The 60,687-nt window shown below is 36.0% G+C and overlaps 1 protein-coding gene and 1 pseudogene across 2 annotated transcripts; one reads left to right on the top strand and one right to left on the bottom strand.

The window, feature by feature from the left end:
- Positions 1-49,982: 49,982 nt before the first annotated feature.
- LOC149200326 (cullin-1-like) lies at positions 49,983-53,498 on the bottom strand. The gene is made up of 7 exons (XM_089402655.1): positions 53,307-53,498; positions 51,430-51,615; positions 51,187-51,234; positions 50,876-51,079; positions 50,694-50,771; positions 50,329-50,436; positions 49,983-50,217 (listed from the first exon to the last, which is right to left on the bottom strand). Exons 1-7 carry the CDS (start codon positions 53,481-53,483, stop codon positions 50,149-50,151), a joined length of 870 nt encoding a protein of 289 aa, XP_089258781.1. The 5' UTR covers positions 53,484-53,498; the 3' UTR covers positions 49,983-50,148.
- A 2,747-nt stretch (positions 53,499-56,245) lies between these two features.
- On the top strand, positions 56,246-60,159 carry LOC149200325 (uncharacterized; annotated as a pseudogene). The gene is made up of 5 exons (XR_016253663.1): positions 56,246-56,308; positions 56,574-57,389; positions 57,490-57,604; positions 58,371-58,506; positions 58,746-60,159. The product of XR_016253663.1 is annotated as an uncharacterized LOC149200325 (transcript).
- Positions 60,160-60,687: the final 528 nt, after the last annotated feature.

Genomic DNA, 60,687 nt, shown 5'->3' with positions numbered 1-60,687 from the left:
AATGTTCAACAATGAATGTCTGCAATAATCTTTCCTTCTGGGTGAACAAAGACTTGGATTTATATTGGTTCAGGGGATTATCAGTTGTTGTCTCCCCTACCTTTACAATGTAATTCCCCCACTGCCCAACAGTGCTATCTACAAGGCATGAAGTTTCACAGAGGTTGATCAATCCAGCATCACAACTTACTTGCCGAGAAGCAATTAAAAGGAAAAAGTTGTGCTTTATGACTTAAAAACAATGGTTCAGCTTTAGCTTTCACGTGAGTCTACATAACGTTGAAAAGAACAAGAAGGCATTTTACAGGAAGCATGACAATAAGCAGAAGTGCACTTTCTTGTACAGGTAATGAAAAGATAAAAATAACGTTGATTTTTGACTTGGAAACAGAGTAGCTCAGCTTTAACTTCATATAGAACAATGCACTTCTTGTACAGGTCATGAAAAGATAAAAATAATGTTGTTTTTGACATGGAAACAGAGTAGCTCAGCTTTAGCTTCATATAGTACCATTGTTCTAGTAGTAAATGAAAGTAATTATTAAGTAAGTCTGCAGAACATAGAAAAACACAAGAAGACATTTTATAGGAAAGCATGACAATAAGCAGAGGGGTACCAATACCATATAAAACCTTTAATAGAGTACTAAGAACATGTCTTTGAAGGCATAAAAGTTGTATTAAAGCAAGTGAAACTTTTTCAACTGGGGAAAACACCACTGATGAGTGGACTGAACATTAGGAGCATGACTGTTGGATTTCACTTTAACATATGGTCTACACATAGAGATGTGTTTGGTAGGTTATAACTAAACATATATACAATGAAAGCATTTGTTGGCTTCTAAACATATGTACAATAAAAGCATTCTATCACATATAGATGTAATTGACAATGAGCAGCTAATCATATATGCATGATGGGCCATGGCATCGACAACACCAATTAGTGTTTATTGTGGTGCCAAACTGTGCGAGTTGTTCCTGCAATTGATGCCGCATTTTCCTATGTGCATCCCTTTCATGGATGTGAATTGTTATCTTAAGTATTTTTCTTATTTTCTTTAACAACTCAATGGTTGGACGCAAACGGTAAAGAGGCAATGATTGTTGGGGCAAGATCCTTGTTTGCATATCTTGTAATGTAAGTTCTTGTTGCTGAATTTCTTGGCAATACTCATACAACATTCGTAGGTAGCCTGTATCCATACCTGTTGCCATCCAAAAAGGAAACATTGTAAGTGACAATGGATGTGTCTGACGATTTTGTTTGAATATTTGAAATAAAATAGATGATTCCAAACCAATATAAAATCATATGAGGTAAAATTTAATAGCAAGCAAATGTATGTGAAATTTGGTTATGTAGTGAGTGGTGTTTACCATGTGGGTAATTCTGGAAGACAGGTTGTACGATTGGCTAGAGTGTATTCTCCTGAATAGATTTTGATGCGAGCAATGATTCCTCTTGCTGTCTACGCTTAAGATATGGATTCTTGTGCATTTGTGCAATGCGTGAGAATGGGAATGCTGGATTGATGTGAATGTCTGCCAATGACCGCACTCTTGAAATTGCAGTGAACATTAGCCCTTGGCGTTCTTTGGTGTCGATGTCTACTGTTGTTTTGTCTAATGTCATTCCTTGTGACTTGTGTATAGTTAAAGCCCATGCCATTTGAAGTGGTCTTGTGATGGGAGAAATGGGTACATATGTTGGGTGTGAAATGTCCCATGGTGTTCCTTTGTATTGTCTAAAGTCGACAACCACAAAGGATGGTAATTCTGGGGGCTTTGAGCCAATTGAATAAAATATTGAGATGACCTTCCCAAGTGCGCCATTGACGAGGCCTGCATGTACGCATAAGTTGCTGGTGAGCATAACTTTTCGTTCATTGCATAAGAGCACTTTTGCAGGCAAATGTTCATCTTCTGTTGTAGTAGGAGTTTTCTGCCTTTGTTGTTCTGCAGAGCAAAGTGCTACTGGGATGTTCAACTTTTTAAGCATTTTCCTATTATGCAAGACAACTGAGTTGTTTGTTGCATATAGGTGCATGGATTCTTCAAATGTGCGTTTCTCTTCATGTGTAAGAGACGAACTTGTTCTTGACATTAGGTGTTGCCAATCTTCAAGTGTAGATATTCCATTTCTGAGATTTGTGAGTATTTTCCGGAAAGAAACTTGGGACGGGCTAGCTCCTTGTCGACAGAAAACGGTTGAAAGTGTTATGAATATGTCGAAGCTGCGCCAAAGTGCAGTGCCACGTGATGTCCCAGCGTATAAAGGAATGTCTTTTGCAGGTGGTAGCTGGCCTAAATCTCCAATAAGGATAATTGAGCGATTACCAAATGGTGCATTTCGGTGAAGAGGGAATGCCTCTCTTAGACGATCGTCAATGCGAGAAAGCATTTTTGGACCAATGAAGCTCATTTCATCAATGAGAATGTATTCTACACGACGAAGTTGCTCTTGCAGTTGTAGGAGTGGTTGGCCTTCGAGAGGATGCATTGTTTGGATAGGGATACAAAGGGCAGAGTGAATTGTGAGGGAATTTATGTTGAAAGTTGCAATGCCGGTTGGTGCAAGTAACAACAAAGGGTTTTTGTTTGCTGGTGAGTTTTCCACAAATGCTTGGTGCAGGCATTTAATCAAATGGGATTTTCTTGTCCCATCTATTCCTTGTATGATGATTTTGCGTAGGGGTTTTGGCAAAGGGGTTTTAAAGTGTGAAAAAATAGTGGTAAAAGCTATGTTTTGGGTAGGAGATAATGTGTGATCTTGGGGAAGGCTGGAAAAAGAATGATGTTGGTTTTGAATGGTTGAGCGTTTGAATTCAATGAAATTTATGGCAGTTTCTTGCAAGTGGGGAGGGATAGTATTATGTGACCAATTGTGGTTGGCATCGAAGTCACGGTAGCCAATCATGTCGAGGTCATCAATTGCAATATTGTAACCTGGGTGCAGCTGAGAGAGGATTTGCCATTCATTCATCTGCATGGAATCAGGAGGGATGTGCGGGGTAGTTTGATCTTCAGTATGTGGGGTTTGTGGGTTCTCAATTTCTCGATGGACATGGCATGGTGTATACGTACCCTTTTTTTGTTCCCACTGTGCAATAATTTTTGCATCAGTTGAACCAATATCATTCGGGAGTGTTCAGAAGGGGAAATACAATAGTAATTCACTCTAGCAAAAGGTGGCATAAGAAGGATCATCAGAGGAAGGAATGACATTGTAACAGGGCAAGACATGTACAATCATTGGAGGGAATATGTGTTTCCATTGGTTTTTTCTCCGCTGGGCAGAATATGACCACGAGCATGCAGCTTCAAGGAGGGGCAATGATTCTAATGAGACAGGCCTGTTCATATATGCAAGGATAAAGTTTGGTGTCGAACCAGGATTCTCAGAATCTTGTGAAACACATTTGAAAACAGTCTTGTTGACATTCAAAGAACGAAATGTACGGCTGCAGAGAGAGAGGTAGCTTTTGTAACATATGGCATATTTCTTGTGCACTAATGTCTCTATCTGCAATGGTTTCTATAAGGAGTTTTCAGATGACAGCAACAGTAGGTGCTTCTGGAATGGCACTTTGTGATAGCCGTGATAGCATTTGACGGTAGCTCTCAGATCTTGTTTCTGCTTTTGCTGCATACTTTGAAATATATTTCAACACAGCATGGCGAGAAAGGATTGGTTGGCAATCAACATTTGCTCTCCAAATAGAGAGTAGATTAGCATTGTGAATATTCAATCTTTCATCATTGCGAGCAGGGACGTAGGTTTTATGACCTTTATCATCAATGAAAAGTGAAGAAGTGGACTTCAACTCCCACGGTACTCCATATCGGCAGCTAAGTACATTGTCTTTCTTGCGAAGACAAGAAGATTCATGACACTTTGTATGACGTTGAACGTAGTTGACGAGCTCTGTATAGTCTTCAGACTGATTGGACGTGAATATTGATGCTGTGTCAAGAAGACATGGGTTATGAATTGTTGATTGGTGAAGCGGAATATTTCGGTGTTCTGCCTGACGTGGATTCCAGGTAGTTACGTAGTGGTCGAAATATTTCTGTGCATTAGCAACTTCTAGTGCGTTGTCCCAGTCAAGTGTGTCCATGTTTGGTGCATTTTGCAGCAGAGGAAGCCATGAATGTGTGCGGATCCTCTATGTTGCCATTCGTATCTGAATATAATATGAAGGTTACATTTGGTTAATACATATATATGCAATGTATAAAATTAATGTAGAGGGAAATGGATATTAAATAATACCTGCACCAGTAGTCTACTGCATGGAGGCCTTTTTGCAAGATTTCTTCGAGGAAAATTGTAAATCTGCAATGCATATATTGGGCTGTTAGATGTGGGTTTTTAATTATGTTTTGAATTTTCCATTGGAAGTGGTTGACTGAATTGGAAGGAACATTGGTAGGCATGATCGTGTGCAAGTCATGCCATTTAGTATCAGCTGCGCTGAGAATGAAAAAGAATACCGGGCTTCCTATTTGCGTGATCATGTCAGTCAGCTCAGATCATCGTTTGTTCTAGAAAGACCATGTTCCTCGTAGGGTTGAACCGAACCGCATTATTTGCTCTGGCAATCTTGAATCTGGAGAGTCACAAAGACACTGGCGTAGGTCTGAAACCATTGTTGGAAAGTTGTTCTCAATGTACTTCTTCATGAAAACACTAGCAATTGCTTGGCTACGGTGGTGCATTAGAATGTTATAAAGATAGTAGCGGAATCTTGGGTGTTGGCCAAATCGGTTATCATGGTAGTGCAACAAGTGTAAATCATATTCATGCATCTCAACTTTTGTAAGTCTTGGTTGCATGATCATTGCATTGCCTATAGGGAAGAGTGTGGGGAATGCCATGGCAAAGAGGCCGATGGTGTTGTATTCATTTATAGCAGTTAAAGATATTGGAGGCCAATCGATAAAGCTTGTTGAATTTGAATGGGTCAAGTGCAAATAGTTACAAATGTGCTCAAGGTCAGTACATGAATTTGGGAGTACTGGAACGAAAGAAGAGGGTTGGATTTCTAATGGAGGTAGCATGACATCAGTATCATAAGTAGAATCAGTAGTGGTTTGATGGGGTTCAAAAGAGGAGGCGGTTACATTATGGAGAAGAGAAGAAATATCTGTAGGGTGATCTGGTAGCGCAAAAATTGCAGATGAATTGAATTGAATATTACAGTAGTAAGTGTCATTTTTTATTTTGTATTCAAGGGCTGCAAGGACACGTGATTTGCAAATGAAGAATTCGTAAGCATTTTCAGATGGATTTTTCCTTTTCACAATGAGGATGTCTAAGTCAGAAATCATTCGGGGTAAGCATTTGGCAATAGTGGTGATGTCTTGAGGGAAGCTAATTGTATGGCCACTATATTTGTATTGACCACCACGGGCATGAGTGACTTGTAAAATGGGGTTGACACGTGCGATGAGCATTTCTTCAACTTGTGTTAATTGTTGAAGGACATAGGGTTGTTCTCCAGGGTTCATGTTGTTCAGTTCAGAAAAACGATTGGTAGATTTAGATGATGCACAACGAAAACAAGAAAGTCTACCGTGGAAAAGCTTTGTTTTCATTCCTGGGTATGATTCCTTGCATATTGTGCAAACATGCATGGTAGAAAGTCCATCAATCCTTTCTCGAAAGCGACAGTGTTCTTCATTAAGGGGAGGGTTATATTGGATTTGATGAATGTGAGATGGGTTGGTTTGTATAGTTGGGAGAGCATTTGAGGTGGGAAGGGATGTAGAGGAAGTAGTAGGGTTGTTGCGGTTTTCATAAAGTAGTCGCCATTGTGCATTTATTCTATCCTTTTGCTGTGCATAAAGAAGACGTCGCCGCTCGTTTTTGTCCGCATTTTGATTGTTTTTTGGCATATCTAAACAAGTACAAATAATTATTGTTAGTTTTCATAAATGAGTAGTGCATGTTTGGAGAATGTATTACAAGTTTTAGAATTAACATTTTTTATTTGAACATAGAATTTTTTTTTTTTATTTCAACATCAATGAAGGTAGGTAGATTAGGTAGAAGGAAAAACATGCAATTAGGAGTACTATAAAATCATATGTTATTTTGGCATCTATTATTGAGAGGAGAGAAGCAAGATAACCAATATTTTGCTCCCTTCTTCTTCATTTTTTTTTGGACAAGTTTGAACGATAGCATGAATAGATTAGCAAGCAAGAGATCAATGTATAGCAGGTAAACAACGAACGGGAAACTTATGTAGTAACTCTTTACAAATGTTGAAATCTATATTATGTAAAATGAAAAGGGTAAACATACATATTTTGGAATAACTGGAAGAGAGTATTTGCAACAACAATGTGCATCATAATAACATGGGTGTATAATTTACAACAATATGAAACAATGAGTTGTGCGGAAATGTTTGTTTATGTACAAACAATAGTGTTAGAAGAGACCCTAAAAAACATTTCAAAGGCGGCGAACAATAGGTCGTTTTGAAGTGGACATTGCTTGAATGTCAGTGAGTGCTTCCTTGCATGCAGAGGCATATTGAATTTCTTCTGAATTGATCAGTATTGGTTGCAAGCGCTGAACACCGTTGAAGTAATCTGCTTTAATGGAAAGTGTTAGCAGGAAGCGGCGTCCTGAAATTCGGCCACAAATTTCCTGCAGATTAGTTGGTTCGATAGAAAGAAGGAATAGGCTTTTTGCCGTGATGCCCATGAGCTCGTTCCCTGCATCATTGAAAGCTGTGACGTTCTGTAGGTGCCAGGTGTGGTTATGTAGCTCAATTTTAAGTTTGTAATGGTAGTCACTTTCTGGGAAGTCACCGTTACATTTTGTACAATGCCAAAGATTGTTAGAATGCTCCACAACCTTCTTCATGCATTGTTTTCCGTTGAAATCTAATGGACATGCTAGAAAGTAGAAGTCGTCCATATGAAGAGCAGTTATTGTTGCTCGAACTGAAACCCATATTGCTTTATCGGAGGTTTGCATGCCAGCAATTTCATGAAATGTCTTTCATGGTAGGGCATGTTTTGAAGCAACACCATAGTTTCTACTCACAGATGGAGAAGAAGAGCTATAACTTGTTTCACGAAACCATGCATGTAGTTGGTGAGTTTCTTCAACTTGTGGATTTATGATGAGAGTGCTTGTTGATATCGTCCCTATTGTGGTGCCATTAAATTCAGATACACGACCTCCTTTGATTGCAAGGATTGGTGGGTTGTCGAAAGAGTAGAGTTCAGAAAAGTTCTGTCCTATATAGTCACAATGGTCTCCCCATAATGTTACATCGATGCTAAAACCCGACTTGTCTTTTAATATGAGTGTTTTCCTTAATGTTTCACTTCTGTCTTTTTGTCGAATTGTTGATGCAGGTGAAGTGGAGGTAACAACACCAATGACATCCACATTCGTATTTGGACTTGCACTTTTTATTTCAGCAATAGTCTTGAAGTGAAAGCTCTGGTAAGGAAACGTTGGATCATCTATGGGACATGGATTGATAGTGGAAGTAGCAAACAAGTAAATTTCCCATTTGTTCTTGAGGTGGTTGTAGTCTGGATTTGCTTCTTTCACTATGCCATTTGAAACAATGTATAGTTGCCCAACTTGAATTAGATTGTACAGAGATTCGGCCAATTCAGCAAATGCAGAAAGGTGGATCTCTTCCTTATCAGGATTGATAAATTCAAATCCAAAAACTTTTCCTAAGCCTCGCACATCATTGTAAGTCTTCAATGATGTTTTTGCAGATGCTCTACCTTGGATTGACCAATATTTTCGGTAAGTACTGAGTGTTGTGAATGGAATTGTTGTAGTTGTTGCCGTAATTGGTGGAGTAACTACAGAGGGCAAGGTATCTTTTGCTGATGAAGAGATAAATTGGGATGTACCCGTCTTTGCATGTAGTAGCGTCGATGAGTCCTTCGTCAATGCTGCTGAGCGCATCACAACTTCAAGCTCAACCACTCGGATGGACCTGATGTAAACAAATGAGAAATGAATTAATGAAGATTCCATTTTCTTTTTTGTAATGCAAGAAGCGTTTAGAAGGAAAAAAATAAAAGAGGGTAACTTCAAATGTTGGGCCTTACGAGGAGTTTTGAAGCACCGTGCAAGCTGCTTTTTTAAGTAGAATTATCGAGCCAATTTGGATGTCTCCAGATACAACTTGTGGGCTATATGCGGATGGTAGCAAAGTCTTGTGTTGATGTGTTCCATCAGATAGAGTAATGTGGAAGTGTGAGGATGTTGTTTTTAATGAGGTAACAGAACCAACATCGATTATCTGAAGTAGTGGTTGAATCTCAGTGGAACCATTCAACAACAGAGGAATGACATTCATTGTCAAGGCTATCTCCATAATATTAACAAGGGGTTTCTTTTTCCCGTGTTAGTAGTACCTGCAATTCATCAAATTCACCACAACACAAAATTCTAGTAAAAGAAGATGTGATGTGAATGCGGAATCTAATCTAACAAGGCTAACTTTTGATGGTGAAACAATAATAAGGGCACAACCTAGAGGGGGAGGAGAACAACCTCTCATATTAACCACCCAAGGTAGACCACACTAACAAAATGTCTGTTAATAAGATTTGGTGACAAGGTACATATTGTGCAAATTTGGAAGTACCTCAAGCGACTCAAAGATCCTTATAGTCTTACAGTACCTTTAAAACATGTATGAAATAGGAACATTTTCCAGCCATGCCTAATACTGATCCTTTCAGCAATATTCTGTTCGCACATGATATGCAATCCTTGTAGGAAAAATCCACATGTTTCTTACACAATGTAAAACCCATTAAGAGATGCGTTTCAATCAAGGCATTTGCCATGTATTTCGCTCACTTAATTTACCCTTTGTAGACCTCTTTTAAAGGGTGACTAGACTCCTTATGGCTTTGTAATAATAATTTATAAGTGGTTCATATTAGTAAGCCTTGGAGGCAGCCACATAAAGTGCCCACATTTAGGGCAGGCAGTGTGAGACCCATCACTTGGAAGCAGTGTGCTTCTTTTGTGAATCTTGTGCATAATTCATGATATTCTAACTATTTTCTGAATAATCCACAATTTTTTTTTAATTATGTTATATTCAGTTGTACTCACTGTGCTTGTGCAATTTTGCACACTATAGGGAATCACTTTCATTAATCTTCTCTAAAACTATTAGGAAATTTGTTGGATAATATTCAATGGTGTCTTGAGGGCCATCGAACATATGTTGAATAGTGGCCATTGCATATGACAAACACGCTATTCAAACACTATGTATAGCTTTCAATAAATTTGTGAGTCTGATGCATGAAAGGGTAGAGCTATTGAATCTGAAAGTTCACACATTCCTTCAGTCCAGGCATTTGCCATGTATTTCGCTCCCTTTGCAGACCTCTTTTAAAGGCTGAATCTGCCTTCTTCACCGTAGCCAAAGTGGATACACATAGGGCATTGTTTAATTATGTGTTGGATGTGATCTAGAGTCTCCACTTTAGAGTCACAATTTCAGTGAGGCTTTTCCTACTATACTTCATTATTTTTTTCTTAAATGTCCCAAGTGTTATGAGAATCAGATAAAGCCCTTCCATTTATTCCTACTACATTATGGCTTTGTAATAATATTTTATAAGTGGTTCATATTAGTAGGCCTCGGTCTGGATTAAGGTTGGTCAAGTTATTTTCATAGCCAAAGAGTTTTCTTGTAATATAGAGCATTATTGGACAGTTCTATCTTTTATATTCATTGTGTTTTAGCTCGGAGGCATTGTACCTTATATTTAGGTGACTTAGCGCAGGCAGCCACATAAAGTGCCCACATTTAGGGCAGGCAGTATGAGACCCATCACTTGGAAGCAGTGTGCTCCTTTTGTGAATCTTGTGCATAATTCATGATATTTTAACTATTTTCTAAACAATCCATAAATTTCTTTTTATTAGGCTATATTCGGTTGTACTCACTGTGCTTGTGCAGTTTTGCACATTATAGGGAATCACTTTCAGTAATCTTCTCTAAAACTATTAGAAAATTTGTTAGAGAATATTCAACGCTGTCCTCAATAGAGGGAAAATACTCAAATCTATTGAGCTAATATGAATAGTTGGCTTACAAAAATTAAATATATAAGTAAGAATATAGGCCATCAAACATATGTCGAATAGTGGCCATTGCATATGACAAACATGTTATTCAAACACTATGTATAACTTTCAATAAATTTGTGAGTCTGATACATGAACAATCCACAATTTTTTTTATTATTATGCTATATTCAGTTGTACTCACTGTGCTTGTACAGTTTTGCACATTATAGGGAATCACTTTCATTAATCTTCTCTAAAACTATTAGAAAATTTGTTGGAGAATATTCAATGGTGTCCTCAGGGCCATCGAACATATGTTGAATAGTGGCCATTACATATGACAGACATGCTATTCAAACACTATGTATAGCTTTCAATAAATTTGTGAGTTTGATTCATGAAAGGGTAGAGCTATTGAATCTGAAAGTTCACACATTCCTTCAGTCCGGGCATTTGCCATGTATTTCGCTCACTTAATTTACCCTTTGCAGACCTCTTTTAAAGGCTGAATCTACCTTCTTCATTATAGCCAAAGTGGATACACATAGGGCATTGTTTAATTCTGAGTTGGATGTGATCTAGAGTCTCCACTTTAGAGTCACAGTGTCAATCAGGCTTTTCCTACTATACTTTATTATTTTTTTCTTAAATGTCCCAAGTGTTATGAGAATCAGATAAAGCCCTTCCATCTATTCCTACTACATTATGGCTTTGTAACAATATTTTATAAGTGGTTCATATTAGTAGGCCTTGGTCTGGATTAAGGTTGGTCAAGTTATTTTCAGAACCAAAGAGTTTTCTTGTAATATAGAGCATTATTAGATAGTTCTATCTTTTATATTCATTGTGTTTTAGCTCAGAGGCATTGTACCTTATATTTAGGCGACTTAGCGCAGGCAGCCACATAAAGTGCCCACATTTAGGGCAGGCAGTGTGAGACCCATCACTTGGAAGCAGTGTGCTCCTTTTGTGAATCTTGTGCATAATTCATGATATTTTATCTATTTTTTGAACAATCCACAAATTTCTTTTTATTAGGCTATATTCGGTTGTACTCACTGTGCTTGTGCAGTTTTGCACATTACAGGGAATCACTTTTAGTAATCTTCTCTAAAACTATTAGAAAATTTGTTGGAGAATATTCAATGTTGTCCTCAATAGAGGGAAAGTACTCAAATCTATTGAGCTAATATGAATAGTTGGCTTACAAAAATTAAATATATAAGTAAGAATATAGGCCATCAAACATATGTCGAATAGTGGCCATTGCATATGACAAACACGCTATTCAAACACTATGTATAGCTTTCAATAAATTTGTGAGTCTGATGCATGAAAGGGTAGAGCTATTGAATCTGAAAGTTCACACATTCCTTCAGTCCAGGCATTTGCCATGTATTTCGCTCACTTAATTTACCCTTTGCAGACCTTTTATAAAGGCTGAATCTGCCTTCTTCACGGTAGCCAAAGTGGATACACATAGGGCGTTGTTACCAATCTATTTGGTGAGATGAATTCCTTTGCATATATTGCATGGTCCTAAAGCATACTTTAAGGTCCAGTGAACAAATTAGAACTGTTGAATTTATTTGCAAATACTTATCATATCGGCTAATGCTAAAGGTCTCCATCCTCATTAGCATTTATGACATTTCTGTTTTCTGGTCCGACCCTAAACGTTGGCACTTTATATGGCTGCCTGCACTAAGTCGCCTAAATATAAGGTACAATGCCTCAAGCTAAAACACAATGAATATAAAAGATATAATTGTCCACTAATGCTCTATATTACAAGAAAACTCTGTGGTTATCAAAATAAATTGACAAATCTTAATCCAGACCAAGGCCTACTAATATGAACCACTTATAAAATAATTACAAAGCCATAAGGAGTCCAGTCCAGGTGAAGGAGATGCTCAACTTTCATGTCTAATACTGGCTTGAGTTGAGTTTGGCCAAATATAATATTAAAAAAATTGTAACAGAGTTTAAAATTCCTCATCAATAAATTAAAAGCAACATACATGTCTGTATGCATACACACATTAGCCTATATCCATCTTAGTGCTGAGTTTGTCAAGTGTTCCACTGTTCAGAAGGATCAAATCCCTTGAGTTACAAAACTTTTCATTAAATTTGAAAAGGTTCCACCTCTAAAGATTTCATCCATTTTGACACTTGATAAATCCATGTTCAAAATGGATCTAACCTGGTACAACTTATAAGACTAAATTAACCCTACGAACCCGTAAAACCTAATGAGGTGATCATCTTTTATACTATTCATTCCCTATGGTGTGTCAGGAGTATAGCATTCCCTTAACTTCATTGCCATCTCTCCTTGATAGTGTAGTATCTCTACAGTTTGAAACCTGTTGAGACACACAACTGAAGCAAACCAAGTCAAAATCAACCCCGTGGAATCAAGAAAATATGTAGCAAAATAACAACGGCAAAAAGATGTGGCAGGTCATAGAAGATACAACTGTCCTTCAGTCATATTAATATTTCATGCTGTATGTCCAAAACTCCCTTAAAATTTCCTATAGTTTCCAAACTGTGGCTACTCTTGACAATAGTCCTGACCTTTCATATAAGGCATAGGTTGGACTGCTCGTAGGCAAGTTCACAGATTGAGCAATCCATTTCATCGATATAATAAAATACTGTCTCAGGCTAGATGAAATGTGCCCAATAGAAAATCCATGGTTTAGAAATCTGATTGTAATTGCTTGTGTTCAGTTTGTAGTTTTCTTTCTTTTCAATCTTTTTAATCACCACCGAAATTTGGAATTTTAAGCAAAAAAAGAGAGAGCTGCTGTTGAAGTGACATTGGGCAGCCAACTCAAAAAGATATTTGAGGGCTACATCGTTGCCTTTAATTTACTGATGAGGAATTTTAAAATCTGTCATAATTTTTTTAAATATTATATTTGGCCAAACTCAACTCAAGTCAGTATTAGACATGAAAGTTGAGCATCTCCTTCACCTGTACTGGACTCCTTATGGCTTTGTAATAATATTTTATAAGTGAGCCTTATGGCTTTGTAATAATATTTTATAAGTGGCTCATATTAGTAGATCTTGGTCTGCATTAAGGTTTGTAAAAATAATGCTAGTTATTTATAAGAATCCTTTTTAAAACGACATCCTTGTGCTGATCTGTCGCTGAAGTTGCACATATGTTGTGGGCTTCCATGCTATGAAAACATCCCCAGATTTCCCGTTCTTATTGGAAAACATCCAAACTTCGCTGAACTAACATGCACCTAAACGAGATTAATTACCCACATTACATGGGCGGTCAGCCACGTACGAATTATCATTCGCTGCAGTTCACCCACTCACAATTTCAGACCAGGGGCACTCTCCAAATCACATTCCTCCAAAGTAGGATGAACAGTTAAGGCTCATTCATTCATGTCTACCTGCCCCAAAGAAAAGAAAAGCACTGTCCGTATAGACATCGACTCATTTCCCTTATTAGGCAATAAACTACACAGCAATTAGGATAAATAAACCACACACAACTTCAAAAATGAATAATAACAAACCACACAATGCAGAGCTTAATCTCATTTATTTATGTTCCCAAGCTAGATGTCCCGACATAAATTCCCCTGCAATCAAATGGATTTGCTTGATTGCACATACAAAATCATGTCAACTTGAAATTCCGCAACAGTTAAAATGAAATTTAAAAAAAGGGGGACATTATGTTTTAAAATTTTCATGAATTGGGTTCATAAATTCTGAATTCATTAACATTTCCCTACAAACTACTTTTCTCGGCAAAATTCCTCCATGAATGGGATTGAACCCTGGAGATAATCTGCGTATAAAGATTAAAAGTGCAAGGGAATACTGCCCCTCTTAAATTCATCGTAACTACACGGATATTTCTTCCAAATGATCGAGATAAAATACTGTGATATGCACTGACCTCAGTTGCTTGGAGAATCTGATTGTGAATGATGTATAATCGCTACTCCATCGACTGCAGAGTTGGGCGAATAAGTAGAGGGAAAATACTCAAATCTATTGAGCTAATATGCATAGTTGGCTTACAGAAATTAAATATATAAGTAAGAATATAGGCCATCAAACATATGTCGAATAGTTGTCATTGCATATGACAAGCACGCTATTCAAACACTATGTATAGCTTTTAATAAATTTGTGCCTCTGGTGCATGAAAGGGTAGAGCTATTGAATCTGAAAGTTCACACATTCCTTCTGTCTAGGCATTTGCCATGTATTTCGCTCACTTAATTGACCCTTTGTAGATCTCTTGTCCCAAGTGTTATGAGAATCAGATAAAGCCCTTTGACAGTTCCACTTGACTAAATAGAGTTTGTATGTGGGCTGGCCTGACAGTTCCATTTGACTAAATAGAGTTTGTATGTGGGCTGGCCTGGTACCAGCAACCTCACTCTTGCCTTTAGGTTGAGAGGGAGGCCACCAATTTCTTTCCTGGAGGAAAAAAACTAAACTATTTAACATTTAAATGTGTACAGAGATTTATGTGCATTTAGTTTTAACGAACATATATATTCAAATTTATTCTCAAATCACTATATTGTAGTGGTGTATTGCCCTATGGTGCTTGGTTAACTCCTTGTATAATCCCATCTTAAATCAATTTGATGATCCGAAAAACATATTTTTCAGTGCTGCAAGGTATTGTAGTTAAACCTATAGAAAGGATTACACATGATATTAAGCCAAACTTGAACTGCAACATCCAATACATTTGTAGATTCTAGAGGCCTGGAAAGTTCAACAAAATCTCAGCTCAACAATATTTCTGAGAATGCCACTTTCACTTTTCCACCAGGTTTCCCTTCCTCGAGAAGGAATATAGAGAGAGTGGAAAATTGGGGCAAAGTGGTGAGAAAGTGGATTAAGTTGCTTCCACCACAAACCTAAGGTTTCCCTCTGAACAACAAGAAAAATAGAAAGTCCAAACAATTTCGAATTTGTAAATTACATAGGTGAGCAACGTGCAGTTATCACAGCTTCATTAGATTGAACATCGTCCATGAAATGCATTGACAGCAAGGCAGAAAGAGTAGCGACCTCTTCCTCTAGTGGGTATCGTATCCCCATTCTTATGCTCCCACAAATAGTGCCTGTAAGGCAGCAGTGCGCAGTGGGCAATAGAGTAGCATTTTCCCTCTGCTAGTGCAGTGGGCAATAGAGTAGCATTTTCCCTCTGCTAGTTTACAAAGATGCAGAGAGAAGTGGAAACAGAATAACATCTAAAGCAGATAATCATCAAGAATGAGGCAAGAACTTCTCCCTAGAGAAAAGAACTTGTCTCAATTTCTCCGTTCCCTTGGTCTGTACCAAATACAGAACTTGGGTGCCTTCATTGGTAGGTTTTATGCAAATTATCCATGCAGCATTGTAGGAGAACAATCGGAAATAAAAACTGGTCCAAAAAATAGTTAATCATGTCAACTTGAAATTCCGCAACAGTTAAAATGAAATTAAAAAAAGGGGACATTATGTTTTAAAATTTTCATGAATTGGGTTCATGAATTTTGAATTCATTAAGATTTCCCTACAAACTACTTTTCTCGCCAAAATTCCTCCATGAATGGGATTGAACCCCTGCCCCTCTTAAATTCATCGTAACTACACGGATATTTCTTCCAAATGATTGAGATAAAATATTGTGATATGCGCTGAACTGAGTTACTTGGAGAATCTGAGTGTCATTTTTGCCGTAGAATTACAATAACGCGTGTAAAACAGGGAAGCACTATTAAAACAAATTAATACGATAGTTGTCCCTAAGTACCTTGGACATTTGTCGTTAACGGTGTATTTAACTCAGTTTATTGTATTTAAATCACATTTCCACTCGTTAAACACCATTCATTCATACACTCGACATATAATGGAAAGGGCGTACACCTGGGTTGTTGCATGGCGACTCCCCTTCTGCCACACACCCTCTACCACATGTTGGCCACATGGAGTAAGGTGGGTGGCATTCTTGGGTTTTAGTGAATGATCCAGATTACTTGAGGTAATCGAATGGTTATCTTTAGACCTTCAAACCCTAACCCTTCATGAAGCACCCGACATTTGCAGTTTTATCAGCGTGTTTGTGGCGTTTGAGAACCAGGGCTCTCCAACTGCCTTCGAAACAAGAAGTTCGTTTAATATTTCCCTTGGATGCTCGAACGAATTCCACCCACTGCTCCCTAAAGGCTTCTATGGCAATAAGATCAACTTTGCATGCGCAAAGACGACAACAGGAGAGCTGGCCAAAAAACTGTTGTCTTTCGCTCTAAAATTGATAAATGAAGGGAAAACAACTGTGAATGACCAGTATATGCGATCGGTGATAGATTTTATGGAATTGGAAGGGCTTTAGTTTCTCTTGAAAATCTCCTGTTTAGAAGTCTTACAAGGTGTAGCAAGCACAAATTCAATAGCAAAGTGATAGCCTTTTGCCTAAAAAACAGGTGGGTTATGACAATTTAGTTTGTCTCTGTTTCTTAATCAATGCCAAGATTCCACCAAGGTATGGTATGTTTTCTTATTCAATGCCCTGTTTTGCTTTGGCTTCTTCTAGTTCAATTCAGAGGACGTTGTATCTGGGCTCAACCAAGCTTATGCCCTTCTTGGACAGGAATTCTCAGATCATTCGCTGGAGTCAAAGGGGTTGGAGTCTTGGACTGAGTCTCCTTCCCAAAATTGGTTTGACATTTCCCTCTCCTACCCAACTCTTCCATTGTTAATAGGCAGGTATGCTAATCAGAGTCAGTGAAGAGAAATGGGAATGGCAGGCCCCACTGTACTCTCTGGTGCTTTCTAGACAATGGTACAAGTTACTTATCATCTAACAGTACATTGACCATACAGCTAAGAGCAATTGGTCTACGATATTGTGTAATAAGCTAGGGTAATTTTATACTACGGTTCTGTAGGACTTTAACAAATTTTCTTCCAGTACATAAATTAATTCAACATCAGTAACATCCTCTGCTATAAATAGTGCCAATTGTTATAATAAACTGAAACATAACAATAAGTTCTTCACAACAATTAATGTTTCAGTCCAATGTATTGTTTGTATATTCACACCAACAAAACACAAAATTACAATGTGTTCCATGTTCAGTAACCTGAAACGATTTGTCTAATCCTTGATGAGGATTATATCCCTTCTAACTACTAACAGAAACTAGACTAAAATGATTGAGTCTATGTATGAGTATGTTAGATTAATGCACATATTCAGATACTTAATACAACCAGGAACCAGGAAAAAACCAGGGATATGAGAGAAAATGGGATCAGAAAACCCATTTTTGAGAACACTAACCTGAAATTTAAACAGAAGAATTCTGAGAACCTGGGGGAATAATTTTTGAACAGGAAAACAGAGCTATACCTGCCATAAAAAAACCCATAAGAAAACACTGGACTAAGATTAAAACGTTGGAAGCAAAATGAGAGAGAATGGGATCAAAAAACCCATTTTTGAGAGCACTGACCTGAAATTTGAGCAGAAGAACTTTGAGCACCTGAGTGAACAATTTTTGAACACTAAAATGGAGGTGTAAACAGTGTATACTTGAGCACCTGACTGAACAATTTCTGAATAGTAAAACGAAGGTGTAAACAATGTATATTGAATAACAGAGGGCTAGGTCGTGCACAACAGATTGCACAGCAAAAACGGGACACATTATTGCAGCAGTAAGTGGAAGAGCACAAAAACATTATTCCAGCAGGGCGTGGAAGAGAACAGGAAGAGCAGAAAACAGACATATATGGTGGAAGAAAATAGGAAGTTCTCCGAAATTGCTGAGGAGAAACAGAAATTGCACGACAGACGTGAACAATTTGTCCGCTGAATGTGCAAGCCAGCGGTCAAGCTTAGAAACAAAAGGACGACGAAAGACTCACTCAAAAGAAGGCCTATCGGCCTAATTATTAGATAAATGTTAATTTGGATATTGAAATCACATATATTTATTTGTAAATCTATCTCAATTACTTAAAATCTATTTAGTATTTAATATTAAATAATAATATTTTTTGTTAATGAAATTTGTGTAAATTTTCACTCTTATCAAATAATTTACAAAACTTTAATAATTCAGATTCATATTGAATAAATAATCAATCATATATATATATATAATTAGAAATTATACCAATGAAACCTTTACAAGTTACATACTTGTCTTAATCCTATAGGTCTAACTTTACTTTGAAAGTTGTACTAATGAAATCCTTGTAAAATGCATAATGGACAAACCCTTATAGTACTTTAGCTAGTCCAAACCTCACATTATTCAACCTAAACTTTTCATAATATATACAAGGGTAATGTGAATAGGCTTCCATTTTTACATGGTTTTGGAGGTCTTTAACTCTATAACAATTTAAATTAATCCAAATCTTAGTCAATGAATAAAAAGCTTCATATTCTTATTTTATTCAACAATAATTAGGAAAGTTATAAATTTCAAGTCTACCTTAAACTAGGGTTTATGATTATCATGTGACATATGGTGTACAATTAATATATAACAATTTAACCATAAGAAAAGTTATAAATCCCAAGGCTACCTTAAATTGGGGTTATAATTACTAGGCAACATACTTTCTATGTAGATATCTTGAACTATGATTGATGATTATGCTGTAACATATTTGGTACAATCAATGTATAACAATTTAACTATAAGAAAAGTTTTAAATCAAAGGCTACCTTAAATTGAGGTTTATGAATATTATATACCATAGTTTATATGCAGATGGATTTAGAGGTTTTTAACTCTATAACCATTTAAATTAATCTAAAGTATCTATCAATTACTTTTTACGTAAGAGTCATGTACTAAGTAACAAAGCTGCGTATTACACTTGTTTTTAGAATTAGTTTTTACTAATTTAATTATATTAATTGAAATAGAAGTTTTATTGTATAGTTGTTGCTTCTAGGGAAAGAAAATGATAGAAAAGTGTAGAGAAAAAAATAAAAGTCAAATTAAAAATTAACAAGAAAAAAAACTATGATTAATGGAATTGTAGAGATATGATTCAATCAATGTTGGAGTGGCTGGAAACGATGAACCAGATCCACTGGGAAGAACATGCAAAATTCATAGTTACTTTGAACAAAATGCACTACTTTCAGTATCATGTCCTATAACGAGTTGTGGTGGTCTGGCGTAGACAAAATTTGCTAATGAAGAAGATGGAGAAGTTGGAGTCCTGGATGGCTTACTTAGAAGAACATGTCCAATGCTCTTTTTTCCCTCTACCTCCTCCTAGAACAACCCTAGACAACCCTACTTCAATTATGTAAGATGACTAGCATGGTTACAGGTGTTCTCCTAGTTTTATGTGTTTTATGGTGCTTCTGGCCTCCTAGGTTGTGGACGGTGTCCTTAGTTTCCTTTCTATTTCTTTGTCATATGCTGCTCGTGGTAGTCAACAAACCTGGTTAGGGTGAAACTACTTGCATTTTGCCACTGATGTACTATATATATACATAACTTTTTTTAATTATTTTTTCCTCTTTAAAATTTGTCATCTTAAATTGAAAATATGGAGAAAAAAACTATAATTCATAAAAATGGAAATAATAGAAAAGGAAAAAAAGAAGAAGCTAACTATAAAGGAAATAAAACAAAAAACAAAAAATGAGTAACTAGTATAAATTGAAGTTACAAAGCAACTCAAACATCAAACAATCACCTTACAAACAAATAAATTGAAATTATATATATATATATATATATATATATATATATATATATATATATATATATATATATAGGTTGTGGACGGTGTCCTTAGTTTCCTTTCTATTTCTTTGTCATATGCTGCTCGTGGTAGTCAACAAACCTGGTTAGGGTGAGACTACTTGCATTTTGCCACTGATGTACTATATATATACATAACTTTTTTTAATTATTTTTTCCTCTTTAAAATTTGTCATCTTAAATTGAAAATATGGAGAAAAAAACTATAATTCATAAAAATGGAAATAATAGAAAAGGAAAAAAAGAAGAAGCTAACTATAAAGGAAATAAAACAAAAAACAAAAAATGAGTAACTAGTATAAATTGAAGTTACAAAGCAACTCAAACATCAAACAATCACCTTACAAACAAATAAATTGAAATTATATATATATATATATATATACATATATATATACATATATATATACATATATATATACATATATATATATATATACATATATATATATATATATATATACTAAAAAAAATATTGGATTTATTTTTTAAATTATTTTTTCCTCTTTAAAAGTTCTAAAAAAAATATTGGATTTATTTTTTAAATTATTTTTTCCTCTTTAAAAGTTCTCATTTTAAATTGAAAATATGGAGAAAAAAATCATAATTCATGAAAATGAAGAAAAAAAGAAAAGAAAAAAGGTAAATAAAAAGGAAATAAAACAACAACAAAAAAATATAATAACTAATATAAATGGAAGTTACAAAGCAACCCATAATAAGACTTCAACCAATCACCTTACAAATAAATAAATTTAAATAATAATAAAAAGTTACAAAAGTTGTATTCACAATGTTTTTTTTGTAAGCTTGGTAGTACTACATCTTTATTGTGTCCAACTTCTCACCCTGATCGGGGAGATAACACAAGATTTGAACCCAAGATTTCCGGTTTGGTGAGACTCGATTTCCAAAGCCTTTTCCAATTGAGCTATCCAAAGCGAACATATTCACAATGCTAAACTATGGATAAGCAACATAATTTTTTGGTCAAAGATAAAGTAAGATGCAGTCAAAGGCAAAACTGAATATGTAATACCATATCCGTGAGAGGTATAATAAAAGGTTAAAATTGAATAGAATTTGAAATTGCAAGGGTATGAAAACCAAACCCCAAAAGTAATAATTATGCATGTAAATGTCATGATGCAAAACTATATTTTATTAATATGATCTATTTTATCTCTCTTTTCTTCACTAGTAATATATGAAGTGGGAAACCTCTTAGGCATATCCTCTCAGGTTAAGGATGGTACATCAGCTAAATCCTTGATTCTTCAAAGCACAAGACCAACTCAACAACTCATGAATAGATCATATATAACTCGTCAAAATTTAGTTCACTATGAGCAAACATGTCACAAAGAAGAGTCTAAACCCGAGTCGGAGTGTAACAACTTCTCAACACAACCATTCAAGTTACAACCAATCACAAATTCAATATTAAATTACCCCAAAAATATTGTTATTTAGTTTTTTGTTTGTTTGTTTGTTTTTTTTTCTTTCTAAAATCTTGGTCATTTCACAAATTTGAGAAAACATAGTGTTTTTTATAGTTAATATTGTTGTTTTCTACCTATGTGATGTGAACTTGAGCCTAATATTGGTGGATAGACATCATTCTCTCAATTACATTTGCCATTATTGCTCTACCTTGAATAATCAACATTGTTACAATCTTATTAATCCCAATTACAAATGCATAACTTTACATGGAGTTGATTAATGCATGGTATGTCTCACACACTAATTGCGAGAACAAGTAACACGAAGTGTTTTACGACTTTAACCACTTTAGTCACAACATTAAAGAGAGCATCCATTGTTTTGGGAGATATAAGCTTCACAACTCTGCAAATGATATAATCCTCCTAGCAAATACCTCGATGATTGAGGATTTCTCATCCTCCCCCACCATTGTTACATTTAAAAAAGAATTGGCTAGAAAACTAAGGAGTAATGTGGTGAGAAAAGGAAGGGGTAGTGTCAGGTTTATCTTAGTTTATCCACATGCTTACATGTAGAGATGAATAACCAATACAATTAGAAACATTTATATTACATAGGAAGATACATATTCAACATAATTAGTGATTTTCTATTATGAAAATGCAAAATGATTTAGTCAATTACATGTAGTTTGAAATCATTTGTCAACTTCACATGGGACTAGAATGTGACTTCAAGTGAAAATTTTATTTATTTTTTCGATATTTTTAAAAATGGATTACTAAATGAACTGATATATTGACTCTCCTATTTTTCACCATAAACCATTTTTAACTATTCAATTTTTTATTAAAAAATTATTCATAAATAAAATATATTTATAGAAATAATGAAACAAAGGTTTTGCACAAAACAATATAAGATATAAGCTCCAAATTATGAAAATGTGACAATTAAATGTCACGTGTACCTTGATTTTTCCCATTTTGTAGTGACTTGCTTAATAAGAATAAGTAGACAATCAAGATTAATGGAGAAAAAAAAGTGGAATTAGGTTAAGGAAAATATAAAAGGTAAAATTTAAAACAATCAACATTAAAGAGTCTCCCATATAAACGGTACATGATTCAAATAAAGAAACAAAAGGATCCTTTTCAATTCTCTTGTAAATTTTATCTTCTAGTTATGTAAAGCACATTAAAATAATTTGTTTTTAATTGAATGCCATGTTCCAAAACGGTACTTGGCTTCTAGTACAGGAAAATAAATATTTTAATGATATTTTTTATATCATTTTATATATGGATTTATAATAATAATTTTAATTATTTATCATATAAATATAGAGATTACAATTTCACCACACTAAATCATATAACAATATTTTTTGCAATTTACAATTATAATAGAGTATAAGTTACAATTACAATTATAACAAAACACATGAACATAAAGCATATACATATCAAATTAGTATTTTGTTGGAACATTAAATTACTCAGAATGGTTACAAAGGAATAATATTCCTCCAAAGCATAGTCAATTTAGAGAAATTGTCACCCTCGAGACAATGTCATGGATTCAAATGGATAATGGGTTTTCTTCACCTTGCAATTTCACCACCAACTGCTCATACCTATAACAAATACCACTTACCCCAAAACGAGGAGGCAAATTAGTACTAGAAGAATCCCCTCCCTAATGGAAACTCTCCCCTTTATTATTTTCCTACCCCACTTGCACCTTGCATATAAATGCGATGTGTCCATCTTATCCCCTATTTCTTGTCACCATTAGCATCATTTGCATTTAGGTGTCAATTATCCTTTTCATATATATATATATTATGTTGGGTCCCTATAATACTAGTGATTACCCCATTACTATTGTAGTTATACCCCTTATTTATATTGTTGTGCCCCCATATTGTTATTAATGTGCCCATAGAATCCCTCTATTGTTATTTTTGTGGTTTTATATTATTATTGTTAGGTCGGCTGGATTATATTGCGACTCCTTAGACTCCAATATATAGAAAGGAGGTTTTGTCATTTGAATCATCGAAAAATTGTTCATTTATGTAATGTAAAGGAGGTTGCCCCCTCGAAGAGGCTGAATTCTAAGGCGTTGATCTATCTTTTCTATCTTTTCTTGAGCTGGTTTCATAACATTTGGTATCAGAGCTTTGGATTCTAGGGTTTCGCTGCTCCAAACAGGTCTTCGTGGCATTTTCGCTATAACTTTTTTTCTGTGACATTTCAGAAGTCGCAAAAAAAACCCATTTGAGAAGAAATTGCGCTAAACCTTGGGTCCAAATTTCAGAGCTTTTCACGCGATATTTTCGGAGATATGATCTGAGGAAGTTGGTCTTTTTGCAGACTCCTGAATTACATTCAAAACAGGTGACCTGGGGAAAATCGTCATAACTTTCTCTCTGAGGATCGGATTGAAATTTCGAAAGAAGGTACGGAAAGAGGACGGACTGTAGTTTCTTGTATGGATTTTTCAGATCCATAGGTCGAAACAATGACTCGTGGCACGTCGTACAAGTTTGTTATACTGAACTAGTCTATAAGCAAGTCACTGTGGGAGATTTCGTATAACTCTTCCTTGGAGAAACCAATTTGGGTAAGACTTGTGGCATTGGAAAGAGGACTCAGAAGGCTACTAAAGGTCAAAATTTCAGAACTGGATGATCTGAAATTACAGAGATACATCAGATTCAATATCAGGCTTCTACAAAGTGAAAAAAGGTGTGTAGTTTTTTTTTTAATTTTTGCATAAGCTTGGTTTGAAGGAATTCAAAGGGAATAGTAAAGCATTATTATCGGTAACTGATGCCCCGAGAGAAGAAAATGCAAACACCTAGTAAGGAACCTGAAAGCTCTAGCATGACTCATGAAGAAGAGGAAGAAATGCTACATGATATATCAAAATTACAAGAACAAGTGCAACAAATGTCACGCTCACAAAAGCTAACAGAAGCTAAGTTAAATGGCGTGGAATCTAAGATAAAGGGCATGGAAGCTAAGATGGATGATTTGAAGACAGATTTGAAGACATACATGGCAGATTTGAAGACAGATTTGACAAATTTTCTACAAGAAATACTTACTAATGGTGAAAAGGTTGTAAAGGAAACTCATGATGTGAACAAAAGAAATGTTAATCATGATTCCATAGACTCTAATGTTGGATCGAAGACCCACCATATTCCAAAAATCGATATGAGGAAGTTTGATGGCAAGGATCCCGCCACATGGATATTACAGATGGAACAGTTCTTCGATCTCAATAATGTGCAAAACACACAAAAGGTACGTATGGCAACTTTATATTTGGAACCAAATCAGTTTGTATGGTATCAATGGCTTTGCTCTCGTAAACAATTTATCACTTGGGAAATTTTTACGGAAGAATTGATAGCACATTATGAGGATACAAAAAGCAACACTTTTTTAGCCAATTGATAAGTCTCAAACAAAAGGGTTCAATAATGGAGCACATTGAGGAGTTCCAAAAATTGAACATAAGGGTAAAAGATATTCCAGAGGAGCATAGGATTGATGTGTTCATAGGGTCTTTAAAGGATAATATCCAACATGATGTTCGCCTTTAGGAACCCGATTCATTAGAGAAGGCATTCAGGTTAGCAAGAAAAATGGAAAGCAAAATTATGGCAACCAGGAAGCATACCACTCACAACTATAAAGACGGAAGTGTTGTTGCCCCTAGTCTTCCACAACCTATAAGGTTGACACCACAACAATTGGAAGAAAAAAGAGCAAAAGGGCTTTGTTATAGTTGTGATAGCAAATACACTAAAGGTCATAAGTGTGCTGAGAAGAAATTATTCTACATAGATTGTGAAGAGGAAGAAGAAAAGGAGCAAGAAAGGTCAAAAGAAGAGGATATACTCCAGGAACAAAGCCTAGATGAAGAACAAATAAATCCGACCATATCTTGTAATGCATTGGTGGGAATTACCACTCCTCAAACCATCAAGATAGAAGGACAAATCAAGAAGAAAAAGGTAATAGTGTTGATTGATTCAGGAAGCACCCACAATTTTATTCATTGTAGGGTAGCAAAAGAATTGAATTGCTTCCTATATCCAGCACCAGAGTGTCAAGTGATGATTGCAAATGGAGGAACAATAAATTGCTCTGGAAAGTGCCATAATATCAAGCTATCCATGGGAGAATATGTATTGACTAGCCCAATGCTTTCCATTCCAATGGGAGGTGCTGATGTTGTACTAGGAGTCCAATGGCTACAATCCTTGGGTACAATAGCTTTTAATTTTCAAGAACTTTTCATCAAATTTTCTACGGAAGGAAAGGAAGTTGAATTAAGGGGTATTGCAGGGAAACCAAGAAAGATAATCAGCTCTAATGGTATGACAAAGCTTCTAAAAAAGGAGCAAAGGGGTGTAATTGCACAATTATGTTCGCTAGATGTTTCCACATTAGAATCATCTATTTCTCTAGATCTCCAAAAAGTCCTGGACAATCATTCCAAGGTATTTGAGACTCCCAAAGGTCTCCCACCTATGCGTGATCATGATCATGCTATTCATCTGATTCCAGGAAGTGTTCCTCCAAACATCAGGCCGTACAGATATCCCTATGTCCAAAAAAGTGAAATTGAACGTATGGTTGCAGAAATGCTAGAGGCTGGTATAATTCAACAGAGTCAAAGTTCTTTCTCTGCTCCAGTAGTATTGGTGCACAAGAAGGATGGATCATGGCGCATGTGTCCGGATTATAGGGAGCTCAACAAGCTCACTATTAAAGATAAGTTCCCCATTCCTGTCATTGATGAATTACTGGATGAATTGCATGGATCAATTTACTTCACCAAGTTGGATCTTCGTTCAGGATATCATCAAATCAGAATGAAGATTGAAGACATTCCGAAAACGACATTTAGAACTCATGAGGGTCATTATGAATTTTTGGTCATGCCTTTTGGCCTTACCAATGCACCTTCAACATTTCAAGGTTTGATGAATTCAATTTTCAAACCATTCCTTAGAAAATTTGTGTTAGTATTTTTTGATGATATACTAATCTACAGCAAGTCTTGGAAGGATCATGTTGAACATGTTGACAGGGTGCTACAACTATTGGAGGAGAAACAATTATATGCAAAAAGATCCAAATGTTTCTTTGGAGTCCAGGAGGTGGAATATTTGGGTCATATTGTATCTCATGAAGGAGTTAAGGTAGACCCTAGCAAAATTAAAGCCATTAAGGAATGGAAAATCCCCACATCCATAAAGCATCTGCAGGATTTCTTGGGTTGACAGGGTATTATCGCAAGTTTGTTAAGAATTATGGGAGAATAGCAGCACCTCTAACAACATTATTGAAGAAAGATGCATTTTCATGGACTCCGGAAGCAACAAAGGCCTTTGAACATCTTAAAGAGGCAATGTGCCAAGCACCGGTCTTAGCTACACCGGACTTCACAAAAACCTTTATTGTGGAATGTGATGCTTCAGGAAATGGAATTGGTGCTGTTCTAATGCAAGATGAAAGACCCATTGCTTTTGAAAGTCGTCCAATCAAGGGAAAGTTTTTAAGCAAAGCTATTTATGAGAAGGAAATGTTGGCAATACTCCATGCACTTAAGAAATGGCGACCCTACCTAATGGGAAGACACTTCAAGGTAAAAATGGATCATGATAGCCTTAAATACTTTTTAGAACAAAGATTATCCTCTGAAGAGCAACAAAAGTGGGTCACAAAGATGTTGGGTTATGACTTTGAAATCATCTACAAAAAAGGGAAGCAAAATGTGGTGGCAGATGCACTCTCAAGAAAGGATGAGGATGTGGAAGCATTGTTGTGCGCTATTTCTATTATCCAACCAGATTGGATAAATGAAGCAAGGGAGGAATGGAAGAATGACGAAGAAGTGTGGGCACTTATTCGAAAGCTACAACAAGATTCCAGTATGTTTGATACATTTAGCTGGCAAAATGATTCGTTATGGTACAAAGATCGCTTATACCTCTGTAAGAATTCCCAGCTAAAACCAAAGATTTTAATGGAATTGCACACTTCTCCCTTAGGAGGGCACTCAGGATTTTTAAAAACTTACCACAGGGTTAAGAAGGAATTTTTTTGGGATGGCCTTAAATCATATATTCAAAAGTTTGTGGCAGAATGTTTGGTTTGCCAACAAAATAAAGTTGAAACAATTAAGACACCGGGTCTATTACAACCTTTATCCATTCCAAGCCAACTTGGGAGGAGGTTTCAATGGATTTTATCACAGGTTTACCCAAGTCTGAGGGAAAGAGTGTCATCATGGTGGTAGTTGACAGACTTACCAAGTATGCACACTTTTGTGCATTATCACATCCATTTAAAGCCAGTACAGTTTCTACTGCATTTATGGAAACAATTCAAAAGCTACATGGAAACCCAAAGATTATTGTAAGTGACAGAGATCCCATTTTCACTGGAAATTTTTGGACAGAATTATTTTCTTGTTTTGGTACTCAGTTAGCTCATAGCTCATCTTATCATCCTCAATCTAATGGGCAAACTGAGATAGTAAACAAATGTTTGGAAGGATATCTTCATTGCTTTGTATTTGATAAACAGACACAATGGGTCAAATGGTTGCCTCTGACTGAATGGTGGTATAACACTTCCTTTCATACATCAACAAAAATGACCCCATTTATGGCACTTTATGGGTATCAACCACCATCCATCACATCATATTTAAGAGAAAATTCTAAGGTTCAGGCAGTGGAACATCACATCGAACATCAACAACAAGTCCTCCAACTCTTAAAGGATAACCTCGTGTTGGCATAGAATAGAATGAAACAACAGGCAGATCAACATCGCAGTGAAAGAAGTTTTGATGTAGGTGATTGGGTATTCCTACGGCTACAACCATATAAGCAAATGTCCCTCAAGCAAGCTAAGAAGGATAATAAATTATCACCAAATTATTATGGTCCGTACAAGGTGTTGCAAAAGATTGGTACTATGGCATACAAATTGGAGCTTCCTGTAGCTTCTCGATTGCACCCAGTTTTCCATGTTTCATGCTTAAAGAAGGTTATTGGTGACAAGCTCCCAGTTCAAACAATATTGCCAGAACTTGACAAGGAAGGAAAAATTATATTGGAACCGGAAGTAGTTATAGAAACAAGAACTCGAAAGCTACGAAATCGATCAATTTCAGAGTAACTTATCAAGTGGAAGAACTTATCCGCTGAAGATTCCACATGGGAGGATGAGAATTTTATGCAGAAGTATCCAGAACTACTCAAGCGTTGAGGACAACACTTTTTTGAAGGAGAGGGGCATGTTGGGTTCCTATAATACTAGTGATTACCCCATTACTATTGTAGTTATACCCCTTATTTATATTGTTGTGCCCCCATTGCCCCCATATTGTTATTAATGTGCCCATAGAATCCCTCTATTGTTATTTTTGTGGCTTTATATTATTATTGTTAGGTCGGCTGGATTATATTGTGACTCCTTAGACTCCTATATATAGAAATGAGGTTTTGTCATTTGAATCATCGAAGAATTGTTCATTTATGCAATGTAAAGGAGGTTGCCCCCTCGAAGAGGCTGAATTCTAAGGCGTTGATCTATCTTTTCTATATTTTCTTGAGCTGGTTTCATAACATATTAGGTGCTCTATTGATGTAGATATTATGTGCCCTTTATATGTAGGTATGATGTGGAAATTAAATAAGCTGAAGTTTTTTTCACATAAAGAGGTCATTCCAAGAGTAAAGATTGATTCCTAAAGGGGCTTAATACTTAGTTTCACTAAGGAAAAGTGGTACCTCTCCTATAGAATCCTTGTTCCTTTTCCTTTTGTCAATCCATGGACCTTATTTGTGTTCATATTTTGCAAACTATCATGGAGGTTCCATTCAATAGTTCGTGACAACATACCTTAAATGCTACTACAAATACCATGAGTTTACACTCTATTATGTAATTATTAATTACGATTAAAATGTAAATTATAATCATGTTGCTCAAGATATTGAAATGAACCAATAATATTGTAGAAAACACTACAGTAGCAAAAATATAGCACATTATGCCCAAAGGATTTGGTACAATGGTGAAAAGTAAGGAGTTTATCACCATTGGACAAGGTTTAATTATCATGAGGGTCGCTTAACATGGAAGCACCTTGAGGTAGTGATTGAAGATGTGGTTGAACCCACAAATATTATATTAATGGTCTCATGATTTGTGCACACATAAGTGGATCAAAGCCCATCTCCATGTCCTTCTTTATAATAACTCAAAGGGGTTGGATTCAGTGGTGAAAAGCAAGGAGTTTTTCACCATTGGGCAAGTTTCAATTCTCGTGAGGGTTGCTTACCTTGGAAGCCATAGAGACACCTCGAGGTACAAGTTGAATGTGTGGTTACACCTAGAAAGATTATTAATGGTCTCGTGACCCATGCACACATAAGTGGATCAAAGCCCACTTTCATGTCCTTCTTTTCAAAGAGTCAAATCTTGCTAGCACAATTGGATTTCAAGGGTTTTATTTTATAAGGTGGAAAAGGTTTGAAACTTATGATATTAAGAAGGAGAGACCAAAAAAAGTCCAAATCATGTTAAGGGTTGGTGTGGCCTAGACCGAGTGCAATCCTCAGGTGATTATGATAACTTAGGTGCCTTTGGTTGGGGAAATACAATAAGGAAATTAAGAATATGACTTCATGTTTTCTTACTATATTAAAAGGAAATATACAAAGAAATCTTGTCTGGATATGGAGTACAATAGGCATGAGGGCTCGTGATTGCTTACTATAAGATCTTCTTCTTCCTCTATTCTACTTTGATATCCCTGGTTTTTCTCTTCTCATTGATGGAATAATATTTAATAACAATGGGAATGGAACCCCTTCATTTGATCTTGGCTTAATTTTTAACATGTCTTGATAGTTATCCATGGTGAGGATTAGTGCTTTTGAAAGTACCTATTCCTAATTAGGGTTAGGGTTTTGGAGCCTCTAAAATATGCCCAAAATTCCCCACTTTATTAGTTGACATGTGTGAGTAATGAGAGATGATGCACCATCTATTTTGCATTGTAGTGGTCAATGCATAAATTAACTCTATAGAAGCATAAATCCCTCATATGAACTATGATTGAGGTGTTATTTAGATAGTTGGAACAATTTATACAAGTAGAGTAACTTTGTTAAAGTTTTCACTCAAAAAATGACCATATAAAGCTAAAATAGGCCTTGGAAGCTTCAAGACGCCAAATCATGAAATATTATATACCCCTAAGATGGGCTTAATGACACTATGGCTATAATTTTCCACCGTGAAAAATATTGTAGTGGATGAAAAATTATTTAGTGACTCATTTTGGACCATAAATCCCTATTTTGGGACGTGTTTGGTCCCCAACATATTTAATTGAGGGAAAAAGGAAAAGTATCTTCAACTTTCTCCTTTGAGCACCACTTTGCATTACCTATAAGTTTTCCTTTTAACCCAACCTATGAGAGTTCTCATTATTTCCATCTAGTTATGCCTGACTTATTATACGAAAAGTGTCATCTGCTAATTACACATGAGCATTCAGTGCCACGTCCTCTATAGTAGATAAGACTTTCCACTTAGGGAAGGTAAGAGTAGGGGGTGGGGGGGAATCTTTTTCCCCAAGGGTTAACTATAATTTTCATATTTTCGGGGTTTAGGTCTTGCATTAAACAATCAATTCAATGCTTATGGTTTCTAGCACGGGCTGCTCCTAACACTAAATAACAACCTCAGAAGATTAGTTATAGTTTTGGACTCACTCATGTTCATCCTTCATCTAAAGTAGGGCTCTGCTCTTGCAGATGTAAGACTGAACATACCTCTTCAAATAATTTGACTTTTATTGGATGTATTTACATTCTTTTATTTCTATCATGTTTTAAGACAAAATAACTAAATGGTTGATATCCAAACAAATGAAGGAGCTAGGTTGGAACAAGGGTACATCTAAATCAATGATGGGGGGCCCCTTTTCCCTATATCTCGGTGTTTGAAAAAATTTCGGACCTAGTAGGATAAGCACATGTGGGCTCATGCATGAAGGTTTGTGGAAGTTTGTTGAGGATATTAAACAAGTAGATGGTTTTGGATACAACCCTGGTTGGAACTGCTAGTGCGAGTAACAGGGGAAATAATCATGTATTTTGATGGTGAATATGACATTCGTATGTGGCTTGTGTAGTGATCCTACTTGTTCATCCATATGGGGGCTTGTTTTCTGTTGCAAAGATGATAGGCGTAGTCAATAATAGAGTGAGGTGATGTGAATTCGTTACCGATGTTAATGAGAGGCGTTTGTATGGGGTATGAGGAGGTATTCCCCAATTGGGATGGAGGGTGTGGATATTTGATCATCCTCCCTTGATTGTTGATGGAAAGTTTGGATGATGTGAAATCAACTATCTATAAATTCTAGTATAAGTTTTCTACCTCCAAAGAGTGGAGTTTAAGACGAATGAAAAGTTATTATTGTTAGCCATAGGTTAGAGCTAACACAAGAATGATTTCAGATTTTTATATTATATGTATTTGTGCAAGTGAGTTCTATGCAAAGTACTTTGCGTTGTGGCAGATATCTGCTTCATTTACAATTTTAATCGTTGATCTAGTACGCATGGTAGCTCTGTGGATAAGTTTTCCATGTAATTTTAAATGAATGTTTGAATCCTTTTATTTCATGTAAATATCTTTAACTAAACCCCTTTTGTTGGGAGGATAGTTGTCTATCTAATGATGGAAAAATAAGGTGTGGAAGACCTCTAGGAAATTAATGATGACATGTTGCAACTTCAAATTTGGTTCACCTAAGAAATATGTTAACATCAACCATGGAGATCTTGATTGCCCAACAAATGCATATTCAAAGGATAGAAGATGTGTTGGAAAGTGTCTAACGTCAACTAGAGACCTAACATGAGGATTTGATACAAGGACAACCCAATTTTGTCTTCTTAGGGAACATCGTGAGTGATCCAAATCAATTTATCTTTGGTTTAAACATTGTTGCAGCTAGAGGAATGGAGTTAAATAGGGATAACGACTCTCCAAATTAGTTGAGTTCATGAAAGTCTAATTTTGTCTTTTACTAGGCTCATTTTGGAATGTGTACACATTTAGGCTTGGTAATTTTGGGGTGAAATACACAGGTTTTGGATTTGAATTCTAGCTTGTAGAGTATGACATTTTTGTATTAAAGGGCCTAATTAAAAAAAAATGGACTATTAAATGTACCTATTGTGCTGCCTGACATAGAATTTAAATATACAATTTTTGGTTATTGTTTAAAAAAGGGAAGAATTTCCACTCATTTTCCTCATTAAGTATGGATGGATCATAGGGTTTCATATTCTCCAAATTTGATATTGAGTAAATACACATTCATATATGGAGATATATTATGTATATAAGCATTATTAACTACTTATTTCAATAATTCAAGAGTACTAGATTGTTGAACCTCGATCTTCTTACAAGTTCCCAACAACCTATCTTTATTTATGTGTAACCAAACTCAATCTCCTACTATTGTTGGTAGGACTAATACTGTATTAAAGTTCAATTCTTCCTCCCTGGAGATGGTTTTCTTTCTCAGAATACAACAAAAAATGAATTCTTCCAAACTATCATGTAAAATAATGCATTTTTTTCTCTTCCCGATAAATGATCGAAGTAAGGGGTGATGACTATCTTAGTATTACTATTCATTGTCTTATAATCTTCTTCAAGTTGAGGTTAGACAAGAGGAGGAGCAATGGGCTTCCAAATGGAATACAAAACTTGCATGCAACCAAAAAACAACACTTTAAATAGATCCTGGAAGACAAACTAAAACTTGTATGAATAACACAATTACATAATTGGAAATCTGAGTTAGATATCAAATGGGAAAACAAGGATGAGATTACTTTGAAATGGGGGAACAAAGAATGACATTATCATGAATAAATAGGGAAAAAATACACATAGATATACCTCAAGCATTGGGCAAGTGGTTCTCCAATCCTCCTCCTTTTTGGGTTCAACCAATTGGGCCATCTTTGTTCTCTTATTCAACAAAATGGTGTGATATTGGAGTGGTTTAGATTCTCTAATGCAATGACAAAATGTAGAAATGGATTGAATTGTTTTTAATTTCTTTATGTAAGACATTGGTAAAGCATTATAATATGGTGCCAAATTCAAAAGATGATATTACATGATTGAGGTGGAAATGTTGTCAGGACTTTGTGTAAGGATATATTCCATGGTACCATTTTTTAGTCCCCCCCCCCCCACCCCCCCAAGGAAAAATCATAATTTCCATTATATAAACAGTGAATATTACATGCTATAGATGAGTAAGGAATATCAAGATATTGGCCATTTAATCACTCAACAAACATCTGAATGATACAACCATGTACGCATTTGTCAAAAAACTAAGATGTAATTGTTCTTCATAGTCTAAATATAAGTACAAAACTGTTGTATGAGTCATTGACCATGTAAAAACAAAAATTGCTATATAAGTCATTGTCCATGTAACAACAAAAATTTATATATAAGTCATTGTCCATTTAAAAAAAAATGCAGATCTATTAGTAGCTATGGTCATTATCCGCGGTTGAGACATATGAAAAAAGTGTGAAAAATCTCATTATGTTTTTGGGTGAGACTGTTCTGGATCGATAAAGGGGTGATGATAATATTGGTAGTGTTCATCGCCATTATGCTCGGTAATCAGGCATGTCCCATGAGCCTATTGCGAGCTTGCCTTGGAAAGCTGGTAAAAAAGGAAGTTCCTTTTCTTGTATATATGTTGACAAATAATAACATCAAATTGTGTTTTAATCATGAGAACATCCTCTAGTAATGTCCTGAGTGTGTGCACACAACATGTAGAATTAAGATAAAATTGGTAAATAACAACACGTGAGTCACCGAAGACATGTAATTGTCGTCGTCTATTTTCATGTGAAAATAACAAAAGTAACTTTAGACTGTATAATTCAGAAATTATTCATGCTCGTGCCCGTACCATATTTTAATTTGAAATAATTATCATTATAGAGGTACAAAACTAACCTCCACCACATTTTCCATTTTGTGTGGAGCCATCAAAATAAGCCCAAGGAAAGGTATGATTGATGTTCTCTGGGAGTACAATGCAAAATCTGTTCCTTATATCCTCATTAGGTAAAAGATTGTAAATTGTCAGGATCTGAGCATCGATAAGAACATGATGATAATCAACTTCTGGTAAAATATAATGATTTCAACCAAGCCATATACCCCAACAGATCAGAAGGGCTAGATTTTTTAGTTTGTCAAGGGAGGCCTCATTCCACCAACTATTCCAGGAGACATTAAAAGTATCACCTCTCCATCTGATGTTGATGTTTAGTGCTTGGAATATAAGATTCCAAATAGTGACAATAAAATGACATGCAATGAATAGATGATGAACAAATTCTTCGACGCCCATGGGGCTTTGGATTGACGGTGAATGGGTGCATTGTTAAGGCACTCCTTGCGATAGGTCACTGGTTCAAATCCCTCGTGGGTACTTACCTATCAAAAAAAAAAGATGAACGAATTCTTCGACACAAAGACATAACACACGCTAAGAAGGTTCGTGGAAGGATCTCTTCATAAAATTATCGCTTTGTTGCGGCAAACAACAACCCCCAATATTTATTTTTAAAATCCATAATAAAGCTATTTAATAAAAAAAGGGAATTAAATTAATTGAAGTAAAGTCGTAAATTACCCTTAAGAGAAGTTTAATAGAAAACATTTTGAAATATTAATCAAATAATTGCATTATTCAATCATAGCCTTTTTAAAATAACACTATGAGATTTATCTTCCGTGAGACTTTACTAGCGAAATCCACATTCCAATTTATTGTTCCAGCCTGAACATCTCACTATCGAAAATTTCGTAAGGAATTATTATTTCAAAATTATAAACATTCCAAACATCTAGATATATAACGTGCTGATTGGACAATCGTCTCAGACTTTGGGTTTATAGTAAATTTTATTTAAGAGAAATTAAGAGAACAAATCTCCCGACACTCCCATTTATCTCAGAATCTCGAAACTCTTACATCTAGGACCTCGATAGCTCGAAACAATTAAGACAAGTCTCGTATTAAACAAAACTTTGGTTTTCTCAATTGGGTTTTAAAAGGGTTTTTACATTATATTTTTATTTACGTCATTTGTGAGCTTCCGTAAAATGATTTATCTGCTAATCGATGTGTTTGTTTTCTCTAGGTGAGCTGAGATCCCCGATACATAGAAGAAATGAAGAAATCGACTAAAGCTAAGAAGAAGACTCCACATTTATAACCCACAAGCCCATTTGTGATAAAATATGTAATAGAGATTTTGCGCATTCCTCTTGGGAAGCAATTTATCAATATTTTGAAGATGAAGAGTTGAGGGTCACAACTATAACAATAATGATAGTGGATAAAACTTCTATATCAAAAGCCACTCCAAGAGATGCATCCAACTTATTCCTTCACAAAATTGCGGCTAGACTGCGATTATTACCTTATATTGACATGGTCCAATGGGTGGTGGAAATTTTGGATATTTATGGGAGACAGATTCAAACTGAAAAAGGAATAGTTATTTGTTCTTTCACCAGCAAGGATCTCCAGATCATGTACCACCTGCCAAATGGCCAATACATATAATAAGGAATACACAAAGGCCTTCGTAAAGGAACATGGACACTCGTCAGTATCAATCAGAGAATGGAGAAAAGACCCAAACAAGCATAAAGATGAAGAAACCAGTAAGTATTCAATTGATTCTCTCACTTTCCCTTTTTTCCAAGTCATTTCCATGCTATGTTGATTGTATGAATTACCTAACGTGTCGAAGTTCCCTAACACCTAGGTACCTTTAATCGATGGGGCTTTTGAAGGTTTTATCTTTGAATGGGCTACTATTCTTTCTGATAGCTTGGACAACCATATTTTAGCTTTCTGACATTGTAGAAGTATTTCTGAAGATAAGCTACCTCCTTTCTACATGTCTGCTTATATTATGGATACCCTGTGTTTTTCTATAGACTTCTCTATCATGTGTTGGAAATGGACCACTCGGGACCTAAAGCCTATTCACATTTATCATGACATTTTATGGGAAACCAAATACTTCAATCACTTCTACCATATTTGCCATAAGGTAATGATTCTTATATATGAAGTTATCTTTGAATCCCGACCACCTAGAATGTCACAAGAAGCTATGGATGATCTTCTAAAGGTTGGAAATTGGTTTGGAGAAGAATTATTCACTTATATTAGAGTATGGGGTAGTCTTTCTCATCCCCATGTTTTGCCTCTGTTTATCCCGGATAAATTAGTCAATAGAGAAGTGTCTTATCAGATTGTAAGCTATGGTATTACCAAAGTGTTGAGGGAGTCTAATAAAAAAGCATGACCTATCTTCCCTATGATATTTGGCATATTTTCAATGGCCAACTACCATCATGATGAAAAAGAAATACTAGCTATTCAGGCTTTCAAATTGCCAACTATTCCTACCAGACAATATGATACAAGCTTAGTTGTAAAAAAATTAACTTCTTCACAAGGAATTAGACAACTTATTCGTGAAGAAGATAAGTCAAATGCCATGTTTGTACAATATTCCTCCTATGAAATGGTGTTATGACGGGTGGAGGAACAGTTGATAGTGGAAGAGAAAACCTAGTTTACTCAGTATAGAAATTCCAGGATAACAACCATCCCTCTAGATTTTCTACAGTTTCCTCTTCAAAAATTGCCAATGTCTGCTATTCAGCCTGGAACTTCCTCTCAGTAAGATCTTCCTTCTTAGAGCCCGCAAGAGGTCGTCATAGTTTCTGCTACTTCACAGGGAGAAGGATTTGCTAGTAATCCTAAATTGAATGAGGCCTGAAATGAATTTGATATGATTATTAACCGACAAACCGAGGGCAAAGCCAAAGTTACTCAACTACAATTTCCTCACATCAGGTCAATTTTCAGAATACTCCTAAGAGTACTAGACATGATACAAGGTCAGGGGGAATTACTAATAAATCTTCTATGTCTCAGTAGAAAGATTTTGAAGTCATTCCATATTTTCCTACTTCCAAGGCCATCCTCAATGTGAAAGAAATCCCTCCTTTGAATATCTTCTATAGTCCTCAGCATAAGGTTGTAGTCAAAAGAGGGAGAAAGAAGAGAAAACTTGATCAATCTCAAGCATTGGTACTTGGAAAAGTGACTTCCTTTGAAGTTTTGTGGAAAGGTTCTTTTGCTGCACCAATAGAGGAATTAGGGAAGTTAACTAAATTCACATGAGCTTATTCTTCAACTACAATAGACAAAGCAGTGGAAGTTCAAGAAATTCTAAAAGAGAAAGAAGAGAAGATCACCATGATGGAGCAAACATTCAATGCAGAGAAGAAAAATATTTCTGAATAGTGGAAGAAAGAATTATCCGATTTGTAGAAAAGGTTCAATACATTGAAGCTGCAACATGACGAGGAGATAAAGATAAAAGATGATCAAATCAAAGAAATACAGAGAAAATTAGAATAGTTACAAGTCAATCCTCAACTAACAGAATTTAAACAAGAAGCCAAAGAGTTGAATTCTCTACTTAGGCATCAGCAAAAAAAACCTTTTGCAATAATCTTATGCTAATTTAGGACCAATGCAAAATAGGCAATACCCTTGTTGATCAGTTGGTCGAAATGATGAGTTATTTTGATGAAGTAAATGAGCAATTAACTAATTTCTTGAATTGGCAAGAAAGTACAAAGGGAAGAAAATAAAATATTCCTAAAATTGATGAGGCTCAAAAGTCAATCATTTTTCGAGAATGGGAAATTAGAATGAAACAAGATGAAGCTGCATTTAATGAAATCCAAGATCTTTCAAATTCCATCATTGAATGATTCAATGATACTTTTTTGCAAGAATTTTTTTTTTTCCAATTGCTTTGAGGATTCTCTTAAGATGCCAAGACATTATTAAAAAATTGGTTGGAGCATGGTACAATAATGGTTGAAAGAATTGAGCAGTTATCCAAGATTGATCTCGAGCAGTTCTGGTAGTTTCTCGTAAAGCCTCACAGTTAATGGTTGGTGCTCAAGAGCCTATCAAATGTTACCACACAAATGTTGTCACCATTGAAGGTTGTTATATTTACTGGCCAGATAAGGATTAAGCCAAAGCATCCTCCCGAGCTCACCAGTCTGCTAGATGTTTACAGGCTACGACAACTCACCATTGGGAAATCTTCATCTTAGGCTCAAGACTGTTATAACAATTTCCTTTTTAGTCTTTTACTATTTTAGTTATGTTGAGAGATTAATGGAGAAGTTTGTTTTTCTCTCATTTGTATTTTGACTATAAATTTCCCTCTCCGAGACGGGAGTAGGGGTTCTAAATTTTGAGAAGAAATGACTTAAATTACACTTTTGTATTTGAGCTTTTCTTAATATAAAGTTGAACCACCAACAGTTCCAGAATGAGCATATTTTCAGTCTCTCGGGTACTATTATCCATTATTTTTTTTCTTTGCTTTGAAAGGAATTGTTTATTGATATTGTTCATGTATATGTGCTTCAGTCAATATTTCATGATCACTTTTGACATGTTTGAATGAAATTTAATTCATACAGTGAACAACAAAATATTTATCATATGTGATGTTTTGTTTAAATTAAATTAATTTATTTTGATTGAATTAATATCGTAATCTCATAATAATATATCTTATTGTGTTTGTTACGACATCTTCTAGCATGTATGATTTCATCTTACCCGGGTACTATAATAGATTATAAGAATTTGTAGTTAATTAGTTAGAATATATTAATAGTCCTTAGGTCCTATTATCACCATCATTCATCCCAGTTCATACATTTTTTTGTTAAAGGGCAATTGGTCCTATGATTCCAGTCGGAGCCACTATCCCAAACGAAAAAGGGTCTAATTGGGGCCCTGACCAAGTGCTTTTCCCGTAATGTTGATGATGTCAATTTTTTCCATCAACATTTTTGGCGCTAGAAGGAGGGCCAATAGACTATGGATGGCAAGGAGATCACACAGTAAATCAAGTGACCATCCTAAGAGTCAATCCCCTCCTCCAAAATCTACTTGAACTTCTAGATCACATTCCAAATCACCTATTTCTCGATCTGAATTTGTTGAACCATCTTCCAAACCTCCTAGCACTGTTAGAAGATAAACTAGTGAATCCTCTGTAAATACAACACTTTCACATAAGCCGATTGAAGTTCCTAAACTTCAAACTCTCATACATAAATTGGAAGAAATTTCCATTTATGGTGAACAACTTGCTCAACCTTAACCTTCTAAAGGGAGTTTTACATCTTCACTAAAATCTTTTGTAGTCCTTACCAGATCACAAAGTGAGAAGCTTGGAATTAAACCATTTGAGTTCCCATTACCAACTCACAGGAAAAAGAAGCATACCTCTGGTGCTGATTCCTCATCTAGTGAGAACATTACATCTTCTTTGCCTCACATTCCTACTATTCCTTCTGCTTCCTCTCAAATTATATCATATTCTCCTTTACCATCATCTTATCGTCTTGTGGTACTTTCATCCACAAATCCATTTTCTTCCACTCGTCCTCTTTCTTCCCAACTGTCCAGTGCCACTATTGTTAGTAGTTATGTTGGGGAAACAATATCAAATGTTAGTACTTCAATTGCCTCTTCATCAAGCACATCTACTTCTGGATCCACCTCATCCATTACTGATCAAACTATAAATCCCATAATGGCAAATAGACCATGGAATAGTCCAGGAGTGGTTACAATCAATGCTCCTCTACACCCTCTCCCAAACATCCAGAGAGATGGTTGCCTAAATTTAATCCCGATGATGGACTTTCTATAGAAGAACATCTACACAACTTTATGTTGGCTATCAATCTTAATGTTGTTAGTGAAGAGGATGTAGTTTGTATATTATTTCCTTACACATTTGAAGGATCAATAGGATCATGGTACTTTTGCTTACTTGTCGGGTCAAAAAATAATTGGATACGTTTGAAGAACAATTTCTGAAGAAATATGGTTAAGACAAAACAATGACAACATTAATCAATGAATTGTCTAATATTAAGGTCTCTCTTAATAAAAAAATTAAATATTTTAATTCTATATTTAACAGGATCTTAAATAAGATCCCAACAACATCCAGACCAAGTGCTGAGGTACAAGCAGAACAGTATATCAATGCCCTTCCTTCAAATATCACTATGTTCGTTGACAGATCCCAAAAGACAACACTCACCGATAACGTGACAAAAGCTTTGGCTATTGAGAAAATGTTAATAGCCCTCGATAAGAAAGCTACAATTGAGGAAAGAAATATGGAGAAGAGAAAACAATAACAACATTAATCAATGAATTGTCTAATCTTAAGGTCTCTCTTAACGAAAAAATTAAAGATTTTAATTCTAGATTTAACGAGATCTTAAATAAGATCCCAACAACATCCAGACTAGCCGCTGAGGTACAAGCAAAATGGTATATCAGTGCCCTTCCTTCAAATATCGCTATGTTCGTTGACAGGGCCCAAAAGACAACACTCACCGATAACATGACAAAAGCTTTGGCTATTGAGAAAATGTTAATAGCCCTCGATAAGAAAGCTACAGTTGAGGAAAGAAAACTAGCCAAAAATGTGTCTTTCAAAGAAGAGCCAAAAAAGAAATTTTAGAAGGATCCTTGTGATTTAGAAGGCCTACAGAAAGTCCTCAAAGCTATTTCCAATGAGAAGGTGGAATTAAAAAAGCAAGTAGTTTAAACTTCAACAAGAAGACATTTCAGACCGATAAAAAGAGATCAACCTGCCCAGTCTCAACCACCTGCTCTACGGATGATTCAGATGAAGAACAAGAGGAGGAAGGAGCAGTATCAACACAAGAAGAAGAATAAGAAGAAGTAACCAGAGCTAATGGTCTATGGGACTTTATTCTTACTGCTTCAGATAACTAAGAAGAATAAGAGGCTTTTCCTGTCAATACTCGAAGCAAAGGACCTGCAGATACAATACAAAAGAATAAGAAAAGCTCAAATAAATCATCAAATGCAAAAGGTACGTAAAAAAATACTTCTAATCAATTTTCAGCGTCTACATCAAATAGTCCTAAAACTCGTCTTTCTACTTCTCCTACATTAAATACCCTAATAGCGTTATATACTATTGAATATAACATAGTTAAGGACATGAAGAAAACCAAAGCTAATATTTCTCTATATGAGGTTAGTAAGTTGAAGCAACAACAAAAATTATTACTTAATGAATTGAGTTCAATTCCTACTTCCCCATTACCATCAGCATTTGGCAACCTTTTGGTCCAAAGCTTTTTATTTCCACATTTAGGGAAAGCGCAAGTCATAGAAAAGGGACCAAGTTTTAGGGTGGACTTGGAGCCTTTGTAAAACCATGGTTCCAGTATTTAACCCAGCTACAATGTCTATCATAATGAATTTAGTGTAAGTGAGATTGTATTGAAATCCATATGCTCATGTGGATAATGTAAGTTGAAGAAACAAATTGGAAATACTCAGTAGATTTATTGAGTTTTGTGTAAGCCAAATCAAAATGGAAATCATCATTTATGTTTGAAAATGTGTTGATTTCGAATTGAGTCTAATCCATAAAAGAAAATATATCTTCTAGAGTGATAATATCCTCATTGGAGATATAACTATAGTATAAAAACATTAGTTTTAAAGAGAGTTTGTTAAGAGACAGACCATATGAAGGATGCTTACTCAAATGCTAAAGCCTCTCAAGGGAAAAAAGGGGAAAACAACAAACCTAGAGGTTGGAATGATGATCAAGCAAATGTTCACACAATAACCACACAAAAAATATGTACATTTATTTAAGGATGGATCATGATTAAATGTTCCAAGCCCTCCATTTAGGTAGATGGCACAAACATCTCTTTAGCCAAAGAGCCAACCCCTCACATATAGGTTATTGCGAGTGAAACCCCCCTAGAGTGATTTATATTGGGTAATTATATTGTCTTTCATCCATCTTGATGTTTTCAAAGTGGAAAAAATGGAGGAATTAGCTCTTAGGACCATTTTACCGACGAGACCTAGTTTGGCAACTTAGGGTCTAAAACTTTTTAGAAGCAATTTGAGGCATCAAACAACATTTTTTGGGGATAAAATTAATAGTCTATGTGCACATTGTTTAATGCTATTTTACACATAGATACCTGTCCTACGACTGAAGAATCACCTCAATTGGAGTATGTATGCAAAATTTATGTCGCTTAGAAGTTGACCTTCTTGTTTTGACCAACATAATTCAATAAGATTCTATGTCATCTCCTATTATTCATAGAAAGGGTGCTAGACATATATCATGATGAAGAATATTGTAGAAGATTCCACCTTTTAACTCTAGTTAAGAGTTGGAGTAGTCAAACTTAACCACCAGTAGGTGATTAGGTTGTGTTATAATCAGGGCACTAGGAGGAAAAGGGGTTACATTCTATTCGAGTGCATTTTTGACCATAGATGAGTAGAATAGCTTAAGAGTGGATAAAGATAGAGAATGAATAGAGAAAATTTGTGCATTGTAGTAGCCTATGGGCCACAAGGCTCACTTCTTTGTACTTGTGTCCATTTTCCATTTAGAGAAAGAGAATGGAGCAACCTCACCTTCTAGCTGATTTTTCTCTCGAAAAGATTTCCCAGGTTATATCTTGTGTCAATTGTGGGTTGTGAGTTTTATTTAGATGTTGACTATTTTCTACATAGTTATAATTTGCATGTATACACAATAAATAACAATTACATGTCCATAAATCTAAGGAGAAATAAACCCTCATAGTGTAGATTTTGGATTTTCTAATATATTTTAGTAAATCCGTTGGGACGAAATGTCCAATGGAATATCCACATCAATTTATGGATTATAAGGGGGGGTGAATAAGTGACGTGAGTCAAACAATGCATACCCAAAAACGGAAATAACGCCTTCGATCGATTTAGAGGAAGTAAAATAATTGACATATTAAAACCTCAATAGTTGTTGAACCACTTTGTGAAATGGAGAGACGTTAAAAAAAGAAAAAGAAAAAAAAGAAGAAGATAAAAATGCAAGCATGTGAACATTCATGATCCTTAACTACAAGAAAAAGACAACCATATGTGTAACTCAATAATTTGAAATGCAATTAGGTTGGAACATGGATTTCACTAATCACATTCATACTCCAACAAGAGCTACATAGTATCTAGCACCCGCCACTTACTTTAAATATAGATAAACTAAAGTTAAAAACAATGAATAACTAAAATTGCATATACCTCATCTTGTAATAGCAAAACAATTGCATTTAGGCAAAATAATGTAATAGTATTTGTTTGGGAGCTCAAAATTTGCCCAAAAAAATCAAAGTGTCATAATCTTGATAAGATTAGCTTCAAATCAAAGAGTTCGTCATTCCAAATCCAACAGTGTGAACGACACTCAAATCTGAGTTCGCATGCAAAAGTCAGAGCAAGTCAAAGTTTAGGTTTGACTTGGACATGAGGCATGATTGGATGACATGGCAAAGGTCCCAGCAAATGGAGAAGTGCCAAGTGGTAGGTTTCCATTGGGTCCCGCATATCGCATATTGGAGAAAAACAAAGGAACAAGAATCGGCCCCAACTAAACCCTGGTTGCGATATCGCAAGACACAAGAGGAACAAGAATCGATCCCCGACGAAGCCTCGGTGCGATGTGACAAAATTGCAAATCGCAGATTGAAGCAGGAGCATGAAGTAACACCCCAGCCGCCGCCAATTGCGATTTGCGATGGGGAGACTTTTGGACCTGATATTGTTATACACTATATTTTATAACCCCATCGGGTCTGTGTATCGCAGTGTATGGACTTTGATATCCGCCGAGGGAAAGCGCCGATTGCGATTGTGATGGGGTCCCTAAATGCGATGTGCTATATGTTGTGTTTTATAATCCCGATGGGTCCGCGTATCATTGAGTGCCTATTATTTGGGCTTGGGACAATCCACTGATGGTTGGAATTCACCGATTGCGACTTCCAAAAGAGCTGCGGAACTGTCACCTTTTCTGCCAGACTGACCACTTTGTATGTGACCACTCGGCCTTAACTACAAGATAGCCCTGGAAGATGGCAGGACAACGAATTTCGGTGGAACTGCCAGATTTAACTCCAAATAATGAATTTAACTGGAAATAAGTCAGATTTAGAGGAGAAAATTGTGGAAAGACTAACATAAGTCACAACTAAGGCAATTTTCGACCAAAGGGGATGAAAAAGAGGCTAGATAGCCTTTTTTGGTAATTCTGAAGTCATTGTAACAGGTTTCAGGATCAAAGGAGCACTTCTGGGCAAAAAGCCCATGGTTGCTCTGGTCAACTAGAGTGTTGATTCAATGTAAAGAGGAGAATGAAGATGGAGATGACCTTGCAGAGGTCTTCCAACCTCCATGTAATTTCTACATCAACCATTATAGTAGTGTTGTAGTTTTATTTATTCTTTGCTCTATATATGTATGGAGAAAGAGACTTGTTTAAGTACTTCAAGTGGATTGTAGTATTTTTTATGCTCTTGGAAGTTGGAGTATGGGGTCTTGAATTGAAAGCCCTTAGCTCGCTGATTGTTTCATGACTAACTATAGGTTGTCATGTGTTTAGAGTGAGTTTTTTTTCAAAATAATGTTTTCTTAAAGGGGAAACTAGCCACTCTTTTTGTTAGCACACGTATGTACTCTTTATTACTGGATAATTTTGAGCATAATGAGAAGGACTCATGCCTTTAGAGCCGATCCAAGGAGATATAGCCCAAGAGGGGTGAACTCCTTTATCAATGGTTGTTGTATTATTGATTGATGCATGCTTCCATTCAATGTTTTGGTTTCATGTTTTATATTTTCTTCATGAAACTAACTTAAGTAAACAAACATAAAATTCATGTTTTTACTTGCTATTTTGGAGTTCAAACCTTAAGCACATTTTTTATGTTCTGAATGGGGAATTAACAAAGCATTACTAATCTGCTCCATTTCAAATCAGGTTGGTATCAAAGCTTAGGTTTTCTTTGTGCGAGAATGAATTGACTGTTGTTTGCAGGTGAATGTGTTTTGAAGCTCATTGAGGAGAAGGTTTTGGAAAGGAGAGCAAGATTGTTACAATCTCTACCACGAAGTTCAACTCAAATTGAAGTAGAAGCTTCAATCAAAGCATGTCCCAAGGAGGAGAGCCTGCAAGAATGTCAGAGGATGTGAAGGCTTTTAGAAAGGCTTTCCTAGACATGGTAGAAATGGTGAAAGCCCTCTATGAAGAGAGGAATGCGAAATTCCAAGGTGAAAGCTCTAGACCTCCAAGAGGAGAATGTTCCCCAAGGGAAGAAGGTAACAAGAATGGTGATAAACCACCATCTTTTCCACAATCTTCATGTTTTTCTACAACTCTTATGCAAGATGTTAGTTTAGAAAGTCCTTCAGAGAAGGTAGATGGACAAGTTTGTACCTTTTGTCCACATGATGTGGAAGATGAAGTTCTATCAACACCCAAATTCGAGGCGTTGAAAGAAGAGAGCCAAAGAGTCCAAAAGGACACATCCATAATCAAAAGGGAGTTCGAAAACATCTTTGTATGTCGATCAAAATATGCGGCAAATGGTAAGAATTTACATGCTTCTTACTTATGTGAAACTGTTGAGGTAAATTCATTTGCATCTTTTGAAAAACATAGTAAAGGCATTGGATCGAAGCTCTTGACCAAGATGGGTTACAAGGGAGGAGGCATTGGAGTAAACCAACAAGGCATTAGAAATCCAATTGAGGCCACGGAGAGGCCTAAATATGAAGGCTTAGGCTATGTAACAAAAGAAGAATGCTCTTATAGCGAAAGCACATGGGTATCATGTTCCTTTTGCTCTAAGAAAGGACATGAGGAGGCAAGATGTTGGGATTTGCATACAGAATTGGTTCCCACTTGGTTCCTCAAGGGTAAGGAGGACTTGAAATGCAAAGCGTCTCTAAAGAGAGATGAAGAAGAAGGGAAGCTAAATTCTTCTCGCCACGCAAGTTCCTCACGCAAGCAGCGTAAGCCAAAGGACAACAAACAAAGGTATATCCATTATATTAATTTGAATGTTGTTCATAATGGAAAACAACACGCAGATTTGAATAATGTGTTGATGAATATGTTTCCATGCACCTTTTCCCTTTCAACTAACCATTGTGTAGATAAGTGCGATAAAAGGAAAGCAATCATCAAGAAGATGTTTATGTCTAATGGAATTGAGACCAAAAAAAGAAAATCTCATCCAAGGTTAAAGACAAGTGAGCCAAGAGGAACTCAAAAGAACTTTTGTACTCATTGCAATATCAATGGGCATTGGGTTGAGAAGTGTTGGAAATTGTTTCCACAACTCCATCTTGGTAAGGGAAAGAAAATCATGCAAACACTAGAAGAGGAAGAGACAAAAGAGAAAGTGGCGGAAGATGCGACCATCCCTGAAGCAGCTTCAGAAGTAGAGAAAGTTCAGATAGAGGGTTAATTTACCTAGTTGGGTAAGAAATGGGCGGACTATTTGTCTGGTTGAAGTTTGTAAATTTTTGTTTTGCACTAGTTTCACATCCCCATAGTTGGGTAACTTGTAAAAGTGATGTTCGTAAATAAATCACTTATATGCAACAATGTTTTCTTTAAGCATTACAATGCTAATTTGGCTTGTTGATAGTCGATTTGAATGGAAAATTTGGAAGTCAAGTTTATTCCATTCTGTAAAATGCATTTCTATTTGTAGTTTGAGAAAGCATTTTAAAACTTTTGTATGAGTAGTTGCATCACATTTAGTATGTTCCAAATGTGTTTAGCACTCAAGTTATACAAGTATTCACTATGTGAGGCTTGTTTTGGTTCATTTGGAAAAGTATTTTGGGGATCTTATCCTTGATAAGGATTTTGCAGATGAGCACCTTGGAATTCTTCATGGGAAGGGTGTTGCTGTGGATGGCCATAGTAACATGGACAGGCCGAGAAGAACATCAAATCTGAGTTCTTTGGTCAAGTTATATTTTAAGTTCAACTTGAGAAAAAGCTAATACATGTACAAGTCAGGGCACTTCAAACATCGATTGGATAGAGTTTGGAAAAATCAAGTAACTGAACCTTAAAATGCTGAACAATTGAAAGTAAACTTTTGGAGATCAAAAGTTTTTCAATGGGGAAGAGTGACCAGGAGCTCAAAATTTGCCAAAAAAAATCAAAGTGTCAAAATCTTGATAAGCTTAGCTTTAGATCAAAGAGCTCGTCATTCTAAATCCAGTGATGCGAACGACACTCAAATTTGAGCTCGCATGCAGAAGTTAGAGCAAGTCAAAATTCAGGTTTAACTTGGACACACGGCAGAATTGGATGACATGGCAAAGGTCCCAACGAATGGGTAGGCGCCAAGTGGTAGGTTTCCATTGGGTCCCGCATATCCCATTTCAAAGAAAAATAGAGGAACGAGACTTAGCCCCCGACGAAGCCTGGTTGCGATTGCGACATCGCAAGACAGAGGATGAACAAGAATTGGCCCCTGACGAAGCTCGGTTGCAATGCGACAAAACCCCAAATCGCAACAGAAGCATTAAGTAACACCCCAGCTACCAACGATTGCGATTTGCGATGGGGGGGCTTTCAGACCCAATAGTGTCATACGTTGTATTTTATAACCTAGACGGGTCCGTGTATCGCAATGTATGGACTTTGATATCCGCTAAGGGAAAGTGTCGATTGCAATTGCGATGGGGTGCCCAGATGCGATATGCTATATGTTGTGTTTTATAATCTCGACGGGTCCGTGTATCGCAGAGTGTCTATTGTTTGGGCATGGGACTATCTGCCAATGGTTGGACTTTGCCAATTGCGACTTGCGACAGAGCTGTGGAACCATTTCCTTTTCCATCAGATTGACCACTTTGTATGTGACCACTCGACCTTAACTGCGAGATAGGCTTGGACGATGGTAGAACCATCGATTTTGGCAGAACTGCCAGATTTAACTCCAGATACTGAATTTAACTGGCAGTAAGTTAGATTTGGAGGAGAAAATTGTAGAAAGACTGACAAAGTCATAGCTAAGGCAATTTTTGACCAAAGGGGATGAGAAAAAGGTTAGATAGCCATTTTTGGACATTCTAAACTCATTGGAACACGTTTCAGGATTAAAAGAGCACTTCTAGATAGGATTTTTGCAAAGTGAAGCCTATGGGTGCTTTGGTCAACCAATGTGTTGATTCAGTTTTAGGAGTATAAAGATGGAGATGACCTTGCAAGGGTCTTCCGACCTCCATGTACTTTCTACAGTAGCCATTACAAATGTGTTGTAGTTTTATTTCTTCTTTGTTCTATATGTGTATAGAGAAAGAGACTTGTTTAAGTACTTCAAGTGGATTATAGTACTGTTTATGCTCTTGGAAGTTGGAGTATGGGGTCTTGAATTGAGAGCCCTTAACTTGCTGATTGTTTCATGACTAACTTTAGGTTTTCATGTGTTTAGAGTGAGAGTTCTTTGCAGAAGAATATTTCCTTGAAGGGGAAACTAGCCACTTTTTTTGTCAGCACACTTATGTACTCTTCATTACTAAAGAATTTTAAGCATAATGAGAAGGGGTCATGCCTTTAGAGCTAATCCAAGGAAATGTAGCCCACGAGGGGTGAACTCCTTATCAATGGTTGTTGTGTTATTGATTAATGCATGCTTCCATTCAGTGTTTTGGTTTCATGTTTAAAGTTTTCTTAGTGAAACTAACTTAAGTAAACACATAGAATTCATGTTTTTACTTGCTATTTTGGAGATCAAACCTCAAGCACATTTTTTTATATTCTAAATGGGGAATTAACAAAGCATTACTAATCTGCTCCATTTTAGATCAATATTTGATGCATTTATTATTTATTATCTTTGTTCTTTAATGCTTACTTCTTGTTAGTAAATAAATTATTTTAATAAATATGTGTTCAAGCAATGCTACATTGTAGATGGTCCCTATCACTTGGTTTAAACATAGATAAATTAAAATAAAAAAAAAAACAATAAAGACAAAGATTTCATTGATAGTTTACATTCCATTATCTTTAAATTTAATTTTGCGTTAACTTGTTTCTAGAGTCGCCACATCGTTGTTAATATTATTTGTGGTTTTTCTTGTACAAAAAAGAGGTTTTTTGTAATGTTCTTCCATGAATATTATTTCACAAACCAAATATTTTACTTCTCAAGAGACCAAACACATATTAGTTATAAAATATTATAATGTTATTAAATAATATAATTCAATGTTGAATCCTCAATGCATATGGGATCTCCTTTATTAATATCAACACCTTCATGAAAAAAATGTAAATTTGTTCAAAATGTGCAAGCAAAAAACATAAAATGTTTCAATACTCAATAAGATAATCATGCTTGTTTGAATAAGAAAAGAAGTGCTACATAATAGTTTGTCCTTGGCCCTTTGTAAGAAATAGTGAAACTATTTCATCATTATTGCGATATAAAAAAAATAAAAAAATAGCAACTATGTTTTATAAATGTAATTGTAAACTGTATCTTTGGGGCAAGGTTGGTTTCAATTTATTTCATAGTTTTAAAAATTATTATTTAATATACATATTAACTTAAAAAATTAAGAAATAATACAATGTGTTATTTACAAATAGTTACTTCTTTAGTGCAACTTTTTGGACTTTTTGGTGGCAGAATCTGGTGGAAAAATTTGTGGTGAAAGATCATCTACCTGTACAAAAAGTTAAATCAGGAAGTCAGCTTGTTAACTAATGAATTATTTTGAAAAAGAAGTTCAGAATCCCCAACAACACAGCAAAATCAAACGAAAATGCTATAGAACCTTGTCATCTCTTAGCAAGGCATGGCACCCTGAATGCTCCTTCTCACCCTGAATGCTCTTCTCTAGAAGTTGACTCTCATACTGGGAAAGCAGTTCATTTTGTACTTTCTGCAACAAAAGCCAGGAACAGATTAAAAATAAAACAACACAACAAACAAATAAATATAGAAATATAAAAAATAAAAAAATAAAAATTATCTCAGCTGTGCCTTAGATTGTGTGTATGATGGGTTATGGATCATGATAGTTATAGTAAAATATATGTACTATACTGAGTAAAAGAAACAACAAAAATAATCATTTAAACAATAAGCTAAATGCAAGAACTTTAGATAATAGAAAGAAATTATTTTTAACATGCTCACTTCCAACAACTTTTGTTCACTGCTGGAATGTAAATAATGGGAAACTCTTTCTTTTTCTCGTTTCAGACACTCCTCGGCCTGTAGTAAAAAAGGAGATATACATTAGCTTCTTGAAAGACCCAATATTCGAATACCAACACTGGACACATGTCAACAGCACTAGCACCTATTTCACCACTGACCTTAAGCATATAATCCGGACAAGAATCTTCTAAAATCCATGATGCAGCCTTTCGAGAATAGTAAGAAGCAGTGTCATCCAACATCGCTGACTCAAAGTCATTCTCATAAGCATCCATGTTACCCATCCCAATCTCCACAAAGATGCCCAGAACATTTTTCAGCAAAGCTCGATCAATTTGCTCTCCTTCGCGTTCCCTATCAATCTGTCACATCATGAGCACAATAAGTCGTATACCCTCAGCAATAAAAAATGCTAAAATTCAAATAACCAAAGAAAGTTTTTGACATTTCAATGCAATACAAAACATACCAGAGTAATCACAGCATCCCTTACATTATTCTTAATTTCTTGGTAAACCTGCAAAATACGTGAAAAGGTTGATTTTAAAAATAGTTTATGGCTTTTAAATTTGCCAAGTGCCAGGATATCCACCCTAATTCCAAGATATTGTCATCTGAAGTTTATTAAAATCATTGGAAAAAGAGAAAAATCATAGGAAGAGAGAGAAGGCATAAACAGAGAGCTCTACACAAAATATCATCTGATGTTTACCAGATTACGGAAGCACATGAGGCCAACTTCATTTAGTGCAGGAAGAGAACGCCTTGGAATGAAGTAACGATCCAAGTAATTAAAGAAACGTGAAAGCCACCGAATCATTATTTTGTGATTTCCCCATCGCTTTACAAGTTCTCTCAACATAAACTCATCATGTTTCTCCCTCAATGCAGGTAGTACCTGAGTTAAACAACCAATATATTTCAACTATAGACCAAGATATATTCAAATATTATCTTACATCAGTGTTTCACTAAATAGAAAGCTCGTAAAATTTTCCAACTGATAACAGCAAATGCATCGCTGCGAGAGATGACAGCACAAATGCATGAAGAATGAGGGAAAGCAATTGCAAACATCGCATGTAGTGGTAGCAAATAAGAAATCTGCCACATTACACATAATTTAAAAATTCTGAATGACCAAACTAGAACTGAGTTGAGCAATCTGGCTCTAAACCGTACTTCATTCTTCAATACCAAAATGGGGATAAAACAAACACTTGCATGCATCACTAAGGCCAAAATGTTAGCTGTAAGAAAATTGAAAAATCAGAAGACCTTAGATGATTCGGAACAATGTAAACTGATGCCCAGTTCATAAATCTGCCTGTAAGCAAGATGTTGATATTCCTTTCCCCATATCAAAAAGGGAATAAATGAATGACTAGTTTGCATCAATAAGCCAAAAAGAGAGAGGTGCAAGAACTTTCCAAACAAAAAAGAAATCAGACGATTTGAAACTCTAAAATCATGCACATTGAAAATTAAGCAGAAATGTGAATCACATAAATATATCATCTTGTTTTCAGATGGATGTAACATCATGGACCTCTTAACATTAAAATTTAAAACTTAAATGAAGCTCCTAAACTCAGTATGCCACATAGATCCCACCTATTTCCAACCTTGTGAGAGCCACTGGTATAATCATACTAGGAAATCTACTAGTTGGAAAGTTTCATACTGGCTCCACGTGAATGGCTCATTTAGAATATAGCACATGAGAACTTTTACAAGATACTACATCACAGCCATATTTTCTTCAGTGGGCTTCATCAGAGTCAAAACTGCTAGAGAATTGATGCCTATAAAATGCTCGGATTACACATAGGACATTCCTGGCATCTTTGTTGGCTGTTGTTCATATTTGTCTGCAGTAAGTAGTATATGAACACCAAGCCTGTGCATTGAAAACCTTATCTTCACTTTAGAATTTTTTAACATGCATACAGACAACAATGACGAATGGAATGACATACATAACAGTAGAAAAGCTAGAATGCTAGGATAGACTATTTGAGGGAAAATTAAAGATTCATTTTTATCTCAGTGACCAATCTTGAAACAATTTTGAAAGCATAAACATTAAAGATGCAGTATGCCCTCACACATGGGAACCTCTACAAGATACTACATCACAGCCATATTTTCTTCAGTGGGCTTCATCAGAGTCAAAACTGCTAGAGAATTGATGCCTATAAAATGCTCGGATTACACATAGGACATTCCTGGCATCTTTGTTGGCTGTTGTTCATATTTGTCTGCAGTAATTAGTATATGAACACCAAGCGTGTGCATTGAAAACCTTATCTTCACTTCAGAGTTTTTTAACATGCATACAGACAACAATGACAAATGGAATGACATACATAACAGTAGAAAAGCTAGAATGCTAGGATAGACTATTTGAGGGAAAATTAAAGATTCATTTTTATCTCAGTGACCAATCTTGAAACAATTTTGAAAGCATAAACTTTAAAGATACAGTATGCCCTCACACTAATGTTCTACACCTAGCATCTAATATAATCACCCATTCTTCCAAACTACCATATGAGCAATAGAACCAAAGATCTTGAAATGGCTTACCTTTGATTTCCTTCCAGACCAAGCCTCCTCAAGTTTAACATCTTTCGCTTCTCTTGAGGGCTTCCTATTCAACACACAAACTACTTCAGGTACTACTTCCTTCCACACTATTATATACAATGCTTTTGTCGAATATTTCTCTAGACATGACTTTCCCTGCAACATACTCTTTGTCATCTTTATAACCACATTGCATTTTCTTTTAAGACTAGAGGTTTGTCTCTATATTCCTTATCTCTTGCAAACGCTAGAGAATCCATTTCATTAGAGAAGAAATTGTTGGTGTGAGTGGTAGCTTTGAAAGGTCTTTTACAGAGGATTTGTGTCTTAGCATGTGGAAGACATTATTTGCCTCTTCTACTGATTTCTACTGATTTATGTCTACTTTCCTAAGTCGAACTTGGGAAAAATACAATAATTAAAGTAAATTAATTATTGTGGACTATTGACTTACCTTTTAAAGATAAATAATTTAATTATTTAAGTAACTTATAAATAATCTCAATCATTGATCTCCAAGATGGTTCTAGAAGGGCAATTGGAATTAGGGATTTCAACTTAATGAAGATTATAAAGGAAGGCTAGCAAGGAGGTGAAAACACACGAAAAGCACAAGTTGTCTGAGCGAGCCATTATTCAGAGAAAGCGATTTTCTCTAAGTGTGAGTGGCTCAGTCGACCAATGCATAGAGAAGGAGAAGTGAGAGTGGATTTGTGCGAATCCAAGAGGGCCAAGTAGGTGGAGATTGCAGGACCTAGTTGCCAGAGGGAGACTGAATTCATTTGGAATAGGCCAAATTGCTGGAGGGTTGAGTATTCCCTAGTGCGCGTCAGTGGCATGCAAGGAGGGCACAGGTCTAGTTGTCGGCAGAGTAGTTGGGTCGAGTTCTGCGGGTAGATTTCATCTGGAGGCTAATTTACTTGAGGTTGACTTAACTTGGGCCAAATTCAGTCCGAGGAAGTCGTGTTCTAGGTTCCAAGGTTTTGTATTTTTCCTTGTATCTTTGTGGGTCAAAAAACCCATATTTTTCAGATAATGAAATGATAGAGAATTGTTGTGGGTGATTTTATTTTGCAGTGTGTGACTGATCTCTCTGTTTATTTCCACTACATATATTTAATTCTAGAATTTAATGTTGAGAAATCTATAGGGCAATAGTTAAAGATGATTTCTCTTTCTATGATAATTGCTTCCGATCTCCTTTTACTTTTTCTTACTTTATTAGCATCTTCACTTATTATTATGTTTGAATATCATCAAACAGGTACGAAAACAACTACGATGCATGGGTTCCCGAACCCGGGGGTGGGGTTCTCGAACCCGTCCCAGGTTCTCGTCCCCAAGTACCGGATTCGGGTTCGAGTGCTTCTGAGAAGAACCCATAAGAACCGGGTTCTTCTATGAAGAACCAGGTTCTTCATTAAAAAAAAATTGGGTTCTTTTGTCTTGACGGGTACGGAGAACCCTGATGATGGGTACTTGGAACCCCAAAATCAGGTTCTCTTGATTTCTTTGGGGTTCATTTTAGTTTTTATATTTTATTTTTTAATTAATTTAATGGGCTTCCCCTAATATTCTAGGTAGCTAGTTCTTCATCTTGCGAGAGGAATTGGAGTACTTATGCCTTTATCCATTTAGTAAAGAGAAATATGTTGGGCTCAAAGAAGGCAGAGAACTTAGTGTATGTTCATAGCACACTTCGTCTCATATCTCGAAAAGACTCTGGATACGAGGGTCCTTTCAAGAGATGGGACCAATATGTTAGGATATTCCGACACATAGGATATAGTTAAGTTCAACTTGGTCTAGTTTAGAGTTAGGTATAGAGTTAGGTAAAGTGTGTTTCTTTACCGTTGTACATATTGTAACTTACAATCCGACGGTCACGATATGTAGTGATCCGACGGTTCACTCTCACCTCGGTATTATCGACACTTGATTCGTGGCTTGACACCCGATTGGTCCATGAGTTCTATTTAAAGCGCATGGAGGGTCATTGTTCGGGTAATCCGTGCATGAGAGAAGCTTATGTAAATTTTCATTCTTTGATTAATAAATTGTCTGTACCCACGTTGGGACAGGCCGTGGACTGTTTCCCTCCTTGCACTCTGAGGGTTTTAACCACGTCAAAAATACTGGTGTATTGATTTGAGATCTGGTTGTGAGCGGTGTCCTCTTGGTATTCTTTCTGAGGAACTTACCCTGTAAATTCCTACATGGTATCGGAGCTATTTGAGGGCCGCGTCCGTTGGTGATCCAAATCTGAAGCCGGTAGAACTGCATGCGGCTGTCGTTTCCTAGATCTGCTGTTTCTGACTGCTTTCGGGCTGAGAGGACTGCTCTGTTGCGTTCGGAGCATCTGTTTCAGTGAGGAATCCCTTTCGTTTCACGCGAAAAGGTTTCCGGTAGCCCTAGCTGCGTCATTTTTCAGATCGGGAGGTATACAGTGTTTTTTTTGCAGTTTACTGTCATTTTCTCTCTGCTTATTTCGGTTTCGGTTTATTTAGCCTTTTTTTTTCGGATCTATACCTTTCATTTCTGCGTATGCTCTTTGCCCTGCGACTCTGTACGATCTGGGTAAATCAGAAACAGAAAGAAAGGATTTTTCTCATGCGTATGCTCTTTTCCCTGCACCTTAGTGTGATCTCGGAAAATCAGAAACATTGAGAAAAATATTTAGTTTTTCGGCTAAAAGCTAACTTTGAGATTTTTTTTTAAAATTTCTAGTTCTTTGGCTAAAGCTAACTTCGAGCCGTAAGGTTCGTTTTTCTTTGGATATTCGTGTTGGGTTTTGTGTTTTGTGTTTTGTAGGGGAAAAGAGTCTTCCCAAGGCAAGCACGCAAATCGAGGCCCCCCCTAGAATAGTAAACTCATAGAAATTTATCCCTAAACGTTGCCTTAAGAAGAACATGGGATGTGATCGGGATTAAGTTGTAGTTATGCAAAATATTTGGGTGGGCTGGGCTCAGTTGTTGTGCAAAGTGCCTAGTAAATATGAATCTGTATGTTCATTATTTTGTGTGAGAAGGCCTGATTTCACTTGCATTTAGTGTTTGTGATAGAAAAAAGCACTGCAATCAATATGCACCAAACAATAGAAAACTTTTGAGTCATAACCTTTATCGGGTTCTGCAATGTTCTTCTTTTCAAATATTTTTCACACTCCCAATGCCATGCTGCTGGTGTTGTGTATATTGTATGCCCTGGTCAAAAACTTAATTTTCCAAATGAAAAAAACGTTTAAACTTTTGTTATATGCTGTTGCAGGCCCCTGAAGGTGCAGGCAAGTTGAAGTGGATGTATTCTGGTGTGCACAAAACAAGTCCATCTCATGAATTTGAATCAGAATGTGCTAAAATGGGGAGCTCATGCAGGCCAATAGAGGTGTTGGGCTCACAAGCGCCATGAAATTTTGGCTCTCAGGAAAAAGGATTGTCTGAGACGTTGAACGTCTTTGGAGATACTAGGCAATCAAACTTGGCCCTCTTGCACATGCTGGAAGGCATAGGAATGAACGGAGACGAGGCCGGATCAGTACCAGCTTGCAACTTCAATCATGGCCCATAGCTCCTGCTTCCTGTGCTAGAGCAACAGAGGTCATGGGGATTTCAGGAGCTGCTATCATTTCCGATCTGTGATAATGATAGCAAACGTGAAAGTCCATCCTTTGACGAGTTTCTGCACGGTGGTCATGGATCTGAATATGATTTGAATCTGACAAGCTGTAGAAGGGCAGAATCATGTACTTCGCTTGTTAAAACTGAAGCAAAAGATCAGTTCTCCAGCTTGGATGCCCCAGAGGAGGGTGTGAGTTCTTCAAGCCGGGAGCCCAACTCATCTAACACTGTGAATTCTTCAGACAATTGCAACGACAAGAGATTGGGGAATATTAATGGTTACCAAGCCAATACAGCCACCCATGAACGAATTAGGAAGAGGAAGCGTTCCAAGGTCTGCAAGAACAGTGAAGAAGTGGAGAGCCAAAGGATGACTCACATTGCTGTTGAGCGCAATAGGAGAAAGCAAATGAACGAGCATTTAACAGTCCTGCGTTTCCTGATGCCGGTCTCTTTCATCCAAAGGGTACAAATTCTGCACCATTATATTGTCATTTCAATTCCTATAACTTTAAATGAAATTTATGGCTCAGGGATTTATTTGGGTCATATATGTCTTTGTTCAGGGAGACCAGGCCTCCATTATTGGAGGTGCAATTGACTTTGTGAAAGAACTGGAACAGCGCTTGCAATCTCTTCAAGCACAAGCTCAAAAGCGTAGAAAACAATGTGAACTGGAATGTGAGCTCAAAATGATTTGCAGGGTTGAACTGATACGTGTGTTTTTGTATTTAGAGAAGCATTATGATAAGTGTTTTGTTTTTTTGTGTGGTTAAGACAGCATAAAGAAAACAAGATGTAAATGAAGTTGTGACGAACCAGTGTGTTTTTTTATTCCTAATTAAGAAGTGTGCTGTTTTTTTATTCCTAATTAAGAAGTGTGCTTTTTATTCATGATTGCAATAAAAGGTTCTCCTCAGATTAATACTTATAATTTGGCTTTGTGAGATATATAACCCATTGTTTTTTTAAGTGAATATGTCCACCATTGTTTTCCCAACGTCATTTTGTTAATTTTTAACATTTCCTTATAAATGGACATTTTATCTTTGACATCACTCTGTTTGTGCTTCAATGTTCTGGTCAATTCTTTGTTAGAACAGACAACGGACCATTTAAATGATTTTATTTTGGATTTGATTTAGCAAGGTATATCTGCATACTTTTCATAATTGATGATTATAAAGCTTCAATTTCAAGTTAAATGCTTGTCTGCTTGTCTTTAGTATTTTGGTCACGGTTACTATTTACAGATTTCATTTGTTTTCTTAAGAATGAGATGCGAAATTTCACTAGAAAGATAGTGGAATTGATGAAGAAAGAAAAGCTCTTCACATGGCAAAGTGGACCCATTATATTAACACAGCTACCCTGTCTTGTTGTGATACTTGTCTTCAGTGTTGAGTCTGAAGTATGGCTTTCTGGTCTGACCCATAAGTTTATGCAGATTGAGGATGAATATGGTAACGTGGAGAAACCTTATGGAGAAAAGGGTCAGTCATATTTACAATGGACTGCAAAATGGCATTATCATTAAATACAGGCCTCCCTTGGGTGATGTGGACTGAGAATTAGGCAGGATGGTAATGTTTTCTTTGCCTCATCACAACTATAAAGCATATTTACAAGCGCTTCCGAATTTTGATTTTCCCTACATCACAGAATTTACATATACTTGGGAACATTACTATGTTCGAAACAAAGCTGCAATCTATTGCCTCAGTAGAGCAACAAAGCTGCAATCTATTGCCTCAGTAGAGCTTGAGTATTAGAAATGCGGGGGCTTCCTGTTCACGCTGCTAAAATATCGTTTTCATTACAGGTTTACGGCATTTGGATCGAGCATCCCTCGTAGGCCTACAGAGGATGTTGCTTTTGCAGTAGCCCGATTTTACCAGAGGAGATTAGAAATGCGGGGGCTTCCTGTTCACGCTGCTAAAATATCGTTTTCATTACAGGTTTACGGCATTTGGATCGAGCATCCCTCGTAGGCCTACAGAGGATGTTGCTTTTGCAGTAGCCCGATTTTACCAGAGGAGGAACATTCCAGAACTATTACATGGTGGGGTTTATTCTTATTTTGTATTGAGCTCAAGGCCATATGTATTAATATTTATGCTACTAGGGCTCATGCAGTTATATTTATGTTTTTATTTGCATGATAACCCAGGGTTTATTAAGCAACATACATCTCCCTAACCCTTAAACACATCCCAATCCTTAAACACCTGGCCTCTCTCAATAGAATAAATGAACAATCTTATTTACCATATGCTTTTTATGTTCCAATACCATGGAGGCATAAACTTTGGCCGGACAACTGGAGGTCCATTCATTGCCACCAGTTATGACTACGATGCACCAATTGACGAATATGGTATGCAAAGGTTCCCAGTGCCAAATTCTGTTCCGCAGTGAAAGTGTATATAGATATAATTAAAATTTCTTTCATTCATTGAATGTTTGATTGAATGTTTTCCGGTTCAATTATCTTAATTCCACAATGGGAATTTAGAACCATTGTTAGGTCAAAGGGGGCATCTGAAAGAGTTGCACAAAGCTATACGAAACTGCTTGACTGACTTTAAGGCATCAAATACTGTGTGGATATGCAGGCAACAATATATTCTAAATGTAGTAGCTTATGTGCTACCTTTAATTGCAACAAGGGCCTTAAGCATGTAGCAACCGTGCAATTCAATGGAAAAATTGCAACTCTTATCAGCTGCAAAGTAATAAGGTTCCGGCAACTCAAAGAACAACTCAAAGAATTCTAGTTTCTCAACCCCGGCAGGGATGGAAAAATTGCAACTCTTATCAGCTACTTGCTTGGTCTGTCAGTACCTTACCTGACTGCAAAGTAATAAGGTTCCGGCAACTCAAAGAACAACTCAAAGAATTCTAGTTTCTCAACCCCGGTAAGGACTACCGCTACTACAGTGGCTCCCTTGTTCTGCAACTCAAAGAACAACTCAAAGAATTCTAGTTTCTCAACCCCGACAGGGACTACCGCTACTACAGTGGCTCCCTTGTTCTGCAACTCAAAGAACAACTCAAAGAATTCTAGTTTCTCAACCCCGGCAGGGACTACCGCTACTACAGTGGCTCCCTTGTTCTGTCTGCTTGTTGACGCCTCCCTGAAATGGTCGGCGATTTTTATTTGGGTTCCTTTGGATTAAATGAAGGTTTGTTCTGTCTACTTGTTGACGCCTCCCTGAAATGGTCGGCGATTTTTATTTGGGTTCCTTTGGATTAAATGAAGGTTTGGATTTTTATGTGGTTGTATTAATGAGGTTTTGGCAATTTAATTTGATTTTTATTTCTTTAATTATTTATATGAGATAGTTAAATTTGATTTTTATTTCTTTAATTATTTATGAGATGTTAAGGTTGTGTTCGATATAATGCGGTTTTGGTAATTTAATTTGATTTTTAAGATAATGAGGTTTTGGTAATTTAATTTGATTTTTCTATTTTTGATTTGAATGTTATGTGTTTGATATATATATATATTTTCCCAAGATGGTAAAATTTATACCTATCATTATAATAGAAGAGAAGAGGTTGGGTGTGATTTATTTTTATATTTTTCAAGATTATAAAAATTATATTTTTACGTTTAAAAAAATATATATTAATATATATAATTAAAATATTATTTATAAATATATAATAAAATGTATTTATGTAAATCTATTTTAATTTTAATTTTTTATTAGGTTATTATTCGTGACATATAGTATTGGTGATTTTTTATTAGTTTC

This window comes from Pinus tabuliformis, chromosome 2_1 (assembly GCF_031772625.1).
Source record: "Pinus tabuliformis cultivar Carrire ecotype Pingquan chromosome 2_1, CPIR1, whole genome shotgun sequence".
NCBI classification, from domain to species: domain Eukaryota; kingdom Viridiplantae; phylum Streptophyta; class Pinopsida; order Pinales; family Pinaceae; genus Pinus; species Pinus tabuliformis.
Note: the sequence above shows the minus strand (reverse complement) of the source record. Positions and strands in the feature narration are given on the sequence as shown.

What these genes read in the sequence shown, in the direction of transcription:
- LOC149200326 (XM_089402655.1), bottom strand. Translation starts at nt 53,483, where the DNA reads ATGACAAAGAGTATGTTGCAGGGAAAGTCATGTCTAGAGAAATATTCG. An exon ending in GGTCTGGAAGGAAATCAAAG is followed by an intron (nt 51,616 to 53,306) that starts GTAAGCCATTTC and finishes TGTTTAACTCAG; the next exon opens with GTACTACCTGCATTGAGGGA. An exon ending in GTGAACAAAAGTTGTTGGAA is followed by an intron (nt 50,437 to 50,693) that starts GTGAGCATGTTA and finishes CTTTTGTTGCAG; the next exon opens with AAAGTACAAAATGAACTGCT.